This window comes from Nelumbo nucifera, chromosome 1, assembly GCF_055504915.1.
Source record: "Nelumbo nucifera cultivar China Antique chromosome 1, China Antique-T2T, whole genome shotgun sequence".
Classification (NCBI taxonomy): Eukaryota; Viridiplantae; Streptophyta; class Magnoliopsida; order Proteales; family Nelumbonaceae; genus Nelumbo; species Nelumbo nucifera.
In genome coordinates, this window is record NC_142649.1 from 14,961,536 (window position 1) to 15,033,624 (window position 72,089).

The 72,089-nt window shown below is 41.4% G+C and overlaps 2 protein-coding genes and 3 pseudogenes across 5 annotated transcripts in view; 4 read left to right on the forward strand and 1 right to left on the reverse strand.

Moving 5' to 3' along the window:
* LOC104611542 (heavy metal-associated isoprenylated plant protein 2-like) overlaps positions 1-500 on the forward strand; it is an 862-nt gene extending 362 nt beyond the window's left edge. The window contains exon 3 of the mRNA XM_010278636.3: positions 72-500. Coding sequence (XP_010276938.1) covers positions 72-346 — 275 coding nt within the window. The 3' untranslated portion in view covers positions 347-500. The remainder of the gene's footprint in view (positions 1-71) is intronic.
* Positions 501-15,513: 15,013 nt separating this feature from the next.
* On the forward strand, positions 15,514-17,538 carry LOC104611544 (cytochrome P450 89A2 pseudogene; annotated as a pseudogene). The gene has a single exon (XR_016080164.1). The product of XR_016080164.1 is annotated as a cytochrome P450 89A2 pseudogene (transcript).
* A 154-nt stretch (positions 17,539-17,692) lies between these two features.
* Positions 17,693-40,696, forward strand: LOC104611545 (cytochrome P450 89A2 pseudogene; annotated as a pseudogene). Its single transcript, XR_016080165.1, has 2 exons — positions 17,693-18,172; positions 37,756-40,696. The product of XR_016080165.1 is annotated as a cytochrome P450 89A2 pseudogene (transcript).
* A 25,077-nt stretch (positions 40,697-65,773) lies between these two features.
* Positions 65,774-68,430, forward strand: LOC104611546 (cytochrome P450 89A2 pseudogene; annotated as a pseudogene). Its single transcript, XR_016081149.1, has one exon. The product of XR_016081149.1 is annotated as a cytochrome P450 89A2 pseudogene (transcript).
* Positions 68,431-71,074: 2,644 nt separating this feature from the next.
* LOC148802937 (uncharacterized) lies at positions 71,075-71,470 on the reverse strand. Its single transcript, XM_088903065.1, has one exon. The coding sequence runs from the start codon at positions 71,468-71,470 to the stop codon at positions 71,075-71,077; it is 396 nt and encodes a 131-aa protein (XP_088759191.1).
* Positions 71,471-72,089: the final 619 nt, after the last annotated feature.

Genomic DNA, 72,089 nt, shown 5'->3' on the forward strand with positions numbered 1-72,089 from the left:
GTAGTCAATTGTGTTTGATTAGTTAGTCCTTCTTGTAGCTAGATGATTAATTTGATGATTTTGATATACAGGCATAGATAGTATAACTGTGGATATGGAGAAGGGAATTGTATCTGTGATTGGCGATGTTGATCCAATACAGATTGTATGCCGAGTCAGGAAGACTGGGAGGATAGCTGAGTTAACTAATGTTGGACCGCCAAAGAAGCCTGAAGATCCCAAAAAACCAGATGATAAACCAAAACCTAATCCCGACCCCATCCCCCACTGTTGCAAAGATTGTCAACATTCTGGGTTCAGCTTATTAGTAATTGATGACGGTAGACCATCCTGCTCCATCCTCTAGAGATGAAGTTTTATGTCTTTCTTTCTTTCTTTCTGTTGCACCAAGAAAAGATTGCTTCTTCTATTCTCTTCTTTTGTCAATTCCTTTTCATCAAAATAATGAAACTTTGCAAGCTGGTCTTGAAGATTGAACCACATTACTTATTGGTATTTAAGTGAAACGCTGAGATCAAATGGCTTGGATAAACAGTTTCTGAACTTCAACGCCACCTTCACGCTTCGAGGTGTTGATTTGGGGGAATGTTTGGTTTTGGCTATCTGAAAATGTACGAGGAAAAGGACCCAACAGTGATTAATTATTCAGTAGAAACCTCTCCCATATGTGCTATAGCTAGAAGCAAAAAGTAGAAAGTTAGCAACCCTTTAATGTACAACCAAATTACTTTGATAGTGGGATAACAGATCTTATATTGTCAGAGAATTAAATTAAACTTTTGAGAAGGGCCAAACATGTAAAAGCACATGTGGGATGATTATTGTTCACTTAATGTGAGGTGGTGCTCAATGACCTGGTAGGTTACGTTAAGTTATTAAACAGTGCTCGATTAATGACAAGTAGTTAATTAAGTGCAATTCAAGCATACACCATCGGGTGTCAAATATTGGGTAAATAGTAGGGCCCAGAATGAGGAATTTTCAGATTAATTCCTCAACAGTCTACTCTATGTAATATTATAATACACCACGTCAGCTCAATTCCACACGTCCGCAGGATGATGTGGCATGTCATGATTGGCCCCTAGATACATCATCTGGTTATGTGGAGGATTGGGACCCTCAATTGGTGGTGCCCATGTAGAATTTATTAGCCAGATGGAACGGTCTCCTATTGATTGTAGTAGAAGCTTGGATCAAATCCAACTTGCAATATGGTTGAGAGGGTTTATAGGTTTAGGGATGATCTTCCGGTTGTGCAGTCCCATGAAAAAACAAATTTTAAGCCTTTTTTATATTTTAACCTCTGCCAAAAAAGAAAAATCTCTAATATCTTTCAAATTATCAAGTAATAAAATTGATCAACTTTTTTAAATTTTTCGTATATCGCACGGGCCCTATTTAGTAAACCCTAAAAAATGATTGAAGAATTAAATTGAGAACTCTAACAAGGAGAGGCGGTGCCTCAGCCACGTACTTGTGGGGGGTTCGACATTTGTTAGACTACCAAATGGTCTGAATGTGTTCATTTTCTTTTGGGTTAAATACTTAAACTACCCCTTTAGCAAATGGACACATAGAATGCAAAATCTTATATTTTATATTATTTTTTATATATTTTATACATATTTGCATTTGTACTCTTTCTAAACTAATCTTTAAAAAATTACTTAAAGTATTTCGGACATTTATGATAATGGACACAATCACCCCCTTACCGTTAATATTCGCAAGCCGCCACATGACATTTTTATTTTTTCAAAATGCCTAAACAACTCTTTTATGGTCCAAAACACCCTTCGGCCTTTGGTGACCTATTCTTTCGAAAGAGAAAAGAAAGACTTCAACCATCGTCAGAGCCAATTGGGGTTTTCTGGCAAAAAGGGCACGGGAAATGGGTCTAGATGGTGCGAGAAACAATGTCTCAAAGAGATTTTGAAGGAGGTGGAGGAGAAATAGAGAGTTGGTTTAGAGAGGATTCGAGGGTGTTGCTGTGATGGAAGAGGGGGCAATGAAAACAAAACTTACTTGATGGGGGGACTTCAGTTGGCTGCGATCTAAATCTGCTAACTGGGACGGAAATACACTGAGAGAGAAGGGATTAGAGAGACTCATCGCAAGGTTGAAGAGATGAACAGTGATTTTGGGTGAATTAGGTCACCATTGCGGACCTGCAAGGATCCTCCACTCCCGTTTGTGATCTTTCCTCATTGTTCTCAGAATCCCTACCGAATCCTCCGATCTCTTCAACCTCCCTGCGTAGTCCCTTCACAAATTCTCGTCTCTGCAAAGATCACAAATTTCTTTGCTTTAGAAGAACAAAGCCCATGCCATTTTATCAGAATCCCACTATATAATTAGTATTTCTGGGTTTCTTTTCATCGTCACCGTAATTGAGATTGAGATTTCTGGATTCCAAGTGTTTTATAATTTTTATCTCTTTACTTAATGGAAGGACAATATGATCATTTTATCTTTTCAACTAAAACTAGAATTCTCTCATCCACCTAGAATCAAACATTTTTCCGGCAATTGGCAAAAGAAAACCACCCCCGGCAGTTAAACTACAGTGCTTTATAGATTAGACAAGATCAGCTGTGGGGCGCCCACAGAACCTCCAACCCGTGTATTGCGAAAATCTTCCCATGATAAATATAAGAGATGTTCTCAATTCAGAGATGTGTACCTGCCGATGTGATCTCAGATTAGACCATTTCTTTCAACTTTCTTGCTTTTTCTAAAATTACTGGATTATTAAAGTGTGTTAGAGAATAAAAACTTATTCAAAAACCTCATCCAACAGCTTAAACTTTTAAGGTTTAACACTTCCTTGAGACTCAATTTTTATGTATTAGAACATCCAATCGATCAGGGACAACCTCTCTCGAACCACTCTAACTCGGTTTTGGTGTTCTTAGATGAATTTGGCCAGCTGCAACACAGTGACAGTCGTGACATGCTGATCTAGGATGTGGCAGACTCAGTTATGGAAACTAACTGATCAATTCCTATAATCACGGCTAGCCTTTTGAAAATTTTGAATAAAGTAAATGATTTCAACAATTTTATCGTTCCATCAATTGGAATCTCCATCTCCCTGATCACAATTGTGAAAAGCAAGGAACTATTTCTGTCAACAGGAGATCGGCGATCATTTTCAGACATATGTGATGACTGTCAGGGGACTTCTTGATCTGGGTTTTGACCAATAAGAGGGGTTTCAATGATTTAGTGAGAGAAGACTTAGAGCTATCAGCTATGGTTACGGCTGATGCAACAGGAGAGATAATGCATCTGCTGGAAAAGATTTTAATTAAGAAATTGAAGACCCCATGCCAATTCATTATCATAACTTAATCAATGTTGTAAGAGATTTTAATTAAAACATTATTCTACCAAAACAATAAATACAAAAGGAAAATATGTTACACAAGTTTAAATTTTAATTAAATTAAAATTAAATAATATTAATTGAGGGGATTCTTTATTAATTAACATTACCAGCGGATCGACTTAATAAGTTTTTGTTCACCAATCCAGAAATAAAATCTGTAATAATAAAAGAGAAATCTTAAACAGAAAAAAGAAAATAAAATTTACAAACAAGCTACAAAATAGAATTGTCACTCTCCATCACACATGCTCCTAATTCTTTCTTTGAGATCATGAAACCCTTGGATAGGTTTGGTTTCGTTCCAATCTAATCTAACATACCCAACTCTATATAAAAGGGAACAAATATTACATTCCCAACTGGGCCTCAACACACTTTCCCAATTTTTAGAAGCTTAGAGCTATGGCTGGCCTCTATGGGAAGAAAGAATTAATGGATCTGTCATTTCAGCTTTTCACGTACTAAACAAAAATACAGACTATTGGAGAAGGCTTAAAATCCCACAACACCACCCCTCCCAAATATCATTGCTATAAATTGTTCAATACAAATTTTTTATAAATTTATCTTTTCAGTTGCTATAGATTGTTATTGATCTTTGCCATTTATAGATAAAAGTGTCAAATTTGACACCGCACGCAGAAATGGAAATTTGTAGTGATCAACTCAAAAAGTTTCTGATAATATATATCTCAAAAAAATGCATGTGGAATTGACTATTCATGTTTATAGTTGAAAGGTAGAAACAACAATATGCGTTGATCAATTCAAAAAGTTTCTCATGTGGCTAGGGCAGTCTTGAGATTAGATTCAATAACCCTCACATGAAAACACATTTTTCTCATGTCAGTGTGGAACCTACCTCGCATTGCCATCAAGGGTGCAATTTTTGCGGATTAGAATTAGAATTTTTTCAAAATTTCAATGGGCCTAACCCAAAACAATGTAAACTGTTAGCTTGGACCAACCCGACTTGAACCCTTAATTGGCATCGAATCTTATTTGAAACCAGACCATGGATTTACTCATCTACCCACCACATCGCCCCTTTTATGTGGTTGTTGGAGTCTGCCCAACTGCTAGGGGTGTTAATTGGACTGGATTTGGTCCAATGTGAGTCCATTATAAATGGATTAGGTCCAATCCAATCCAATGAATGCTTTGGACCAATTTGGACCAGTCCAATTCAATGTCTGAATCATCCAATCTGTTCAAATTCACCTTAATTTACATTGGTTTCAACCCAAACTCGGTCCATTGACACATATATTCTTATCTTATATCAATGGACCAAATATTTGCTTAATACAATCCAATCCAATATAAATTTGTTATCAACTGATCAGGTCCAGTCCAATCTAATAAATATTTTGGACCGGATTGGTCCAATCCAATATGTCTTACTGGTCCGTCCAATCCATCCAAATTAATTTTGGACCGGACGGGGTCCAATCCAAAACCGGTCCATTAACACCCTTACCAACTGCCATCAAAAGAAAGAAGACTCATAAGTTGTGTAGTGATTAGGATTCTCAGGCCCATGTGCTTTCAAAATTGTCAACCATTTGATTGGAATGTTAGGTTTCCTGTGAATCTATGTGTACTATGTGCGTTAATTGAACCTAGTCAGTTGATGGCTGGATAATAGAATGCCTAACTGGGTTTCCTAGAAGGTCTAACTGAAATTAGCTAGGCCCAGGCCCTGACTAGATGACTTGGCGAATCCCACGATTAAGATGAATCTTGTACCAGATTGGCGCATTCATAAATATACGAGTCAAGGAACTTAGGAAGGAAGCCCAAAACAAACTCTCATATCAGGTGTCAACTTTGCCAGGCCAACTCAAGTCTGGACCGTTCCAGCATCCAATTTTACACGGGTTGTTGGATTTCAGTTTTCCGATTGGGCCTGGGCCCAAAAGTCTGGCCTAACCTACGGGCAACATGAGGCTGAACCAATTATATACGTAGTGTATAGACACATTTTTTACGTGCATATGTTAGATTTTAGTGAACAAACGGACTAATCCAAGCCCAACCTAATCCTGAGCTAACGTGAGGTCGGCTCGGGCTTTAAGCCCAATTGTTAGAATTGGGCTTAGGTTGAATTTAAACCCGGGCTAACCCACCCGACTGCACCCCTATTTTATACCGTAAGAATGTCCACAAGCTAAAAATGATAAATCATTTGTATGCATTTTATATCTAGAAACGAGCTACAATACCTGCCCCGACTAGGGTACATCGGGCTCCAACAAGGGCGGGTTAGATTGCCATCCTACAAAATATAGTTGACTTAATCAATCACCCAGTGACCCAACAAATTGAACCATTAAACCATTTAACCCGATTTGACTCAAATGATTGAAACTCTAACTTGCTTCCCAAATAAATAATAGTTCTAAAAACATTGCTTCATACCTTCAAAATTTGTGGTGTAGAATTAATAAAATTTAATGGTGAGAAAAAATGTCTTAAATATAGAAGTTAACAAGAGATGATACTACGAACTAAAAAGTAATTGTTCAAATGCATTTTTTACCCTCACAATGGAGAAGGGCCAAATATTCAAAATAGGAGTATTTCGATCAATAAAAGATTCCAAAAATGGTCAAAATCTATTGCCACATTTTATAGATATACGTAGATCAATTGGAATCTTTTCCCATTTTTTCCCCTTACGATGGAGAGGGGCCAAAGTCAAAAGTAGGGGTGTATTTCAATCAATAAAAGAGTCTAGATGGCAATGGATAGATGGAAATGTTTAAAATCCATTGCCACATTTTATAGATACTAGCAAGCGCGTGCATGCTTTGCACATTTAAATTCTAGATGATGATGATGATGATGATGATGATGATAAAATAATAATAATGTATCCAAAGTTTTCTATAAATATATTTTTTATTTTTATATTTTTAGTTTTTTATTATTAAATGGATGCTGATTGCAAAATCTAAATCTGATTAAATAAAATACCTCATCCAAATATGTGATAATCAGATCAAGTTGTGAAGTTTCAAGTATCATTTATAGGCCTACCTACTTGATAAAATTCTTTTTTTTTTGTAATATTTTATCTTTTTGGTGTATCTTTTTTTTTTTTGTTCATTTATCAAAGAAATATAAGGTTCAAATTAAAAGAATTGAATGAGGTGAAAAATAGTAGTTTAATTTTCAGCTTAAACCTCACAATTAAATAATGACTAAATTCAAAACAAAGTATTTTAGTCAAAAGAAAATTCCATAATCTTATTTATATTTTTAATAGTAGTATAAATATAGAATTATATATGTGTTCATTTTTGTACTTTTATATAATTTAATTTTTACTATTTATTTATTTATTCATTTATGGCATTAAATGTTAACACATTTGACCCAAAAGTTGAAAAATTGATATTTTCCAAACAGTAAACTAATTTCATTTTTAGTTAGTTTTAAATTATGTATTTAATTTTCATATCAATAAAAACAATTCTTGCTTATTGCACTTAGTTTTTTTTAATTCGATTAATCAAAATATCATAAATGTGTCTAATTTTCTACTTTTTTTGTAATTTTCTATATTCATTTATATTTTAAAATTTTTATTACTCAATTATGACTTCATAAGTTAATCAATTTGATTTGGATGGTTGAATTGCTTAGCCACCACTTTGATATATAAAAATGGTTTTGTTTTTGAATCAGTTTTAAAATATACGAGTTTATATTGTTAAGAATATTGACATAGATCTAATTAGTAGCATTTATTAGTAAAAATAACTTAAAAATATGATATAATGAGAGAAAATGAGAATTAATACCTTAAGTTATAAGACTTAATGAAAGGGGATTAAATGAGGTAGAAAGTAATAATTGAAGTTACATTATCAACTTTTGCAATTAGAGATGGACTAAATAGACAAATATGAGTATTTTAGTAGCCATTAAAGCGACAATAAAATAACTTTTATACCCTTTCTCAAACAATAAAATAGAGTTAATTTTAGTCCAAAGAAACTTCCACTATATATCCACACTTTTATTTATAGTATAGTATAGATTGATATTTCTATCAAGTTTTAATACACTTTTTTTCAATGAAAACTTTAGATATTGGGAAGTAGCTTCATAATTCAAACTGTGTTGTTTTAGGCATGCTTTCAATCCTAAGGCTTTGTTTAGAAAGAGTACAAGTACAAATATATACAATGCAAATACATATAAAATAATACAAAATACAAGGTTTTTCTCTCTACATATTTGTATTTAAATTCTTTCCAAAGTAAGCCTAAAGATTTTTTTTTCTAACTGTTACTAGGAAATTTCAATCACATAAACAAGGATAGTTACAAAATAGATGCCTCCTCCACCAACAAATGATGAATACAAGGAGGATTTGCAAACCAAAGAATAGGAATAGATAGTAAAACTCTTTAAAACATTGAAGGAGATCTCTACAATTGGCAAAAATTGATGAGATTTGCCAAAGAGGTTGTGAAGCAATCTTCAACTGGGCCTACACTACTAGCAAAGAGCCTCCTTTAAAAATGAACTTGTGGTGTAGTATCAAAGCTAATTGAATACCAATTGAATCACGAATGACAATTTTGAATCTTGACTTTTCTTTTTATAAGACCAGAAGGGGCTACAAAAGACGGGGGGGGGGGGGGGGGGGGGGGGGGGGGTAGCACTAGGGGTGAGCAAAAAAACTGAAAAACTGAACCAACCAAAACTGAACAAAAAAAATTGGTTTAAAACACCGAAGGTACCAATTTGGTTTTGGTTAACCAATATAAAAAACCAGCAGTTAACAGAACTGACTGGCATACATATATTTCTATATATTTTATATATATACATATATATATATGTATATTATATATATTTTATATATTATAAATTAATAAATATGCATTATATATAAATATATATTTATAATATATTATTTATTATATAAAATATAATATTTTATATATATTTATAATTTTTTATTATATATTTATATATATTTTTATAATATATATTGTAGAAACTAGAAAACCAAAAAACTGACAAACCAAACCAGTAAACCGGTTAACTGACTGGTTTTGGTTCGGTTCTGGTTACCAGTTTTCAAAAACTGGTACTACCGGTTCGATTCAAAAAATGCCCCACAGTTTGGTTAACCAAACCGTGAGCACCCCTAGGTAGAACAACCCCACAAATCACTAAAACAAATAAGAGCAAAAGACCAAGGAAGCTTACAAAGGTTTAAAGAAACACAACCATAACACTACTATTGGACTTGATGCGCATGGTGGGCTAGCCAATTTGTAGTTTGATTAGCCTCACAAAAGACATTTAGATTCTTCCCTTCTCGCACCTTTCTTGTAGCTCCTAACAGTCATGGATGACATTTTGCAAGTTCCACGAGCAAGGCATTACCTTATTAAGGCAAGAGATCACGATCTTGGAATCTCCCTCTATACTGAGAGGATAATTATTGAAATTCATGGCCAAGTTATGGGCTTCCAAAGCAGCCCATGCTTCAGCTTCGTTAATAGAAGCAAGGCCCAATTTATAGGCTTTAAAATCCAGCACTTCACCAAGGTGATTCCAAGCTAGTGTAGAAATGGTGCACAAACCACCTTCCAACCATAAAGCATCAAAATTTATTTTAATCACACCCATCTTAGGGGGTCCACCTTATAAGCTACAGTTCTTGATACTATTCTTCCCCTTTGTTGAGAAAAAGCCTGCTATCTCACAATAGCCAAATAACAAAATATATATTTGAATGAAACAAAATAATTTTGTTTTCCTCTTTGTGCAATTAAATGGGCATGCAAGTCAAACAATATCAACCAAGTAGAAAAATTATATGCAATAATAAGAACACAATCCACAAATAGAAGACACAAGATTTTAATGTGGAAAACCCTCCAAAACAAAGGGAAAAACCATGGGCAACTAGCCACTTAAAAGCTTCCACTAATAAATCAATGGGATACAACAAAGTTCTTTTCTAGCAGTAAATCTAGAGGCTATCAGCATCAACTACTCACCCAAAGGTGGATTTCATCACATATCACCAAATAACTCAGAGACAAAAATAAATTTCTCCAAAATGATAATAGAGAAGAGGAATAGCAAATCAAACCAGTAGATATGCAACTTGAGGCGCCATCGACTGCATACTAAAATCCCAAGATGATCGGAGAAAGGATCACCACGCAATTTTGTGTTCTTCACCCATGAAAAACCCAAAAAACCTTTCTTCTCCTTTCCCCTCTCACTCTCTTTTTTCTCTCTTTCTCTCTCTCTTCTGTTTTCAGTGGAAAGCTTCACCGAACTGTTCAAATTCACCCCACTTATCGAGCAAGTTTTATTTGCTCATAACTGTCTTTGCATTAGCAAAGACACGTGAGCTTGCTTTTTATGAGCCTCTTCGATTTCTACCCCCTTTTTTTATTTTAGTGGGCCCTCCACGTGGGAAGGGAGCCCAACCAACAATCTCCCCCTCACTTCTCATGTGGAGGGTGGCAGCCCCATGCCAGCGGCCTTCCTGCAAACAACAAGCTTTTCCTTTGACAAAGTCTTGGTCATCATATCTGAGCCATTATCATCAATATGAACTTTCTCAAGTTGTAGCAACTTCATCTCCAACACATCTCGAATCCAATGATACCTCACATCTATATGCTTAGAACTGGTTGATTGCACTCTGGTTGTCAAAGTATAGAGCAAACTTTTCTTGCTTATGGCCCAACTCTTGCAGAAACTTCTTCATCCACAAAACTTTTTTACAACCCTCAATAATAGCAATATACTCAGCCTTAGTAGTAGACAAAGCAACACACTTTTACAGTTTTGATTGCCACGAAACAGCTCCCCCTGCAAAGGTAATCAAGAACCTTGATGTAGACTTTCTAGAGTCAATGTTACCATCCATGTCTGCATCTGTATAACCAACTGTAACCAAAACCTGCTTCTGATGAGTTTCTTGTTGACTGGATCCCAAAACCTGTACCCAAATTCCTCATGATCATACCCAAGAAAGATATACTGTTTCGTTCTATTGTCAAGTTTGGATATCTCATCTCTAGAAACATGCATAAATGCCCTGCAACCAAAAACTTTCAAATAATCATAAGATGCATCTCTTCCTTTCCAAACCTTCTCAGGAACATCACCATTCAAAGGAACCGAAGGAGAAAGATTTATCAAGTCAACTGTTGTTCTCATTGCCTCCCCACAAAAGGACTTAGGCAACTTTGCATGAGAGAGCATACATCTAATTCTATAATTAATAGTATGGTTCATTCTCTCTACAACACCGTTGTGTTGAGGTGTTTTTGGCACTGTTTTCTCAAACTTGATCCCATGAGTTCTGCAATACTCTGTAAATGGCCCTTTGTATTCACCACCATTATCTGCACGAACACATTTCAACTTCCTTCCAGTTTCCCTCTCAACTACAGCATGAAAATACTTGAAAACATCTAAAGCTTGATATTTAGTTTTCAAACAATAAGCCCAAACTTTTCTAGAATGATCGTCAATAAAGGTAATATAATAGTGAGCACCACCAAGACTCAAAGAATCCATAGAACAAACATTAGTATGGACCAAATCTAGAACACTTGCTCTTCTAGAAGGAGAGAAATTTTTAAATGCAACTCTGTGTTGTTTACCTACCAAGCTGTGAGAGCATGACTTCAAGTCAGAAAAATTCAAACCTGGAACATTATGCTTCTTTGAAAGAATCCGCAAACCATTCTAACTCAAGTAACCCAACCGTGTTTGCCAAAGTTCAATGGAAGAGTCTTCAATTGCATTTACCTCTCCCCCACAAGATTTAGCCTCTGTCACATAGAGAGAACTGCACTTGTTTCCCCGAGCTACCACCAAAGACCCTTTAGTGAGCTTCCATTTTCCTTCACCAAAGTAGTTATGATAGCCGTCATCATCAAGCATCCTAGTGGAAATCAAATTAAGGCGAATCTCAGGAACATGCCTCACATTCTTCAAGAGCAATTTGCATGCAGTATTTGTGTTCAGGCATACATCTCCTATACCGACAATTTTGCACTCTTCATCATTCCCCCATCTTCACATGACCAAACTGACCACTAGAATATGAAGAGAAAAACATCACGACGAGAAGTGACATGATACGAAGCACTGGAGTCTACAACCCATTGTGAATCCTGACATGTGAGATTGACACTGCCACCATTGCATATAATACAAACATCATCACTAACTGCAACTGCTACAGTGTTGGCTTCTTCTTTCTTTTCTTCGCCCTTTTCTTTGCTTTGCTCCCTCTTAAGTACTCTGCATTGGAACTTCTTGTGTTCTGGCCTGCTACAGTGATAACACTTAATCTCTTTCCTTGACTTGGATCTTCCTCGAAACCTGTCATTGCTATCACGATTCTTTGGAGTTCTACTTTTGCTTCTCCCTTGCCTTTCAGTAACCAGAACTTGACTTTGCGTTATTAACCCTTGATCTTTTCTTCTATTCTCCTCATTCAACATGCTCTCCTTCACCATTTTCAAAGTGGGTACACCATTTGGAGAAGAGCTTACAAGAGAAACCACAAGAGTATCCCAACTGTCAGGCAAAGAGCTAATCAAACACATAGCATGAATCTCTTCATCTAACTTTATCTCCATAGCAGCCAACTGGTTCAATATCCCTTGAAAAACATTCAAGTGCTCAAAAACAGAAGTTCCATCCTGATATTTCAAACATATAAGCTTTTTGAAAAGAAAAACTTTATTCTGATAATTTCTTTTCTTATATAACTCCTGCAGAATAGTCCACACCATATGGGCATTAGTCTCATTGGCAACATGCTGATACACAGAATTATCCACCCATTACCTGATCTTTCCAACTGCCTTTCTATTTAGTTTTTCCCAGTCTTTACCAGACATACCCTCTGGCTTGCCTTCATCACCTAATATGGTGTCTTCATAGTCATAACAACAGAGCATATCCATCATTCTAGACTTCCATATTGAATAGTTTGACTCAGTGAGTCTAATCATAGTGCCATTGTTGTTACTGGTCGAGTCCTCAATTTAATTATCTGAACGAAACAAAATAATTTTGTTTTCCTCTTTGTGCAATTAAATGGGCATGCAAGTCAAACAATATCAACCAAGTAGAAAAACTATATGCTATAATAAGAACACAATCCACAAATAGAAGACACAAGATTTTAATGTGGAAAACCCTCCAAAACGAAGGGAAAAACCATGGGCAACTAGCCACTTAAAAGCTTCCACTAATAAATCAATGGGATACAACAAAGTTCTTTTCTAGCAGTAAATCTAGAGGCTATCAGTGTCAACTACTCACCCAAAGGTAGATTTCATCACATATCACCAAATAACTCAGAGACAAAAATAAATTTATCCAAAATGATAATAGAGAAGAGGAATAGCAAATCAAACCAGTAGATATGCAACTTGAGGCGCCATCGACTGCATACTAAAATCCCAAGATGATCGGAGAAAGGATCACCACACAGTTTTGTGTTTTTCACCCATGAAAAACCCAAAAAACCTCTTTTCTCCTTTCCCCTCTCATTCTCTTTTTTTTTTCTCTCTCTCTCTCTTCTGTTTTCGGTGGAAAGCTTCACCGAACTGTTCAAATTCACCCCACTTACCGGGCAAGGTTTTATTTGCTCATAGCTGTCTTTGCTACACTTGAGGCTGCTTTTTATGAACCTCTTTGACTTCTACCCCCTTTTTTTTATTATTATTTTAGTGGGCCCTCCACGTGGGAAGGGAGCCCAACCAACACCCTTGATATCAATCATGCTATCCTGAAATTCAGCAAAGGAGACAAAGGCTTTATCAATGACTTTAGTATGGGGTATCGAAATATTTTTTTAAAAACACTCATATTTCTACTTTTCGAGAGTTGCCATAGTAGGAAGAACCTTTCCTCCTCATTTGGTAAGCTCTTAAAAGGGTGCAACCACCAATCTCTAAAGGGCATTTTCTTGCTCGTCCAAACCTTAAATAGTGGGATAAATAATCGACCAATAGCTCTTCGCAAATGAGCAACCTCTGAAAATATGATTCACAACCTTATACAATGAGCTCCATTAACATTAATTTTAAAACTTCCATTCGGTGGTCTGATCCATTTTAGTGGGTTGAAGGATTTCCAACTCCTGTGTCTGAACCAATCAATTGATTATCAGCATTGGATTGATAATCTTCAACCAAAACTGACGATTGAATCCATATTCTTCTTGGGTCAGATTAGTGTTTTCAAAGATTAGGATATAGGTAGGGCCTGTTTGGTGAGTCATTTCAGATGACCTTTTGAGCATTTCAAAGACTATAAGACGAAAAAGTGAAATTTTTTTTTTTCGTTTTGACAACAATAGACAAGAAGACAGAAAAACTTGCATCCCAGAAAGCTCTTAGAAGTCCAAAATGGCCAAAAATTAGGAAGCTTCAAATGAAGCTTTCCGTGTATTTCAGCATCAAAAAATTTTTCTTTTAATAACTCAATAGACTATGATAGATTAGGATACTTACCAAACAGTCTTAATCTTTATAGATGAGACTCCAAAAGGCCAAAAGCTTAATATTCCTAAAAAATTTTCCAAAAAACACCCTAGCCTTCCAAATCAGTCAAAGAATTGTCAAAATTTCTCCAAAGACTGTATCCTTGTGACCATCTATCATCTGGTCAAACCAAGAGCTAAAGCCACTTAATGAAAGAATAGCACATCACACTTACTAAGAAATAGACGTTCTACAGTTTCTACATCCGCTTTACACAGAGAACATTAAGGCTCAATGTTTGGACACGCTGTGATTCTAAAACAGCTCGAGGTAGTAGAACCCCTGACAAATAGCGTCAACCATGCACTATTAGCCTTCTGTAATTTCTATATAAATAGAATGAATTGAAAATTTCCCTGAATTGGTTTTGGTCTACACTATTCTATCTTTATTGTTTAAATGATAGAGGTTCGAGGGTATCCTTTTAATAATTGCTACACAACTACAATTGCATCAGTTTTGGATCAACATTTGAGCAATTGGATCAATCCACTCTAAGAATTTTAAATCATCAAGGCAACTCATACTAGCTAAGTATAGGTGAGAAAGTTGGGAGGGATCCATAGGTCCTTCCAAACATTAATGTCACATCTATTTCTACCAACCCAACATGCTACCGATTGGAGATATTTGGGAACGGTAGTATAAGACAAGCATACTTACAATCCAAGAAGATTAATTTCAAACATACTTTTTCTTCAAAATTTGAGCCCAAAGGTAATAAGCTGCCAAAGCAGAGTTGGAATCTCTTACCAATTTCATCTAACACCACACATCTTACCATGAAACTGGGACTCACTATAAAAGTGAGACCTATCATGAATGAAATGTGTGGTGGTAAATCATGTTGATAGGGTATTGGCACATGTTTTGTTGGTAGGAGATCCGGACTAAGGAAAGCAAATGCCAAACTACTTTAGAAAGTTGTGCCATGTTATTACTCTTGGTGTTCATTATTTAAGACCACCTCTATCCTTTGGCAATGCAAAGCTAGATCACACATGGTTAGAGAGATCGAAACTATGCCCGTATAATAAACTAGGATGACAGATAAAGTAGACTTTATTAAAACTAGGTTACCATTTACCAACCTGAGAAAGAAGGTTTGATTTCCAAATGTTTAGTTTGGATTTCACCTTGTCCACCAGATATTTATGTATCTCCTTACTTCGACTAGCAAAGGGCAGCCCAAATCTAATATCAATGCCATTAAGTGGATAGTGATGAGTAAAGTTTCATAAAAAAATTGGGCAGCCCAAATCTAATATCAATGCCATTAAGTGGATAGTGATGAGTAAAGTTTCATAAAAAAATTGGTATAATACAAAAACTTCCTCTGAAGTTTCTGACAATCATAAAAATCTTCCCTATAGTTTTATTTTATCAAAAACTGTCATTCTATTTTTGAAAAAATTAATAAATACCTCCCTTCCGTCAATGATCAAGATAGAAAATATGTATAATTATATCTTTACCCTTTTATCAATGACACTGTTAAGGCTACCCGTTTAGATCATGCCATATAGGTGAAGTAAAGTTGGGGGTTGAAGTAAACAAATCCCTAGCAAGATTTAATGGTCCAACATTTATAGGATTGAACCGATATTCAGACCATTGATAGAAGATAAGAATACGTGCCAACACCCTTTAACTAGTCCATGGAGGATCTGCACGTCAGTACAACTCTGAAAATTCTCCGGAATCCGACAAGACGTTTAGGCTGTGGTCGGTACAACTCTGCACGTCAGCACATCCCTCATAATTCATAAATAATCGTGTCAATAATCTGCACCATACTTTTTATACCCAGAACAAAGCTAAAACCACCTACTGGCACTGATTGTAAGCGACTCTGATCAGCTCTGCTCTCGGACACAGGCATAGAGCCACCCCACCGTTTCAATGGAAGTCTGGTTCGTCGTTCTCGCTTCTCTCTGCATCTGTGCAGCCCTGAAATTCCTCCTTGAACTCCTCTCACTCAGCTCGAATAAGCCCAGAAAGCTCCCGCCAGGCCCCTTCTCTGTGCCCGTAATAAGCAACTTCTTATGGATTCGGAAACCTTCTTCCGAAATCGAATGTATTCTTCGCCATTTACGCACCAAGTACGGCTCTATCATCAGGCTCAACATCGGCTTTCGCCCAGCCATCTTCATCACCACCCACGAACTTGCCCATAAAGCCCTCATCCAGCACGGCGCCATCTTTGCTGATCGTCCGCCGGCTCTAGGCCCCAACCGTCTCATCAGCAGCAACCAACATAACATCAGCTCCGCTGCATACGGTCCACTCTGGCGTCTCTTCCGCCGGAATCTCACCTCCGAGATCCTCCACCCTTCAAGAATCAAATCTTACAGCCACGCCCGCAAATGGGTCTTGGACATACTGATCAACAGGCTCAGGGAACAGGCCATATCCGGCGAACCAGTTTGTGCGGTAGATCACTTCCAATTCGCAATGTTCTGCTTATTAGTACTTATGTGTTTCGGAGAGAAACTCGATGAAAAGGTTATCAGAGACGTCGAGACTGTTCAGCGGAAGCTCTTGACCAGTTTCAACGGACTTAACATACTTGTTTTTCTGCCCAAATTGGGAAAGATCATATTTCGAAAGAAGTGGAACGAGTTCTATGAGATGCGACGTAGTCAGGAAAGTGTTTTGTTTCCTCTTATACGAGCCCGACGAGAACAAGAGAAGAAGCAAAGCGAGGAAGGGAAGAGTACTGAGATGGTCGTCTGCTACGTCGATACGTTACTCAATCTTCGACTACCTGATGGACGGAAGCTCACGGAGGAGGAGATTATGAGTCTGTGCTCGGAGTTTCTCAACGCAGGCACTGACACAACATTCACCGCGTTACAGTGGATCATGGCGAACTTGGTGAAGCATCCACACATCCAAGAAAAGCTGGTGTCGGAGATTGAAGGGGTGGTGGGGTCCGGAGAAGAAATCAAGGAGGAAGATCTGCAGAAGATGCCATATCTGAAAGCAGTGGTGTTGGAGGGTCTGAGAAGACACCCACCGGGACACTTCGTGCTGCCACACGCAGTAACGGAGGATATCACCCTAGATGGGTATCTTGTGCCAGAGAATGCTACGGTGAATTTCATGGTGGCAGAGATGGGATGGGACCCAAAAGTTTGGGAGGACCCCATGGAGTTCATGCCAGAGAGATTCTTGCCACGTGGCAATGGAGGGGAAGAGTTTGATATAACCGGAACTAGAGAGATTAAGATGATGCCGTTTGGTGCAGGGAGGAGGATATGCCCTGCAGCTGCCATGGCTTTGCTTCACCTGCAGTATTTTGTGGCCAATTTGGTAAGGGAATTTGAATGGACGGTCAGTGATGGAGATGAGGTTGACTTGTCGGAGAAACTAGAGTTCACCATCGTGATGAAGAATCCTCTAAGGGCCCGCATATCACCAAGGAGAGTATAGAGTATATTAATTGTAGTCATATTTGCTATTTTTAGGTATTAATTTTAAGGGAAAGTTTCCGAATGGTACATGTACTTTAGGGATTTAGGCCGACTGCTATCCCAATTTTAAAATGCAACAATTTAGGCCATATTTGATTAGTTACACATAGTCTCATTCTTTTAATTCTTTGAGATTCTGAAAAAAAATGGGCAAGAATGAATGAGATACAGGTGTTTGGATATTCATTTCTTGGGCGGAATGCATTCTTCCCGTAAGAAATTTGGGAATGAACAAGAATGAATGAAATATAGGTGCTTGGATATTCATTTCTTGCTGCAGAATTCATTTTCCAGAATGAAATTTGGGTCTCAGCAAACCCATCCTACTAATTTTTTTTTTTTTAATTCGAACTCGAGTCTTCTCGACTTGAACTCACTGAACCCTCGTCCCTCTCTCTCTCTTCTATACAAGGTAAACCCTCGTCCCTGTCAAGGTAAAACTAATCGACTCTTTCTCTATATGTACAAGGTAACGGTGAGCTCGACCAAGGTAAACTCTCTCTCTCTCTCTCTCTCTCTTTCTCTCTTCGTCTTCTTCTTTTTTCTTTCTCGTCTTCTTCTTCTTCATCTCCTTCTCAAGCTGCGCACGTACAGAAGATGTATATATCCTCCTCCTCCTCCTCCTCCTCCTTCTTCTTCTTCTTCTTCTTCTTCTTCTTCTTACTCTGTTTTTCCCCTTTTAGGTTGACCACCAATATCATCCTTGTTACCATCAAAACGAAGCAACATCGATTAAGGTATTTGAAGTTTTGAACAACTTTATTCTCTTCATTATTTTCCTTATTGGTATTTCTGGTATTTGTGTGTTTGAATTATTATGGAATTTATACATTTTTTAAGTATAAATTGTTGCTGTTCTTTTTCTTATTGCTTTGCTGTTTTCTTTTTTTTTTTTTTTAAGTATAAATTATCGAATTATTTTCCTTATTGCTTTGTTGTTATCGAAGTATAAATCCGACAGTCCGATTGAGGCATTTGATAAAGGCACCCAGATGGTAGGTAGCATTTGAATTGAGGCCTCTGTTAAGCTTCGCCAACTGAAGGGAGAGACCCTACATACTATCCTGCTTGGCTCTGTTTGAGGATTAGAATTTGGGTTTTATCCATGCATCCATGGCTTAGTTAGTATGTAGGGGGCCACCCAATTGATATCTTAGTTGTATGACTGTCAAAATGTAGTTTATTTAATTATAAATACATATTTTGTGGATAATAAAGACAGTGAATGAGAAGCAGTGAGAAGGTTCCAGGTAGTTGTGTTGGTTTTTTCTTGTGTGTAGTGTAGGATGGATATGGAATTTATGGATCATGGATCATGACAATTCCGTGAAGCAGAGGATCACTGAACCAGGGCCGAGCAGTCCCCACTCAAACCCTAAACCTAATACTTTGAACCCTCGTTTGACAAATAACAGAAAGCTAGGCTAACCTTGCTGCACCATTAGCATGGGAACAACAGCCCTAGTCACCAAGGGAAAGAGATAGCCATAAGGAAATAAAGCTAAAAGATTGCTAGTCTGCATCGAAGTTTATATAATAAAATTCTTGTTTGGAAAAAGAGAATGATCTCACCTTAATTAAATCTTATCACTCGTCACTCTAATCAGTATGGAACCAGTATGTTTCTTATGAGCGAAGAATATAATACAAATTAATTGTACATAGGATGACCTTGCATAACCTGATGTAATACAGATTATATTTCTATTTTTTCCAAAAAATCTTCAACCTATAAGATTATTAAGGATTATTAGATATTTATAGGCAAAATTTTAGTATTTGACTCCATCTTCAGCAGTAATACCAAAGACATCCTTCCAGCCCCCAACAGATGCAGAAATTAGTAGGGTGGGACAGGGGCTTAAGTCCTAACCCACCCAGGCTTCTGCCTATGTAATATTTACCATAGGCTTAAACCTGTAAATGTCCAAAGGAAGCCAAGTGACTGCAGAACAGCTCTTTATTGGACCACCTGATTGTGTTAACTATTTTATTTTATTTATTTTTGACTAAAAGATGTCCTTTTTACCTAAATGCCAGACTAACTTGGATTCCTAGTGATCTAAATCACATAGCAGATGGTTTAGCCAAATAGGGTGTATTTCTGGAAGAACTTTATAGTGATAGAATCCCTCCTCTGTAAACTTTGGGGTTCTACCCCTGCCATTCTTGCTTAAATGAAATTTGGGGATACCTGTACTGTTTAATAAGTTTTACACTTTCAATCCTTGCAATGCTGCTGATACCTCCCTTATTGAGTCATGTGCTTGTGGCCAGCTGGTCCTGAAAATAACTACTATGATGCCAAGTGCATCTCTAAACAGTCCACCTATTCCTGCAGGGATTACCAATACAGCGACCATCAAACTTGAGCTTTATAATATGATCCCTACTAGGATTACATTGGACTCAATCCCAGATTTCTTGCTGTTGAGAGGCCAGTCACCTATTACCAAGTATAGTAATATATTTTGGAGTTGCTGTTGCCATTCCCCTTTTGTTGGCTAGTGTGAGAAAACAGGTTTGAGTCTGACAGCGGCCATTTTGTGCAAAAAATGCCCAAGGTTAGGACTGAATCCAGTCTTCCCCTCCCAAGACCCAAGATAGTTGGACCAACACTGGGTAATGGCCTTTTTATTCTAAATATCATACATGTAACCTACAATACAGTAAATTATCTATTGAAACATTAAATTCAAGGTAAATGTATCATAACATAACAGTCTTCCCCAAGAGAGATATTCTCCTTTACATTTCAAAATTAATTGGAACTTAAGAATATATACTGCACCAAGAGAGATATTCTAGTTATAAACGAACTATACAGTTTAACTTTTTGGCCATATTAGTGTCTTACCTCAGACCAGCTACAGAAGTCCAAGCCATTACAGGTTTGTTCCCCTTTAGTTGGATTTGACTATCTGAACTGCAGTAATGAGAAGGCATTAACTTCTGAAAACTTTGAAAACCATGGTTCTATGAAGCATTACAAGTGTTCAGACTTCGTTGATGTTAAGACTGCAAAGGATACGAATTTGAATATGGTGCTTCCAAATGGCTTTAAAGATGCAGTGGTTCCCCAGCGAGAGGAAAACCAACTTGCAATGACATGACCCCCAAAGCAAGGGGAAATTCAGGGAGAATGGAATTGGATTTCTTACAAGTCAATCATCAATACTTATCTGACAAAGTTGAAGCTGGAAATGGTCCCGGTTTGCATTATGTACATGATACCGAGCCTAAGAGTGTTAAGGTGGCTGACAGACTCGGTGATAAAAAGATCCTTGGTGTTCCCATTTTTGAAAAGCCATGTGCTTCCAACAACCATTCTTCTTTTCAGTTGTCCCCTGCCAAGATTAACCATTACCCATCTAATCTGTTCAAATTCATTTTAATTTTGATTGGTTTCAACCCAAACCTTGATCTGTCCAAATTGATTTTGGACTGGACGGGGTCCAATCCAAAACCGGTCTATTGACACCCTTACATATAAGAATACTCTTTCCGGGGACTAACTTCTCTAATACTGACGAATCAGGAACCATGAACTCGAACCAAGCAAACCATTGAATGGATAAATACAGGTACTACTACTAAGTACCCTAGGTTCCCCTGATCTCAAACGAAGCATGGGCCAGGTGTCTCTTTGATAATTCCAAAGGTTGGGGCTAGGCTTACATAGAGTTGGTTGAAGATGGGCCCAAAATGGGAAAGTACTGTCCTATAGCATGCGTTGTCAAAAAAGTTTTGGCCCACAAAATTCTCAGGCTTCTGTCTTGGTTTCTGTTAATAAATTTTCTTTTGGCCCACTAAACTCCAAAGTTTGTCTTCGTATCTCATAATATATTTGTTATCAAAAGCTGTATTGTCTTGATCTAAAATACACGATACCAAACCATGAACATCAAAGGAGAGTTTCTCATGGTGATTGAATCCATATTGTTATCAAAAGCTGTATTTCTGTTAATAAATATTGAATAGACAGGTCTGCTTCGTCTACTGAAATGCTGTGTGATGCAATCCCAAAGGAGAGTTTCTCATGGTGATTGAACCATATTGGTCCATAAAACGTAAGTTTTGCATCTCGAATTAATCAATAACTATAATATGAAATGGCTTTTCCTTTTTTTTTTTAAATTTTGCATACAACTTAAATGGAAAGAAACTTTATTATTCTAGTTTAGCAGAATAAGAACTGTAATGTTATTTAAAATTATCACAGAAATAAATGTTTTTTTGTGTTATTTTCTCAAGTACTTTTCACTTGTATATTTCCAGCTATTTTTGTTTTCTATCTGCTTTTGAAATTTAACATAATCCACCATGGCAGCATGACCGATTTACTAATTTGTTTTCTAAATACAGAAGACTTTAGTTGTTTATAGTGCAATTTAATCTGCACCAATACAAATGCATGAGAGTGCAAATAAGAAAAACACAAATTCTGATCCATTTTTGCCTCAATTTTCACTTTGTTTTTTTTTAGGTTTTATTTTACTTCATTTGTGCTGCAAGTGAACAAGATAAGATGAAAGTTAAAAGAATAATAAATCAAAATTTGCACTCCCTTTCTTTTGCTCTAATGCAAATAAAATTGCACTACTACAGGCAAACTAGACCAAAAGGAAACATTGCTAAAACAAACAAAGAACCTGATAATATGTAACCTCAGTAGAGAACATTTATATTGTTTGTTATTTGTTAGTAGTTATGATGTAAACATCAAGGGTAGATATGTCCTTTCATGTAACTAGCATAACCTATATATATTAACTTAAAGTGGCGGCAACATTTTATTGACATTCTGTTCTTCTCCTAAAAATCTGTGTTCTATTGCTCTTTCACCACTCTTTCTTCTACTTCTTCTTAGGATTTGCTTCTCAATAAGAGGGTAGTACATTTTCCTCTCTCTCTCTCCCTCCCCCCAGGTCCAAATATTGCTTGGTAGGGTGCAAGCCATGTGAGGTTTAGAATTCTATGAATCTATGCTTCTCATTCACTATTTGTGGCTTCTGAATTTTCTAATATCTTAATATCTTACCAAGTTGTATGAATTTCTTGGATCATTCATATAAGAAAATTGAAATGTTAAGTTTCTTTCAATTTTTTTTTTTAAATAAATAGCTTTGGCCCCCAGGTCCAAATAAATAGCTTTCAATTCATATAAGAAAATCTTAATATCTCTGAGCATTGTTTCCTTCTAGTTTGACCAGCCAACAAAGCAGACCGACGTCTGAGCTGCCCTCCAATTAAGAGCATCCAGATCACGTACCATCAAGTAGTTATTGATATTTTCAGTAGTTTTGGTCAATTTATTAATATTTAATGATATTATCAAACACTAAATAAAAAGTTTTAATAATTTTTAGTGGAAAATTAAATTCAATAAATTTAAATGTGTTTTTATATTCTCAATAATGTTGATATTTACTATAATTTTTTGAGCAATAATTAATATTTTTATTAATTTAGTGAAAGTTAAATTATAAAACTTCTAATTTTGCAAATAAATAATTGGAAACTTTTAATAATTTCCATAAGTATTGGATACTACACCTATAATTACCATAATTAATGGAACTATATTTATGGGTTTGGAGGTGTTATGGGTTTAGGGGATTGATGAAGGGGAATTTGGCCCGACCTCACAGTTACCCGACACGTGGCAGAAACAAGCAACTCGGGACAGTAGAGCGCCCGAAGCAAGCACCGAAAGCAAAGTCCAAGCTCGCTACTGAGCCCGAACTCCAGACCGCCCTACTAGGAGCCCGAGCTCCCCACCAAGGGCCCGAGCTCCCCGCCAAGAGCCCGAGCTCCCTACCAAGAGTCCGAGCTCCCTACTGAGAGTCCGAGCTCCCTGTTAAGAGCCCGAGCTCCCTACTGGGAGTCCGAGCTCCCTGTTAAGAGCCCGAGCTCCCCGCCAAGAGCCCGAGCTCCCTACCAAGAGCCCGAGCTCCCTATTAAGAACTCGGAGCTCCCTACTGAGAACCCGAGCTCCCTACAAGGAGCACAAACTATATTGGGCCCCAAGCCTCGAAAAGCTGTGACCCGAGCTGCCAAGAGCTGGCCCTTGGCAGCTTGGAACACCCCCCAAACCGAACTCAAGACATCTCGCTCACTCCAACACTTCGCCTCCGAAACACCAGGCTGATCAAATGTACCTGACGCCAGGGACGTTCGTATCCTTGGGCGACGCACCTGACTGATTTGGGATCCGACGCCTGACAGCCGCACTTCAAACGGCCTCCTGCTATCGCCACCTGCCACCGTCGTTACTAACCGCAGAGACGGCTCTGACAAAGGAACAGTGGCGGTTCTGACCGGCCAGAGGAAATGACATCCGAACTGGCAGGAGTTCAGAAGTAATCATGCCCGATCTGACAGAAGCCTGGGAGTGAGTGCGCGAGGTGGTTATAAAAGGCTCCTACCCCCCAGAAACGAGGTATGCTAACTTTTGTGCTATCTGGTCTATCCTGCCTTTGAGAAACTCTAACTTGAGCTTCGGAGCCCTTACGCCGGGTTCTCCCCGGAGCTTCTCTTCTCCCTCCGTTTCAGGTCCCTGACCACCCGATTCAGAGGCAAGATCGTTGACAGCGAAGATCGGCCGGATCGTGCACCATCAATTGGCGCTGTCTGTGAGAACGCTTCAAAAGGCCTCCCTCCAAAACTTTCATACCCTTTTCTTCTTCTTTGAAAAACTCAATACTCATGGCCTCATTCAGCAACGCCGGACGCGGCACAGAGACAAACACCACCGGGGAACAGCCCCAAGTTCCCGTGGTGTGTGTTGGGCAGTTCACCATCCCCCTCTCGGTGGATGGAATCCCCAATCTGACTACGCCACAAGCAGTGGCGCCTGTAAGCCTACCTGCCACAAACATCCCCTTCCCTCTTCCCATCGAGACTACCTTCACTGAACCAACCGCCGTCCCCCTGGCAGCTAGCCAAAATCGGTTGGACGACCTATTGCAGTGCATGCGGGCAATGCAAGCCCAGATGCAACAGTTCCAATAACACCAGCTTCACCAGCACTAAGTGTTGCACAACCTCTCCCAGTACCACTATCAACAGTAGTTCCCCCAACTGACACCGAACCAACCACTACCACCTCGCCACCCTGCTCCGAAGCCGGTCAAGGCCTCTCCGCAGGATGGGCGCCTCCAAGGAAAGGCCTCTAGGCCCCAGAATCCCCCAAACAGCCAGGCCTCGTCCCCAGGCCGGAGAGGAAGAAAAGTCACCCCCGCCTCGCGGCTCGCAGGCGGATCGGGAACCTCGCCCGCGAGATCGGCACCTCGGGGCTCCAAACCGGAGTCCCCACTGGTGGAAAACCGATTCGGCGCACTGGCAGCAGCGGACTATCAGCACTCCGGGTCCATCGAGCTCGACAACACGGAGGCCAGCAGCGCCAGTACAAAGCCCACTCAACAGCGAAGGCGCCGTCGAGGTCGACGAACCGCCACCCGCGTCTTGTCAGAGCTCAGAGGCAAAGGCGAGACGAGCTCGGACGAGGGAGTTGCCCCGATTCTCTCAGTTCCTTCCCCCCTCGCATCAGAACTCCTGGCAGTCCCCTTGCCTAGAGATTTCAAGCTCCCGCCCCTAGACAAGTATGACGGGTCCTTCGACCCCAACGACCACGTGGACGCTTTCCAGTCCCAAATGCACCTCGCCAGAGCTAGCGAATCATGCATGTGCGTGGCTTTCACCACCACCCTCAAGGGGGTAGCCCGCACTTGGTACAGGAACCTGGCCCCCGGATCAATAAAGTGTTGGGCTCAGTTCGTGCAGGTCTTCACTGCACACTTTGTCACCAGCAAACGGTGCCCCAGAGTAGAGGAAAGCATCTTCGGGGTAGTCCAAAGGGAAGGAGAACCCATACGGGGCTACATCAAATGATTCAACGAAGCATGCTTACAGATACCGGGGTTAGACCCCGCGGTGCAGCTCGCCGCAGCAAAAAGAGGGGTGACACACAAGGAGTTCAAATGGCACATGGTAGCCAACCAGCCCGCGACCGTGGCCGAATTCCTCAAGCTCGCGGATAAGTTCATGAGGACCGAGGAAGAAATCAACCAAAGAACCGAGGGCGGAAACGAGAAAAGAAAGAGGGATGGCGAACCCTCTAACTCAACCGACCGAAAAAACCCGGCCCGGGACCCAAAACCGAACCAGTCGTTCCGAGCTCCCCTGCCAGTTCGGACGGATTACACGCCACTGAACACGAGGCGGACCGAGATCCTAATGACGATTAAGGATGCCCCATACGTGAAATGGCCACCTCGCCTAAAGGGAAATCCGAACGAAAGAAACAAGAATTTGTATTGTAGCTTCCATAGGGACCATGGTCACAGTACCGAGCAGTGCAATAATCTCCGAGACGAGATAGAGGGGCTCATCCGTCGCGGATAGTTAAGAAACTTTGTACAGCACAACAATAATAGCAATAAAGCAGATCAGCCAGGCGAGCACTTAAAGGACGCCCCCGAAACTAGCAGCAGGCCTGCCGAACCGATGCGGCGACAGCCTCCGGCAGAAAGGCCAGTTCGGGGGAACCATCCATGTAATTGTGGGAGGTTCGGTGGTAGCGGGGTGTACATCGGCGGCAGCCCGGACTTCAGTTCGCGAAGCAGTCATCGAGGAGCGGAACCCTCCGAAAAGGCCAAAGACCGAGGAGCCAATCCTCTTCACAGAAGACGACGCACGAGGAGTTCGCTACCCTCACGATGACGCGCTTGTCATTAAACTAAGGATCAACGACTTCGAGGTTAGGCGTGTACTTGTAGATTCAGGCAGCTCGGCGGACATCCTCTTCAAATCGGCGTTTGATCGGCTACAGTTGCCGAGGAGCGAACTAAGGCCCGCAAGCACTCCCCTGGTGGTCTTCAACGGAGAGGAAGTTAGGCCCCTTGGAAAAATAACGGTGCCTGTGGAAGTCGGCACGTGGCCTTGTGCGGTCAGACTCAACCACGACTTCCTGGTGGTCGCGACCCCCTCCCCATACAATGCCATAATAGGGCGGCCAATCACGCATGTTCTGCGGGCGGTGGTCTCCACCTACCATTTGGCCATGAAGTTCCCTACGGACTTCGGTGTGGGGGTAGCGCGGGGCGACCAGCTCGAGTCCCGCAAGTGCTACGTTGCCGCCCTAAAGGGAAAGACCAAGGCGGCCGGCGACCTCGATCTGGAGCGGCCCGCAGAACAAGGCGAGGAACGAGCCTCGCCCACAGAAGAAACAGTTGTGATCCCGACCTCGCCTATGGACCCAGCTCGCGCACTCCAGATTGGTGCTTCCGTCAAAGAACCTCTACGGACCGAACTGGTAAGTTTTTTACTCCAAAATTTAGATATTTTTGCATGGTCTGCGGCCGATATGCCCGGTATTGACCCTAGTCTAATAACTCACAAACTCAACACTGATCCTTTAGTCAGACCCGTTAGACAGAAGAAACGGAACTTAGCCCCAGAGCGCTGGAAGGCGGTTGACGAGGAAGTCGAGAAGCTCCTCGCGGCAGACTTCATAAGGGAAGTCCATTACCCGAGCTGGGTGGCCAACCCTGTGCTGGTGAAAAAGGCGAACGACAAGTGGTGCATGTGCGTCGACTACACCGACCTGAACCGAGCTTGCCCGAAAGACTGCTTCCCCCTCCCTAGGATCGACCGCCTAGTGGACGCGACCTCGGGACATGAATTGCTAAGCTTCCTGGATGCCTACTCAGGCTACAACCAAATCTGGATGGACCAATCCGACGAGGAAAAAACCAGCTTCATAACCGAGTTCGGTCTATACTATTACAAGGTCATGCCCTTCGGATTAAAAAATGCCGGGGCGACCTTCCAAAGACTTGTAAATAGGCTGTTTCGGCCCCTGATCGGCACAAAGATAGAGTGCTATGTAGACGACATGGTCGTCAAAACACAGTTTTCGCGATAAATAATAAAAGACTTGGACTCTGTCTTCCAAATCCTGCGTCAGTTTAACATGAAGTTAAACCCCAACAAATGTGTCTTTGGCGTCACCTCGGGCAAATTCCTAGGCTACGTTGTCAATCGGCGCGGCATCGAGGCCAACCCGGACAAGATAAAAGCCATCCTTGATATGAGACCGCCTCGGAAAGTAAAAGAAGTTCAAAGGCTAAACGACCGCATAGCCGCTCTAAGCCGCTTCATGTCCAAGTCGGCAGATCGCTGCCTACCCTTCTTCAAAGCAATCATAGGCAAAGGGTTCGAATGGACCCAAGACTGCCAGCTCGCGTTTGACGAGCTGAAAGGTTACCTCGCCAGTGTGCCAACCTTAGCTCGGCCCGAGGAAGGCGAAATCTTAGAACTGTACCTCTCGGCTAACGACGAGGTGGTCAGTTCGGTACTAGTAAAGGAGACAGACTGGGTCCAGCGACCCATATACTATGTTAGTAAAATCTTGCAGGGAGCAGAGACAAGGTACCCGCAGATAGAAAAGCTAGCGTACGCACTGGTGATAGCAGCACGAAAACTCCGCCCGTACTTCCAGGCTCACACCGTCATCGTCCTGACCGACAAACCTCTGAGACAAGTACTACTCAAACTCGAGGTTTCCGGCCGACTGACGAAGTGGGCCATCGAACTCAGCGAGTACGATCTCCAGTACAAGCCAAGAACTGCCATTAAGGCCCAAGCCTTGGCAGATTTCATCGCCGAGTGCACGTTTAGCCCCGAAGCCCGTGAACCGGTCGAGCCCGAGATCCCCAGCTCGGGCGAACTCGGAGCTCCCAAACCAAACGAGTCCGAACCCCGTGAAGTAGCAGCCAGTGTGGCATCCCTCCTGGTTAGACCAAGCACGAACTGGGAGGAGGAGCCCTGGATCCTTCACGTAGATGGCTCCTCGAACCAACAAGGTAGCGGGGCTGGAATAGTGCTACGTGGCCCGAGCGGGACAAAACTGGAATACGCACTACGCTTTGAGTTCGCGGCATCTAACAACGAGGCGGAGTACGAGGCACTGATAGCCGGGCTAAACCTGGCGCACAAGGTTGGAACAAAACACATGGTTATTTGCAGTGATTCCTAGCTCGTAGTCAACCAAGTTACAGGCGAATACGAAGCGCGCGAACTCACAATGATTGCATATTTGGCAAAAGTAAAGGAAGCTCTGCTCAACTTCCAGTCACACTTCATCAAGCAAATCCCGAGGTCAGAGAACGCCGAGGCCAACGCCCTGTCCCGACTAGCAAGCACGAGCCACAACGTAGGAGAACCGTGTACGTAGAGGACTTACCTCGACCCAGCATTCTCGATGGGGCAGAAGAGGTCGCTTTCGTCACTGAAGCAGAGCCAAGCTGGATTGACCCACTCGCGAGCTTCCTGCTAGACGGAACCCTCCCCACGGACCGCAACGCAGCCAAGAGGGTGCAGCGCCAGGCAGCCAAATACGTCATGATAGACGAACGGTTGTACCGACGATCCTACACGCTCCCCTACCTACGATGCTTACGCCCGGCCGAAGCCGAGTTAGTACTCCGCGACACCCATGAAGGTTTGTGCGGCGGACACCTGGGGGGCAGAGCCCTCGCCCAAAAAGCACTTCGACAAGGATACTACTGGCCAACGATGAAGACAGAGGCAATCGAGCTCGTCAAAAACTGCGACAAGTGTCAGAAGCATGCCAGTATCCACCATCAGCCCGCTGCCGACCTCAAATACCTCACCAGCCCATGGCCCTTTGCCCAATGGGGGATCGACCTACTGGGGCCATTCCCACCAGCGACAGGCGGGAGAAAATTCCTAGTGGTGGCAGTAGATTATTTCACAAAGTGGATAGAAGCTGAACCCCTGGCAATAGTTACAGCCCGAAACATACAAAGCTTCTTTTGGAAGAACATTGTATGTCGCTTCGGGCTACCTCGGGTACTGATCTCCGACAACGGCAAACAATTCGAAGATATGAAGTTCCAAGAATGGTGCCGAAGTATGGGAATTAGTCAGAACTTCACATCGGTCGCACACCCACAGGCAAATGGCCAAACAGAAATAATGAACAGAGCCATCCTCCGCGGACTGAAAGCGCGATTGGACCGAGCCAAAGGTTTGTGGGCAGACGAACTACCAAGTGTTCTATGGGCACACCGAACCACGGAAAAAACCGCCACAGGTGAGACCCCCTTTAACCTCACCTACGGCACCGAAGCAGTGATCCCGGCGGAAATCGAAGTGCCTACATTGCAACAAGAAGCGTACAAGGAACAAACAAACGAGGGCGAGTTACGCACCAACCTCGACCTACTGGACGAAGTGAGAGACCTCGCGCACATCCGAACTGTGGCCTACCAACAAAAGGTAGCTCGGTATTATAACGCGCGAGTAAAAAAGAGGATCTTCCGCGTCGGCGATCTGGTTCTCCGTAAGGTCATGATGCCTGAACCGGGCGTAGGGAAACTTGGACCAAACTGGTAAGGACCCTACAGAGTAAAGAAAGCACTCGGTGGGGGAGCATACGAGCTTGGAACCCTAGAAGGAAAACAAGTACCCCGAGCATGGAACGTTGTCAACTTAAGAAGGTACTACCTATAGACCACCAAGGCAAATACCCCGAAGCCATTTCATGTCAGAAAACGAACTAAAGGACCGAAATGGTCAGTTCGGCAAAAAACATAGCTCGAAGATAGGACAACCAGTACATGAATAAAAAGCCATTTCATTTCAGAATAGATGTGTACATTCGAAAAAAAAATGTACATTTTATTTCACAAGCCAGGGGCTACTTCATCGTTATCAGAAGCCACCTCCACAACACCCGAAGGACCTGCCTCCCCCTCGGAGTCCGGTTCGGCATCCGCAGCATTAGCCATTTCTTGAGTAATGCGCGAAGTGGACATGGTGCTAGTGTCGAGCTCGGGGTACGTATTCCGGATCATCCACCGACTTAGCTTGAAACCCCTCCTGTAGGAGTCTACCATCAGATCATCGAAATCCGGCGAAGCAATGTAATCGCTGACAGCTTTCTTCTTCGCGTCTTCGATGCCTTTAGAGAAGATCTGAGTCCTCTCCCTGATATCCTCCTGAAGATACTCGACCTGGTGCTGCAGGTCCAGCTTCAACTCTGCCATATTCTTCACCACCACTTCCATGGCCTCAGCATCTCTCTGAGACCTCGCCTGCCTAGACCGTGCGAGGCGAGCAGCAGCCTCGGCAGCACAAGCAGCCTCCTCGGCAGCTCGCGCCTGCCTCGAGTATCTCTCCACTTGGTTCGCTAAGGCGTGAATAGAAGAGTTCACCTATCAAAGGAAAAACGGGATCAAAGGAACGAATAGAAGAATAAAGGCCGAAGAACTCTAAAGAAGGGAGCACTTACCACCATAGCGTGAGTAACGGCACGGTAGGCCACTTGGTGCAGAGGGAGCTCGGTCCACGCCGCAACTTCCTCGGGAAACATCGCCTCCTTACTCCGTTGAAGAGCATGAACAGGCGACAGCATGCTCTTGAAACCCCGGGGGCCTCCGAGCCCGACTGCCCAGCTCACGTATGTGCAGACTCGGAGTAAGCAGGAGCCCCAGTGTGCGTGGTTTCGGCATAAGGAGCCCTCGCCGGCTCCTGTGTAGGCGGAACCATCTCGGGCTCCTCCGCCGGATAGTTCGGCACCTCGGGCTCCACACCCTGGGACGGTTCGACGCGAGCTCGCTTAGCCACCCGTTTTCTCCTCTTCATGCCTTGGAACAAGTGCCCACCTCGGGTCCCTCGAGAGTCCATCGTACCTGCGAAAAGGAGTTCGGCATCAGTAAGACACGTAAAAGAAGAGCAAGACAGGATCGCTAGGGAAATAACCTACCCGAACTCAGGCCCGCAGCAATAAGCTTGGCCTCCGTCAGATACCGTTGACACTCTAGCCCGAGCCACGCCCATTGCCGGAGGCCCTTCGCCGTCTCCTTATCAAGTGTGACGCCGGAGTCGAGAGCGGCCATCCCCCAGCTGGTCTGTAACGGCCACCCCAGCGCACTTCGCACCCCGAAATAGTCCCGCTTCCACGCCGGGACCTTATTAGGGAGTCCGTTTAAGAGCTTGAAGCCCGGGCGAGGGGACAGGTAGTATGCCCGCCTACGCCCAGGAAGGGGACCCGCTTGTTTTTTCAGCATTAAAATGGAGGAGAAAATCTCCAGGTCCAAAGTGAAGTTCGGGTGAAGCTGGCTGACCGTCACACTGAAGTGGTTTAGAACCTCGACGAGAAGAGGGTGAAAGGGCAGCCGCAGCCCCGCGGCGAGCTATTCCCGGAAAATCACGATCTCATCAGGACCGTGTTCCCAAGGGAAGCTACCCGTAGGGATGAAGTAAGCGTGCTCCCCGGGCAAGTCGTAGTAGTCTATGAGGGATTGAAGTCCCTCAGGCGTCATAGTCGAAGGACCGAACTGATCTATAACCCGGCCACGACGGGAGGTGGACGCCGACCTACCCGAAGCACCTCGGCCCGTAGGTTCAACCCATTCCTCAGGACCTACATTGGGCTCACTTGAACTACCAGGGGACGCAAACCGATTGGTAGAACCTACATCAGACCCGCTTGAACAGCCCGAACCCTCCGAACTAGACATCAGAGAATAAAGCGGGATTCCGAAAGCACTCACTCGGGAAGAAGACTGAAGGAAGGCCGCGAAAGCTCGAACAAGCAAGGAACCTGGGACGCGAGCTGAAGAGCCTGAACGCGAACTGGAACTTAGGCGCGAGCTCAAGAGATACAACAGTAGCACGGACGGGGTCCCCCCCCCCCCCCGCGCGTTATTTATATCCACTACGGCCGGAAAGCGACGGCCTAGATCGAAGCCAATCCAAAGGCCCACAGTCGCGCTAAACCGCACGTCTTCCAAAACCAATCAGCGCACGTCTCTCCGAAACCGACGAGGCATCGCGCACGTCTTGTCAGAGGACAGGTGACAGCACGCGTCTTCCCAAAACTGACGGGGTGTCGGCGCACGTCTCCTCGCAATAAAAGCGTCTGCAGCGCAACTCTCGAACAACTGTCGTCACGACTCCCAAACGCGCGCCCTTTTTTGAAAATCAAATTAGAGCAAGCGCGCTCAGCACGGACCAAAACCCTCCTGCTACCTTGCAAAACTCCCCGCGCCAAGACGGGACCCTTGTCGCAGGGAGTGGGGGGCAATTGATGAAGGGTAATTTGGCCCGACCTCGCAATTACCCGACACGTGGCAGAAATAAGCAACTCGGGACAGTAGAGCGCCCGAAGCAAGCACCGAAAGCAAAGTCCAAGCTCGCTACTGAGCCCGAACTCCAGACCGCCCTACTAGGAGCCCGAGCTCCCCACCAAGGGCCCGAGCTCCCCGCCAAGAGCCCGAGCTCCCTACTGGGAGTCCGAGCTCCCTGTTAAGAGCCCGAGCAAGGAGCACAAACTGTTAAACAGTTTTGTATGCCCTTAGCTTCAATCAGAATGATGTACTTTATGAGTTTATTGTAAATGAATAAAGATACATATTTGATTCATGTTCCCTTGGTATGTTTCTGTGTAATACCCTTAAACTGGACACTTAATGAGACTCGTGTTAGTTTAGAATGTTCATAGCCAGTGGGTCGGTCTGGGGAGACCTATCCTGACAAGGCTGACACTGTAGTGCCACCAAGTCGGTTGGGGTGCCTTGTCTCAGCTGCCAGGGTGAGACCCTAGGCACATATAGTGTAGGATTAATTGAATCTTTGAACTGGACCAGATTTCCAGTATTGCCCTGGACCTTGGAGATTGATGGGCAAAACTGGAAAGTTACACCCGACCCCTAGACTCGATTATGATACTACACTAGGTGTCGGATTGGGCTGTCTTTGATGTACCAATCAGTGAGATCCTTAGCGGGGGTCAAAACCTGGGTATGTTGGGATAGTCCGAGAATTCATCTGAGTGGGTGATCATAGTGACAGGATCAGCCCCTTTGTCGGACAAAGGTAATGATCGGGGATGCACTCTCACTGATGGAAACCAAGACTGCCGACAACCGATTTCAACCGTTGAGATTTGTTTTGCAAAATATATTTTATATAAGATATAAAAGTATATATGTATGGTTTCTAAATTGTTTGCAAGAAGGTTTTAATTCCCGGGATCCATATAAGTGGAGAGTGCAACACTGTTCCTTGCAGCCGGGGGAGAGGTCCTCTCTTGTCGGGCAGTGTATGATCATTATGGGCTAAGAGGTTAAGTGTAAGACCATTGAGGATAATACCTGATGGGCTAATCTTGCATCTGCCCACAGTCCCTGGGTGTTACAAGGTGGCTTGGCCCAGGGACCACTTAGTGTAAGTGTTGGGCCCATAGAGCTCATTTGATGGGTTTCAGGGGGTACACTGTCTTCAGCCGTGCATTCGGCCAAGCCTTGTAACAAAGGCTGGGCTGAACCCATGTGGCTGATGTGTAGATCAATGCTTGGGTCCCACGCCATACAAGGAAGCCCAACTGGGCAGCAATTTGGAAGGTTTTTTGAGTACATAACCTTAATGGGCCTTAAGCCCTTTTCGAACTGGGCTGATTTGATCAGTCATTTAAAGGGGGCGAATTCTGAAGTGGGTCAGCTAAAAGGATTGGGCTTAGACCCTATCCACTCAGAGAGTCCAAGATCTAAATAAGATTTAGATCTGGAAACCTCCTAATTAGATTAGGAGACAACTGATCTGATTTGCAGATAAGATAAGGATTATCCCTTATCACTAAGGGACTTCTAACCCAAATATGATTTGGATTAGCAACTCCTAATCTGATTAGGAGCTGATCCCTTTGAGATTATAAAAGGGGAAGGGGGCGGCAGCCTTGAAGTACACAAGATCATCAACAGCATTCTTCTCTTAAAGAAAGAGAGATTGAGAGATTTCCTGCATACTGCGAATTCTCTCCTGCCGCCACCTTCCTGCCATTGCCATTCCTTTAGTTCGATCTCCGGTTCTTGGGAGCAATCAAGATTGGATCTTGATTTCAATCTTTTGTGAAAAGATTGGTTGGAGCTGTACTCAAGTCGTCCAGTTGATCCTTACGAAGGATCAAGTTCTTTTGAAGAACGTTGCTGATTCTGCTCCACCCTGCACTGCGCCATCTTCAGTGGGAGCTGATTTTGGATCCTTCCTTGGGCGTGAACACCTCCATTGGGAGATAGTATTTCTCCGTATCAGGTATAATCCTCTCCCACTCCTTTTGGTTCAGATCTGGTTCAGTTTATGGTTCAAGATTGATCCTTGAAAATATGATTTTCTAAATGGGGAATACAATTCCCAGTTGAAGGGAGAGATAAAATTTTTGAAATTCGCCCCTTATTCCGCAATCTTTGGGCGTCCATAGGATGGATCTCTCATCCCTTCAGTGGTATCAGAGCCATGGTTCAAATCTTGAACCAGTTTGTTTCAGATCTGAACCTGCGCAATTGGACAGAAGGTGTTCTACCCAATTTGCGCAGATATGGGTTTTGGGAAATATTGTTCCCAAAATTAATGGGCGAATAATCTGAAATTAATTTTATATAAATCTGATTATTATTTAGAATTGTTCTTTATGATTTTCTTGATTTATGGGTTGTTCGTACAAGAGGAGATCGAAATCTTGGTTTGCGCAGGGAACCTGCAAGATTTGCAGTTTCTTGATTTATTTATTACATTTGGTCTGTAAATAATTTTTTTTATTTTCTAGACTCAATGTATAGGTATTCGATCTGTTGTAATTATTAATAGAAATAGGATTTCTATTTATTTTAATTATGGATCGAAGATGGCGGCGCAAAAAGGGAGATTTCGCAGAGAAGAAGATTTCGCAGATGGGAGAATCGCCATCTGCGATTTGTAGTTTGTGAAACTGCATTCTGTGATCTAACCTCTGTTTTGCAGGATGGATTGTGCGAACAGCCCTGATTTACTGATTGTTGCTTTTCTTTTATCAGTAATTAATTTCAGATTATTTTCTTGAGTTAAAGATTTAATTAAAAATCAAACCCTAGACCCATTTGAACCCGCGGAGAGCCCTAGTGGACTGAGGCTTGGGCCACTCCTGAATGGCCTGAATTTTGGAGTCATCTACCGAGACTCCTTTCCTGTTGATTATATGTCCTAGATAAAGGACCTGTTGCTCTCTGAAGGAACACTTGGTTCGTTTTAGGAAGAGCTTATGTTGGCGAAGCAGCTCCAGAACTGTTCGTAGGTGACGAACGTGCTCCACCCAGGACGCACTGTAAATTAGGATGTCATCAAAAAATACTAGGACGAACCTGCGGAGGTGGGGTCTAAATACCTCGTTCATCAAGGCCTGAAATGTGGATGGAGTGTTTGTGAGACCAAAGGCATGACCAAGAATTCAAAGTGGTCGTGATGCGTTCGGAAGGCTGTTTTCTTCACATCTTCTGGGGCCATTCGAACCTGGAAGTAGCCTGACCTGAGATCCAGCTTAGAGAAATATTGAGACCCGTGGAGCTCATCTAGCAGTTCGTCCACCACAGGGATCGAGAACTTGTCCTTGACGGTCCTGTTGTTGAGATCTCGATAGTCTACACAGAACCTCCAGGTGCTGTCCTGTTTTGGCACCAGCAAGACTGGCGAAGAGAATGGGGAGCGGCTCGGGTGGATAATACCCTGCTTCAGCATTTCTGTACACTGGTTCTCTATCTCATCCTTCTGAAGGTGTGGGTAGCGGTACGACTGAACAACCACGGGTCCAGTCCCTGGCATTAATGGTATCCGATGGTCACACGATCGGACAGGGGGAAGGCCCTTGGGTTTTGAGAACACGTTTGGAAAATCAACGAGAAGTTTCTCCATCTCGGCAGTGTGCAAGGCGTCACCATGGAGAGTATGTACTTGTGGTCTTTTTGCTCTCATCTTGGTCCCTTTCCAGGTGACTTGTTTTCCATGTAGGTTAAACGTCATGGTCAAGGCACTGAAGTCCCATAGGATAGGGCCGAGGGTGATGAGCCACTTGATTCCCAATACTATATCAAACTCGTCTAGGGGCAATACAAACAGATCAACGAGGAATGGTTCAGAATCCACCTGTATTTGGATGTTTCGGCAGATCCCTGGGTTGTGAACTCTCTCCCCATTTGCTACGACTACAGGTAGTTTCAGTTGGAGCGCCGGTAGTTTCAGTTGGAGCGTCGCTTGCTTGCTGATGAAATTATGTGTGCTCTTTGAGTCCACCAGAACCCGTACCTGTTTTCCTACTACTTGGGCCTGCAGCTGCATGGTTTGAGAGTTTTGTATTCCGGTGATGGCGTGAAGGGAGATCTCGGGTTCTAGAGTTGTCTGCTCCTCTTCTTCCTCCTCTAGTTCGTCTACCAGGAGGCAGAACAACCGCTTGCAGCGGTGGCCGGCAGAGTACAATTCATCACAGTTGAAGCATTGGCCTTTGGCTCGGCGTTTTGCCATCTCGGCTTTGGATAGGCGTCTGATGGGAGGTGTCATCGTGCTGCTCCCTATGCTGGTTGCAGATCGGGGAGGGTTACTGGTGAAAGGCCGTGGTTCCCTGTTGGCTGCCAGCGAAGATCCTCCTCCAGCAGGCTTCGGGTTTGTCCAAGTCATTGTTGGGCTTCCCATGCTGGACAACCCTCTGCTAATCTGCAGTTTGCGCTCGAAGGCTCGGGCTAAATTCATTGTTGTGACCAGGTTAGGCAGGCTGTGCATCTCTACGTCAACTCGCAGAGGTTCGGATAGGCCAGCTGTGAACATATCCACCTGCTGGTCTGGGCGTACTGAAGAGGCTCTGGCGAGAAGGGTCTAAAACTGCCGCTGATATTCTGCTACGGTCCCTATCTGCTTGAGGTTAATGAGTTCCCCCAAGGGGTTGCTTGTTAATGGGGGTCCGAATCGAAGGAGGCAGTACGACTTGAATTGCTCTCAACTAAGACCTGGTTCTTCTTGCTCTACTCGGTAGAACCAGAGCTGCGCTTCTTCGGTTAGGTGAAATGCAGACAGACTGACCTTGTCCTTTTCCTCCGTGCGCTGATTACGGAAGAATTGCTCACAACGGTACAGCCATCCCAGTGGGTCACCGCTACCGCTGTAGGAGGGAAACTTCAGACGATTGTATTTGGGTATAACCTCTATATGTTCCATGTATTGGGCCTTTGTTAGAACGATATGGCCGATACGACAGTTGCAAAATTTTGAACCTTGATCACAATTGAGTTGTAGGCTTAAATATGTAGTTATGTACAGTTCAAATACATATTTGGGTATAACCTCTATACATATTTGCATTAGTATTAGTAATCCTTCCAAACTCAATTTGAGAAGAGTATAAATACAAATATATATATATATATATATATATATAGTGGAAATACAAAATTTACAAAATACAAGGTTTTACACTATACTCCAATCTCAGATATGGCGGACGAGGGCCGCCCGGAGAGAGATCTGGGAACAATTGGAGCACTTAGAATCCAAAAGTGAAGTTCAGGCCTATTCAGTAGGGTGGAAAGTGGTGGTGCTTCAACAGATTCTATATATACAACGATGATTGCATCATCTTCTCTCCAAGCAAACACAAAGGATCGCATACTTCTTTACAGGATTATCAACACCAAGGAAAAGTAAAATCAGAACCAAATCCTTTCTTATCATGGTATGATGTTAGAGGACCGAACATCTCAATCGTTCGATTCCTGACTACAATTTGCCGAGCACATTCTGAAATGTCTGAAATTCATGTTTTAAATCTTACAATCCATTTTTTTTTTTTTTTGTATTTTTCTCTTCATTCATATTTCTTATACTGCAAAATGATAGAGAGTTTGGTTAGTAGTGTAAATCAGGCTGTGTTGTTCACGGCCCAGCACGAACTTGAACTCGCCCTGTATGGCCCGTTATGATGATTCGTAAGCCATGCCAGGCCCAATATGACCCATATATATTTTATATATAGTTATATAATATTATATAAATTATAATTATATAATAATATATAGTATATAATATATTAATAAAATAAATATTTTTAATTTTATTATATTAATTAATTAATTTATTATATATAAATAATTTTATACACAAAATTCATATAAAATTAAAATTTTAAGTTTTTTATTAATTATTTTAAATAAATAACTTTGGCCTGATATACGGCCCAACCTGGCCCAAGACTCAGACCATGGGCCAGCCCAACCTGCTGCACAATACAGACCTGGGCCATATGCCAGGCCGAACCGACCCCTAAATTTTTCACTGAGGGCAGCACGGCCGCCCACTTTATACCTCTAAGTTTGGCCATTTGCTTCATCGATTACAGTGAACATTTAAAGAAGATTGAGTCGCCTTTATAAGATTATGCATTGATGATGTTTTTGTTTGTAGTCTCAAGTCATTAATGCACCCGATTCACTTTTTCTACCCGCCGTGAATTGCAATTATACATGTAAAAAAGTGAGACATGTGTATCTACAATGAGACCAAATCAGCCCCACAAGATTTGTCCCTCACAACGTCCTATTGAGAACTTCTCCCGATAATAATATAAAAAATGATGATGTCGTCGTCGAAATGATGATATCCAATATACGGCGAGAATGTGCTGTGGAACGTTGTGGGGGGCAGATTTGAACTCTCGGCCACCAATGTCAGGATATATATAACGACATTGATCCAGCGATAGCTCATCAGAGTCACTCACCTGCCTCCGAAAAAAAATCAGAGCCACTCGCCATTCTTTCACAAGGAGCTAGAGATGTGGCTCCTCCTGTTCGCTTCTTTCTGCATCTGTGCAGCCATGAAACTCCTCCTCGATCTCCCAGCAGTCTTCTTCACTGTGCCTATCGTAGGCGACATGGTATGGTTTCAGAAATCTTATTTGGAAATCGAACACATTCTTCGCGACTTGCGCACCAAGTATGGTTCCATCATCAAGCTCCACATCGGCTTCCGCCCAGCTATCTTCATCACCCCCCACGAACTTGACCATAAAGCACTCATCCAGCACGGCGCCACCTTTTCTGAACGTCCGTCGGGTATAGGCCCCCACCATTTCGTCTCCGGCAACCAAAATGTCATCGGCTCCACCCACAGCCCACTTTGGCGTCTCCTCCGCAAGAATCTCACCTCCGAGATCCTCCACCCTTCACGTTTCAAATCCTACATCCGTTCCCGCAAATGGATCTTGGTGATACTGACCAACAGACTCAAGGAACAAGCCAAATCCGGCGAACCAGTCTGTATGGCAGATCACTTCCAGTATGCAATGTTTTGCATATTAGTACGCATGTGCTTCGGAGAGGAACTCGACGAGAAGATTATCAGAGACGTGCAAACCGTTTAGTTCAAGTACGTGACCGGTTTTGAACGTTTCAACATACTTTCTCTCGTGCCCAGATTGACAAAGATCATATTTCGGAAGCAGTGGAAAGAGTTCTGTGAGGTGCGACGTAATCTAGAAAGTGTTCTGATTCCACTAATACGAGCCCGACAAGAACAAGAGAAGAAGAAGCAAAGCGAAGGAGGAGAGGGCGAGAGGGTCGTCTGCTACGTCGATACTTTGCTCAATCTTCGACTCCCCGATGGAGGACGGAAGCTGAGGGAGGATGAGATTGTGTCTCGGTGCTCGGAGTTTCTTGGTGCAGGCACTGACTCAACGTCCATCACGTTACAGGGGATCATGGCAAACCTGGTGAAGCATCCACACATCCAAGCGAAGTTGTTGTCGGAGATTGAAGGGATGGTGGGGTCTGGAGAAGAAATCAAAGAGGAAGATCTGCAGAAGATGCCATATTTGAAGGCAGTGGTGTTGGAGGTCCTGAGAAGACACCCACCAGCACACATTTCGCTGCCACACAGTCACAGAGGATTTCGCCTTGGATGGGTATCTTATACCAAAGAATGCTAGGGTGAATTTCGCGTTAGCAGAGATGGGGAGGGACCCAAAGGTTTGGGAGGACCCCATGGAGTTCAAGTCGGAGAGATTCTTGACACGTGGCGATGGAATGCCGCAGGCGTTTGATCTAACTGGGAGTAGAGAGATTAAGATGATGCCGTTTGGGGCAGGGAGAAGGATCTGCCCTGGTCTTGCTTTGGCTTTGCTTCAGCTTCAGTACTTTGTGGCCAATTTGATCAGGGAATTTGAGTGGACGGTCAAGGATGGAGAGGAGGTTGACTTGTCCGAAAAACAGTACACTATCCTGATCATGATGAAAAATCGTCTGAGGACCCACATATCGCCAAGGAGAGTATAGATATTTGTTACTTCCTATCACCTATCCTATATATAATAATAAATAATAGGGATAAGTAGACTGCAATCCACTCTTTAAATAAATAATTTTTGAACTTTTGTGGTATGTGAATGCTTTAATATCAAAATTCAGCAACACTTAGTGGAGTGGGTCTTGTCTGGTCTGATGGGCCTTTCGGATTGCCTTTAGATTCTTTCACGAGGTGGGAATAGGTGGGACCGTGGGACTGAATACATGGTAAATAAGGAGGAAAACTTTCGCTTGTGAGGTGTAAAGGAAGAAGCTGTGGCTTTTAAAGCATTATAGGGTGTAAGTCTATGATATGCAAATGCTATGTTTTATTAAAGGAAGAGCTATATATATATAAGCTGATAGACAGTTGGAACACTGGGCTAGTAAGGTTGTTTGGGGAGTTATAAGAGAACAATGTTTAAGAGTGTTTGGGTTGGTTTATATAAGGTGGATACTCCGATGCTTAAATTAGGGAAAAGTTATAAGTATTGGAAAGATTGAGAGCAAGAGAATTATTAGTGTTAAATTGCAAGTACCTTATGTGATCACTGGGATGCTTTTATATAGGCAAAGATCCCATGTACTGCTTCTGAGATCTGTGGGGGGATGCGGCTTACCGGCTCATGATCCTTGGAGGTAGATCTAGCAGATAATGATAAGGCTTCTCCCCTGAAGCGGGCAATATGGAAGTTAGTTTTCTTAAGCAACGTGATCCCAGAGGAATCGGTGAGGGTAAATCACACCCAACGAAGGTAAGTCGCCACATCATGAAAGTCACTACATGAAGCTCAATCAGGTGGTGAGACCTCCGTGGGATCGCCCTTCATGCCAAGATATTATGCAACCGTTCAGAAATGACATGTATGGAGATGTCACTCAAGGGCCAAATCACCTCTCATCACTAATTATATGCATTAGAAAGCATTTGATAATTATGAAGGATACTATTATATTTTTGTGAGGGGGGAGGAAGTTAGTTTATTTTACAGATTTTATAAGTGCAATTGTGAAAATAGAGTAAATTGGTTTACTTCTAAACATCTGAAAATAATTTCAGTTAGAGTCCTTTTAACATGGATGCTTGGTTGAACTGCTTTTTCCGATAAATAACTACCTATGAACATGCCTGTTACCAAGATTGATTTCTATAACAATTTGTGTAGTACAATAAGTTTAAAATAAATAGAAAATTTTCAATAAAATGTATTAATAAGAGAAAGAAAGAAGTTATTCCATATGTCAAATCCAAACTAACTAATGATTTATAATTTATTAATGGATTGGGAAGAGAAACCTAACTAATCATTTATAATACTTAGTTTAGATAAAATTGAATAATAAAAAAGGGTAAGTCTCTTAAATTATTCCTATTGTTTGTGAAATTGACTAACTGTGTCCTTAGTGTTTGACTATTGTTACCCTTATTGTTTTTGACAATTGATTAGTTCTATCCCTACCGTTAGCATTCATTAAGTCACAATTTGTGTATATGTGACCCCATATAACTTATAAATTTACTCAAAACCCAATATTACCCTCGTCCCCTTCATCCTCTCTCCCCCTTCTTTTTCATGTTGGGTTCAGGCACAATGATAGGACATGAGAATCAACTCATGCTGAAAGGAGGAGAGGTTTCATCAAAGGAGGGGTTTGACTGTGCTCTTCATCTTGCTGAAGAGAATCAACAAGAAGTGATTTTTTACGAAAATCAAGAAAATAGACGGAGAAGAGAAAGATATAGGTGTTGCCAATTTGGGTCTGACCTACAAATGCATGCCGTCGTTTCTTGGCAAAAAGTCCTCCAAACTCGTCGGACTTCTTGGGTCGAACTACGACAGATCCCCTCCATTGCGAGCTTGTGGTGCTGCTGTTCTTTTCCTCCCCCTCCATCGGGTAAAGGCTCCAAGAGAACATGGGTTTACGTGGTTGTTGGAGTTGCGGCCAGTTTATTTGTGCTTATTGTTGTCTTGGCTGTTGTTTATTATTTTGTCTTACGAAGAAGAAGACGGAGGCGCCCAATTGATTTTGTTACTGTCATCAATTCATTCGAGAAACCCCTCAAAAGTATGTCGGAGGAAGAATCCGAGGAGTTTCTTAAGAGTATATCTGAGATTGTTCAGTTCCTTAAAGTTTATAAAAATTGGAGAACTACGATCTGCAACGGAGAACCCGACTGAAAATGGATTGACTTCAGTGAAATTGATGTAGACACCGGCAATACCCTTGCAGTTAATGAAATTGATGAACTGGGTTGCTGTATATAACTTACCCGAAAAGGAATGCTGAAAATGGATGGACTCCAATGAGATAGATGATGATGGCTCACGTTCCATACTTCCATATGATGTAGTCCATTCACAAGGTACCCTCAAATTAGTGTTGCATTATATTATATGCATTAAAAAGATGGGAATAAAAGGAACAAGAGAGCTCTCCATGTTGGTCACTTGCAATGAGGCAAGGAGCCTGGAGGGAATACAAAACATAAAATGTGGTTATAAGTTAACTCTGAAATAGAGCATAAATATTTGAAGATCAATGAAATTGACAAGAGCTAATCCAGGAAATTAAAGCTAAGACCCCATTTCCTACAGAAACTAGTTAATCTAACATTTATGTATGGTTCTTGCTGAAATTCTACTCATATAGGGTGTTTCTTAGTTCCCTATTCGGTGAGGTAGCTAAGATTTTTGATAGGGACTGCTCAATCTCATCCATCCCAGGCCGACTAGCTGGATTCTTCCTTGTGCAGTTCTGAGTCAATCTGGCAATGAGCAGAGCAAGATCAAATGGATAGTTGGTTTGCAGAGATGGATCTATGAACCCTTTTAATTTTTCCTCTGCGTTTTCCTCATCGAGCATGGCTAGTAAAGCATCTAATTTGGCTTTTTAGATTATCCATCTGGTTCTAAAACCTGTCGATAAGGACATAGAACGGTAGAGTTTTTAGTTTTTGGGTTTTCATTTCAGCCGGAGACCAATTCGATCCATCTCCGAAACATCATTTCATTTCTTTCGGTTGGGTTTTATTTTAAAATTGGAGAAATATTGGAGGGAAAATTTGACATTTCGTTTCTTTCTGTTAGCACTTAACGGCGATGTCAATTTTTAAAAACAATAAGGGTAGTTTAAGACAATATATAAATAATAAAAGTACAGTTAGTCAATTTCACAAACAATAAGAATAGTTTAAGAGATTTACCCTAAATTAAATCATTAAGGAATTAATTAAAATCACAATTAATTAGTTAACCAATACCATGAAACAAAGACTTATCCCAACTATGTGAGAAGTGAACATGTTATGAGTAGCAAGTTAGAAGATCAAATTACAATAAACAATTTCATTATTCTTCCCTTCAGTGAGGAATCAAGTTTATTACATAAAACAAATTACAAAAAGCAAAACAGAATAATCATAGCAATCAAATTACAGAAATATCTGCAAATAGCCATCAATTTTTTTTACATTAAATAATTGTTAAATAAGAGAATAAAAAATAAAAAAGGAAATCAATACAATAGGGTATATTAATTGTGAAGAACCCAATTGGATACCACTATACAAAGCCCATAAGAGACCACCATGACGCCCATACACACGTGAAGCCCATTGCCACTCCAATGCAACCCAACCCTATGCCACCAGCCTTTTGGATTTGAGTTATCAATGAACCAGGCCAGTCCAATAAACAACAAACCAACCCTTGTTCCGGTCCCACCACCCTTTGGATAGTCATCCATGAATAACCCAACTGAGCCCAATACATTCAACCAGCAGACTCAGCCCAACCAATACAACGCAACTCAATCCCCCTCCAATCCAATCCTCGTTCCACCATGTATACATAACATGTAAAAAGACAAAAAAAGAAAAAAAAAAATTAACGTTATGTTTGATTTGAAGGAAAAGGTAGGAAAAGGAAGAAAAACATAGGGAAATCTCAAGGTTTGTAAGGGTTTTCCTACATTTTTTATGGAGGCCCATCACAAGGCCCATCTCACTTCTAGGGGCGGCAACTCCTAGGATAAGGATAAGTCTAACCAAGAATCCAAGATTAGCAAGATCCAAGAATTCAAGATAAGCAAGGGATCCAAGAATCCAAGATTAGTCAGACTCTTCCAAGATTAGCAAGATAAAGCAAGATTCTTCCAAGATTATCAAGATAAAGCAAGACTCTTCTAAGACTCTTCCAAGATTATCAAGAAAGACTCCAAAAAGCATCAAGATTAGCAAGATAATCCAAGATCCATTAATATAGGAAGATCGGACGGTAGAGATCAAACCAAGAAGAGTTCGATCCTATCAGATTAGATATTTAGATCTATCCTAGTTGTTATTTCCTAGTTCTTTTACAATTTCCAAATGTATTATAAATACTGCTATTTTCCCGAAATTAATCATCAATTCATACTTCATATTTCAGAATTTTCTTCAAGATTTCTTCTTTGAACTTTCGCCACCTTTTCTCTCTCCTAGAGAATTTGGTGTTCTTCGCTAGGAGCTAGCGATCGCCCGGTGCTTGCATAGCTAGCCCGGTTTCTCATTGCTTCCATGCTGCATCAAGTGGTATCAGAGCAGGGAATTCACCCAGTCATGTCCAACCCAGATGGTAGCAGTCGCAACCCACCCCGTGACACAGATAAGGGGTTTCCAACTGTTTGGAGAGCAATCGAAGAACAGCGTACAGCCACACGTAACATCGAGCAGCAGTTGGCAGAGATGGCTGAACAACTACAAACCTTGTTACGGGAGGTTGCTCCATGGAACCGGGAACATCCACAGCAAATCGAGGGAGACGACCATGACAGACCACCCGTCCATACTACACTACGACAACCAGTCCTGGACGACGACAGTGATGATGATCTGGAATTTGGTGGTGCTCCAGTTCTTCCCGGCAACGACAAAAACGGTAGAAATTGGCACAATCAAGGTAATTTCAATCCCCGTAGGAATAATGATGAATTTAAACTCAAGGTAGATATTCCTACTTTTAGTAGAGATCTTGGCATAGAGGGACTTCTGGATTGGATCACAGAAGTCGATAGGTTCTTTGATTACATGGAGATACCAGAGGAACGAAGGGTAAAATTGGTAGCTTTCCGATTAAAGGGAGGCACATCTGTTTGGTGGGAACAGATGAGAGAGACCCGGATGAAAGAAGGAATGGGTCCTGTTCGAACCTGGAGGTGCATGAAACAACTTATAAGAGGTAGATTTTTACCTCCTGATTATGAACAATATATGTTTGAATCTTACCAGAGGTGAGACCGTCCATCAGGGACAAAATTGGTGTACAGATGGTTCTCAGTGTGCAGGAAGCAAGGAACCTAGCCTTGAAAGCAGAATTAATGTTCCAAGACAAGGCACACAGTGATAATTACCGCCGGTACAGCGGGAGCGACAACAGACCGACAACTGTCGACAGGAACAAATCAGTCCCGGTAGTACAACCTTCTCACCCGACAAGAACAAGTAACGCCGGTAAAGGAACTACAGGAGGACATACTCGAGGTAATCCTTCCAACCCTCCTAAACCCAGTAACCCTTATGCAATGCCTGCTCCTATTAAATGTTTTAAATGTAATGAGGTGGGACATAGATCCAGTGACTGTTCAAGGAGGAAGGCAGTTAATATGGTAGAAAGGGAGGAGGAAGAAGATATTGATGAGTAACTATATTGTGGACCTGATGGGGAGGATGAAGAGGGTCCATATGAACATGAGGAGTATACTTGTGTGGTAAGAAAATTAATGTTGTCCCAGAAAAATAAGGATACTTCTCAAAGGCATAGATTATTTCGTACCAGATGTACTGTCAAGGGAAAATTATTTAATTTAATTATTGATAGTGGCAGTCAAGAAAATATTATTTGTAGGGATGTCATCAACAATTACAATCGATTCCTGAAAAACATCCCAACCCATACACAATTGGGTGGATCAAGGAAGGAGGTGGCGTACAAGTGGAAGAACGCTACAAGGTACCTTTTTCAATTGGTAAATACCATGATTAAGTATATTGTGATAGTGTAGATATGGATGCTTGCCATATTTTGTTAGGGAGGCCTTGGCAGTTTGATACAGATGCAAGGCACATGGGTAGGAAGAATACCTACCAACTTGAAAAAGATGGTACACGTTATACTTTGTTACCCATAGCAGAAAAAAATATTACAAATACTCCAAAGGCACATGAGAAGAATTTCCTTACCATCACCCATCATCATGCTGAATTTGTTAAAGAATGTAAGGATACTCATGAAATACATTTGTTAGTAGTAAAAGGAGAAGATGTTAATGATGAAAATAAAATTCCAGCAGAAATACAGGGACTACTGGATGAATTTAATGATGTAGTTTCAGAGTTACCAAATGAACTCCCTCACATGAGAGATATACAGCACCATATTGATTTTATCTCAGGTGCTAGTCTACATAACCTCCCACATTACAGGATGAGTCCTAAGGATATTGAAATCTTACGGAAAAGGTAGAAGAATTATTGAAAAATGGACACATTCAAATCAGCATGAGTCCTTGTGCAGTACATGCCTTACTTACACCTAAGAAAGATGGCAGTTGGAGGATGTGTGTCGACAGCAGGGCCATTAACAAGATTACTATTGGGTACAAGTTTCCCATTCCTAGGCTGGACGACATGCTGGACCAACTGAGCGGAGCTGTAGTTTTTTCAAAAATAGATCTTAGGAGTGGATATCATCAAATCAGGATCCGTCCCGGAGATGAATGGAAAACAACCTTCAAGACTAGAGATGGCTTGTTCGAGTGGTTAGTCATGCCCTTTGGACTAACCAACGCACCCAGCACATTCATGAGGCTGATGAACCAGGTATTGTGCCCCTTCATTGGTAAATTTGTGGTAGTCTATTTTGATGATATTTTGATATACAACAAATCTATCACTGAGCATGTGGGACATATTAAGGAGGTCCTGAAAACATTGAGGGAAAATAAATTATATACTAATTTGAATAAGTGCATTTTTATGAATGATAATTTATTATTCCTGGGATTTATTATAAGCAAGGATGGTGTGAAAGTAGATGAGGAAAAAGTGAAAGCCATTAGGGAGTGGCCGAACCCATCCACTGTCACAGATGTCAGGCGATTTCATGGGTTGGCAACCTTCTATAGGCGCTTTATTAAGAATTTTAGTAGTATCATGGTTCCCATTACCGAATGCTTGAAAAAAGATAAATTTCAATGGGGAGAAGAACAAGAGCAAAGTTTTTCTCTCATAAAAGAAAAATTATGTACTGCTCCTGTTCTTGCCTTGCCAGACTTTAATAAATTATTTGAAGTTGAATGTGATGTCAGTGGAGTTGGCATAGGGGCTGTATTGTCCCAAGAGAAAAGACCCATTGCTTTCTTCAGTGAAAAATTATGTGAAGCCAGGAAAAAGTGGTTTGCTTATGATAAGGAGTTCTATGTTGTGGTTAGAGCCTTGAAGACAAGGGAACACTATTTAATTGCAAAAGATTTGTTCTCTATACTGACCACCAGGCCCTAAAATACCTTAGTGGGCAAAAGCAATTAAGAAGTGATTTACATGCCAGATGGTCTGCTTTCCTAGACAAGTTCCCATATAAAATTGTGTATAAGACAGGACAGCAAAATAAAGTGGCTGATGCACTTAGCAGGCGAGTAGCTCTCATCAAGACCCTCAGTGTTGAGATTGTGGGTTTTGAGTGCCTAAAAGACTTATATGCCCAGGATGAAGACTTCCAACAGGTATGGGAGAAATGTGTGAACAAGCAGTCAGTAGAGGACTTCTTTATTTATGATGGGTTCCTTATGAAAGGGGAACAACTGTGTATCCCTTGCACCTCCCTCCGTGAAAAGATCATCAAGGATTTGCATGGGGGTGGATTAGCAGGACACTTGGGAAGGGACAAAACAGTAGAAGCAGTTAAGGGGCGATATTACTAACCGAAATTAAGAAGGGACGTGTCTACCATTGTAAGCAGGTGCTATGTTTGTCAGACATCTAAGGGACAAACCCAGAACACAGGTCTCTACATACCCCTACCCGTTCCTACTGCTATATGGGAAGACTTGTCCATGGATTTTGTGCTAGGCTTGCCAAGGACCCAGAGAAACATGGACTCTGTCTTCGTGGTGGTTGACAGATTTTCAAAAATGGCTCACTTCATCCCATGCAAGGAAACAACAGATGCATCCGCAACAACCAAATTGTTTTTCAGGGAGATTGTCCGTTTGCATGGGGTACCCAAGACCATCACTTCAGATCGTGACACACGATTCCTCAGTCACTTTTGGATGACCCTGTGAAGGTTATTTGATTCATCACTTAATTTTAGCAGTACAGCCCATCCGCAGACAGATGGACAGATAGAAGTGGTAAACCGGACCTTAGGGATCTTAATTCGCAGCATATGTCGGGAGAGGCCAAAACAGTGGGACTTCGCCATAGCTCAGGCTGAGTTCGCCTATAACAATGCAGTGCATAGTTCTACAGGCAGGTCCCCATTATCCATCATATACATGAGGGTCCCTAACCATGCACTGGATTTAGTGAAGCTACCCAAAGTACCCAGCGCCAGTATCTCAGCAGAACAGATGGCAGAACAAATCCAGTCCGTCCAAGAGGCCGTGAAGCAAAAGCTAGAATAATCCAACGCCAAGTACAAGATGGTTGCAGACAAGCACCGTCGACCGCAAGTGTTTGATGTAGGTGATGAGATTATGGTCTTCTTAAGGAAGGAAAGGATTCCCGTAGGTACTTACAACAAGTTGAAGCCTCGGAAGTATGGTCCATATAAGATCGTGAAGAAGATTAATGACAATGCCTATGTAGTGGATTTACTAGATCATATGAGTATATCCAAGACCTTCAACGTTGCCGACCTTCATCGGTACTTGCCGGAAATAACACTTGCCTATCCTAGTCACAACTCGGGGTCGAGTTCTCTCCAAGTGGGTGAGAATGATGGAGGCCCATCACAAGGCCCATCTCACCCCTAGGGGCGGCGGCTCCTAGGATAAGGATAAGTCTAACCAAGAATCCAAGATTAGCAAGATCCAAGAATTCAAGATAAGCAAGGGATCCAAGAATCCAAGATTAGCCAGACTCTTCCAAGATTAGCAAGATAAAGCAAAATTCTTCCAAGATTATCAAGATAAAGCAAGACTCTTCCAAGACTCTTCCAAGATAAAACAAGACTCTTCCAAGATTATCAAGAAAGACTCCAAGAAGCATCAAGATTAGCAAGATAATCCAAGATTCATGCATTTAGGGAGATCAGACGGTGGAGATCAAACCAAGGAGAGTTCGATCCTATCATATTAGATATTTAGATCTATCCTAGCTGTTATTTCCTAGTTCTTTTACAATTTCCAAATGTATTATAAATACTGCTATTTTCCCAAAATTATTCATCAATTCATACTTCATATTTCAGAATTTTCTTCAAGATTTCTCCTTTGAACTTTCGCCACCTTTTCTCTCTCCTAGAGAATTCGGTGTTCTTCGCTAGGAGCTAGCGATTGCCCGGTGCTTGCATAGCCAGCCCGGTTTCTCATTACTTCCACGTTGCGTCAGGTTATCAAGAAAGACTCCAAGAAGCATCAAGATTAGCAAGATAATCCAAGATCCATGCATCTAGGGAGATCGGACGGTGGAGATCAAACCAAGAAGAGTTCGATCCTATCAAATTACATATTTAGATCTATCCTAGTTGTTATTTCCTAGTTCTTTTACAATTTCCAAATGTATTATAAATACTGCTATTTTCCCAAAATTAATCATCAATTCATACTTCATATTTTAGAATTTTCTTCAAGATTTCTTCTTTGAACTTTCGCCACCTTTTCTCTCTCCTAGAGAATTCGGTGTTCTTTGCTAGGAGCTAGCGATCGCCCGGTGCTTGCATAGCTAGCCCGGTTTCGCATTGCTTCCACGCTACATCAAATTTCCTTCCTTTCCCTACTTTTTCCTTCAAACTAAACACAGTCAAAAGGAAGGAAAAGGGAAAAAGCGAAAATTAATGAAAAATAATAAGAAAATGCAAACCTATTCAAAAATAGAAAATCATCAATAGAACCAAACCCAGCCCAAACCAATACAACCAACCCAATCCCCCCTCCAATCCAACTCTCGTCCCGCCATGTATGAATAACATGTAGCACATGTAAAAATATAAAAAAGAATAAAAAAACTTAATAAGAGAGAAAAACCGAGAAAGAATTACCAGTTGCAGAACAACTCATTGACCCCAGTGATTATTGAACATGCCGGTGTATGGTGAAAAAGATAAAATATTACATCAAACCGATACCTGATTAATGGGAAAATCTATGATAAGGAAAAAGATATGATATGAAAAGAGTTTTGACCAATCAAAACTCACCCATGAATTTTGATAAATAACACCTGATTTGCTATCATGTTTATGATTCCAGTTTATTGGTCAGTTGTTTTTTCGGATATCATGACTTCTCCATATCATAGTCAAACCCCTGATTAATACACTGGCGTGTTCAAAGATCAGGTAATATTTTCGCAAAATAATAATAATAATAATAATAATAATAACTGGTTCATTGACACCCTTAATTATGCTTCTTTTGGATAATTTTAACTAGATCATTGAGATATATAACACCCAGTTGAATTGCAAAACTGCCACCCAGCCTATTTTTTGGATTGACAAATTGTTTGCTATATAGAATTAGAGGTGAGTCATGGATATGGGTACATTGGTGCTAAAGTGAAACGTTAAATCAGCATTCATGTAGACTTTTTGATAGAACTTTGAGAAGAGAAAAATGAGTTCATTCTCATAATTTAAGATCCTTTAAACATCGTTATCAGCAGATTAAGTACAAATTGACGTGATTGTAAGCGGTCGAGAGAGTAATATGGACATGGTTTTCCAAAACTACAGGGACTCGTGGGCCTTATGTTACTGAAGGAAATAAATTCAAAAGTAAAATTTTTAAAGTTCACCAACGTTTTAGGCTATTTGTCTATAGTAAGTTTTTTGACAATTGACTAAATCTTTCTTATCCTTAGTATCTGTTAATGAAAGGATTAAAAAGATTATTTTATCCATCATTCTTCTTTAAATTTTTAAAATGAAACTTACACAATCTCAATTGTAAGACCATCCTTGCAAAGGGTGTAAATGGATCGAACTTGAATTGAATCAAGCAATATCTAAATTCAAATCTGATAAGAAAATCCGTTATTCGAATTCGATTTGATATCTGACGGATATTAAAAATTAATATTTCAAATTCGAATATTCAATTCGATTCGATTCGAATTTGACCAAATAATTATTTAGGTAATTAATAAATATTTTATTTATATAAAGTATATAAATATATAAATTATTTATATAATGCAATTATTTTATATATAAATTAATATAAAACATTTATATATTTTATATATTATATATAATAATTAAATAATCAATCGAATTCGGATATTTATCAAATCCAATCATGTCATATCCGAATTTGAAAGGGAGGAATTGAAGAGGTTTTTGAAAACTTGAGATGTAACAAGGTTGGTCTCAAAAATGAGGCTATGCAGGGAGATTGGCTATTATATATTGAACACATTAAGCTTGAAGAGAAAAAGGTTCTCTACTACCTCTGTTCTCCCCTTCTCTTCTTACTCAAAGTTCTGCTTGATTTTCATCTTAATCCAAGATGTTATCGGTTTCATCTTCTTCCTTTTTCTGTTGTTCTACTTCAGGAATGTAAGATCTTGAAGTTCTTAGGGTTTATGGCTATTGGACTTGCCAATGGAGGAGTGAGCATTGATTTTCTTGCTTTTCTTTTCATGGATTTTAGTTCTTATTATTGAGGATTCGTTCATTATTCTATATCGTCCCCTATCTTTTTCCAGCGAAAGCCTCCTGATTGGTAGGATTTTGTGGGTATCATTACTCTACTTCTTATTAACTCCACCATTAGTTTCACTGAAGAAAACAACGCAGGTAATGCCGTTGCTACTCTCATGGCTCGTCTTGCCCCAAAAGCCAAGGTTGTACTAGTGGCCGGAAAAAGAAATCTTCAACTCTCGTCCCATAGCATACTTTTGCATCCAACTGCTGCGAGAAGTAGGCTCGTACTTGTTTCGATCAGATTTGTACATGCGAGCAACCTCTGGCACTGATCGGAGTTTGGGCCCGTCAGCAAGGTTCATCAGCAAAGAGCAGATGGAAAGAGCAGGGCTCCACTACTCTTTAAATATACGTTTTGACGCCACGAGTTCCTTCAATATACTTGGAAGGATCCTTTTGCGAATCCTTGAGTTACTTCAATATAAACTGATAGAAGAGGAAGAATGAATTGTCGTATTTCTCTATTGCTTTTTGAGGTACATATATATACAAGACTGATTGTGTATGATGAGGACTACAAGAGATAATGAATATACAAAGATAAATACAAATAAAGAAGGATAAATACACCAGAAGATACACAAGAAGATAAGGTACAAATTAAAGGGAGTTGAGATAACCCCGAACTTCTAGTGGCGTGAGGTGATCTACTGATCTCTATACTCTAACACCCCCCTACAAGATGAAGGTGGGTGGCCCACGTTCAGCTTGGATCTAAGAAGATCAAATTGCGGTCCAGGTAAAGGTTTAGTGAAGACGTCAGCTGGCTTATCAACCAAGCGAATGAATTGAACCTAAAGTTGCTTGTGATGTACCTGTTTCCTCACAAAGTAAAAGTCGATTTCAATATGTTTAGTACGTGCTAGATTGACAGTAAGGTACATGACACCAATGTTGTCACACCATAAAACAAGGGGAGAAGGTATAGTGATCCACAACTAAGTAAGGAATGTAGCAATAGAAGTTCTGATGTGGCAAGAGCAATTCCCCGATATTTGGACTCGGTGCTGGACCGGGAAATTATGGACTGCTTTCTAGATGCCCAAGAGATCAGGTTTAGGCCTAAGAAGATATAAAATCCATTGTGAGACTGTCGATCATCTAGGCGACTTGCCCAATCTGCATCAGAGAAAGCAACCAGCTGAGAAGATTGTTGGAATGTGAAACCAAGGTCTATAGTAAGGTATTGCAAGGCACCAACTAGTTGACAGCAAACGAGATCTCAGGACGTGATATTGTAAGGTATTGCAAGGAACCAACTAGTTGACGATACTCACTAGGATCAGCAGGAGGTTTCACTGTTCTTAGAGAGAGAAATAGTTGTAGCCATGGGTGTAGCAGCTGGCTTAGCTCCTTTCATATTAAAGCGATGAAGGAGATCAGTTATGTACCGCCACTGAGACAAGTGAATTGAAGATCCAAAATGGAGAACCTTAAGTCCAAGAAAATAATGTAGGGAATCGAGATCCTTCATGGAAAAAGCATAGCCAAGTGTAGAAACAAGAGTAATGATAGCATCAGAATTGGAGCCAGCGATAATAATATCATTAACATACACAAGAATCAAAGTGGTTTCAGTGGTGGTGTGGCGAGTGAAGAGAGATCAATCAGCCATTAAAGGAAGAAAATCAGCCTGTTGAATGAAGCCATTGAAATTTTGATACCAGGCTCATGGGGCCTATTTAAGATCATAAAGAGCTTTGTGAAGTTGATAAACATGAGACGGATGTTGGGTATCAACAAAGCCGAGGGCCATCCCTTAGAGAGGCCATGCAGAAATGCAGTGTTTACGTCAAGTTGGCGCAGGGCCATCCCTTAGAGAGGGTAAATGAAGAACAACCCATATTACAAGTTTGACTACAGTGCTGAAGGTATCAGCATAATCAATGCCTTCTGGTTGCATGAAGCCCTTTGCCACGAGACGGGCCTTAAAGTGGTCCACACTACCATCGGGGTTACGTTTAATATGGAATACCCACTTACAATTCACTATGGTTGCATCGCTTGCAGCTCCTCGGTCATGGCAGCATATCACCATGGTTTTTAAAATCGAACCGGTCAGGGGTCCGTTTATCAGTTCGAATGGTCCAACTGTTGGACCCGTACCAGTCAGCCCATTCTGACAAAAAATTTAAACAAAATTAAGAAAAACTAAAAAATTAGAAAAGGGTCAAAACCGTTCAAATGATTAACCGGCCAGTTCATCGGTTTGCTGACCAAAATCAACGATTTTGAGAAAAAAAGCGGTTTTAAAGAAAATAGAACTAGTTAGATGACCGATTCCCGGTTTTTTCGGTTCGGTCCGGTTTTGAAAACAATGCATATCACTGAGGGTGAGAAATGGCTTGGCGAACTGTTTTGGGTTTGCTGTAGTCAAGAGAGAGAGGGTACTTGGTGGAGAGAGAGTTTAGTTTTTCTGGTGCTGGTAAGGGAGCGGGTGAGAATTGGATGTGTGCATTGAAGAGCAATCGGGGGGACGTGTGTGGTTCAATAGATTGAGATGGAAAGGGTTTAGGAGGAGGCTGAGAGGGTGGTAAGATGTGAGAAGCAACACCGCTGGGTGGAGAGGGAGCAGGTGGAGGTGGTGGTGTGGGGTCTGAACGGAGAAGGGTGGCTAGGTGATGCGAGTGGTGCGGGTGGTTCTGCTGGTGGAATCAAGTCATGTGAGGTGGGGGAAGTGAAGGGAACAACAGGAGAGCTGCTGTTGGGAGGCGATTAATATGAAAAACTGCAGTATGGAAAGCATCAAACCAATAAGTCTTAGGAACAGAGGCAATTTCCAATAAAGAGAGGCCAAACTCAACAACGTGTCATGCTTTCTAGACCTGTTCATGGGCCGGGTGGCCCGGCTCGGCCTCCGGATGGGCTTGAACATGTTTATAGGCCCGTGGGCTTAAACTCGGCCCAAAAAGCCCGGATTGCAATAAATTCGAGTTGGGCTCGGGTTTTGTCAAAATAGCCCGGCCCGACCTAAATTTAGACTTAAAATGGGTTATGTGATTATGTCCATTTGAATAAGTTTTTTTATTTAAGAATGTAAAATTGTGTTTTAAAACGTAAAAGAAAGGGAAAAAAAACCATCTTGTAGGCCCATTGTTTATTTAAATAGGAAAAAAAACATCTGAATTTTTAATTCTAATTTGAATAGGGAAAATTGTAATTTTTTTATTAGGTCGGGCTTCAGGCTTTTTATCAAGGCCGGGCTCGGGCCCAAGTTATAGGCCCGTTGGTCGGGCTGGGCTCGGGCTCGGGCCTAGCATATTTTCATTAATGATGAGTAAAAGCCCAGCCCGAGCCCGGCCCGACCCATGAACAGGTCTAATGCTTTCTCTCGGTTGTACCATTCTATTGTGGCGTGTGGGGGCATATGTAGGAAAATGGGGTCCCTATAACTTTGGAAGAGAAGCTCTGAGGTGCATCTGAAGACATTGTCTTTAGAACGTTATTTGCTCCCACTCAGTTTCATTGAGTTTGCTATTGGGTTACAGGAAAATCCGTTCCCAGGATACAACAGAGCCTTGGGCGAGAATCTGCAACCAGTAAAGTTGATGAATCTCCGAAGAAACCTTCTATGAGACTGTAGCAGACCAGACTGAGAGAGAGAAAAGTGGATTTCGAAAAAATGTGTTTTGAAGTCTGATTCATGCTCCTCAAATAGTTTATGAAGAGGTATGAAGAAAAGGTAGGTGCTGGTTCAGAGAATGCACATTGAATAGTCACAATGTTTGAAATTGTGATTGTTTAAAAAGTATTAACTTTGAATTGTACCTCTTGATCACACCCGATCGAATCGTGACCGTTGATCTCATCAACGGTGATCAACGGTTAGAATCGCACCAAAACCAAAGCCGCCCTTCGCGAGCCATGCGGGTGTAAGCAAAGTGCGCCTCTAAAGCACCTCATTGCGTCGCACACACGCGTGCACGCACGTGCAAGCACCTCATTGCGCCGCACACACGCGTGCACACGCGTGCACGCACGTTGCACAGTATCAAACCCCCATACTCTCCTCTACTATTTTATAGAGTGTAAATCAGATCCTATTAAAATACTGAAAACAAAGCTTTTAATTTTCCAATGTGGGATAAGTTCAAAACTGTGTTTTATAAGAGAAAAGCTAATTTTTCAATCAAATGTACAGATGCAATTTCTCATATAATTGACCAATCAAACCCATTGGATTTAATCTCTTATGAGATTAAAATCCAACATCATATAATTCTGTGGATAATACCATGTACTGAGAAAAAAAAATCTGACGGGTTTATTGTATTCAGAACCCCCCTCCCCCATCAGTTTGGAGCATTTTGATCTTGTAATTAAATAAGTTTTCCACTTGACTTTTGAAATGAATAAAGATAGGCACCACATCATTTTTGTGCACCAAATACCAATGGAAAAATCCAAATATATTTACTAAATGCATCAACAAAACTAATATAGTAATTATAACCAACATGAGAGCCAATGGGTGAGGGTCCCCACGAATCAGAATAAATAAGTTCGAGTGGTGAAACGGCTTGAAAGGAACTATGTAAAAATGGCTATCTGTGTGCTTTGCCAAATTGCTGGCAAGCAGAACAGAAAAACATAGCTTTATGAGAAGAAATTAGGGGCTCTGTCACGAAATCAATGACCACCCTTGACCCCTGAAATGAATATCTTTGGCGCTCTCTCTCTGTTGGGATTTTTCTTGAGTTTTGCAAGAGCTTTAATGGCATATTCAGAGGTCCATCTCTTAGCCGGTGGTTGAGGTCCGACTAGGTTTTGCTAGTACGATTAGTGGTGGGGCAATTAATTTTTTTCTCGTCGTCCTTTTTATTGCTAAGATGCAATAAAAAAGGTTATTGGTATGTAACTACCTTTTTATTGATAGGAGTTGTTGCATCCGCGAAGAAGAATCCTATTTAAAAATGGGGGGAGTTGGAACAACTAGATATGAACAGAGATGGAGACGAAGGCTTAGATGGCGTCGACAAGGTGTTTGATGGAAGTCCTCATTCCTTTCGAGTCGGTGGCCCTCTCACCGGCAGCAACTACAGAGGACAGAAACACCAGCATCCTCTCCCACAGAGATGAAGAACCACCTTGGTGGAGAAGTAGGGGAAGCAATGGAGTGGATTTAGACAATTTGTCAAAGTATTTTTGGAACTTTTAGAAAATATATCAATCATGTGACGTCACATGTGATAATAGAGGTTTTAGGCAATTGTCAAAAAACTTAAAGGGTGATTAATTTTAAGACAATATGTAAACAATAAGGGTAGAGTTACTCGATTTCCTAAACTATAGGGGTACTTTAAAAAATTTGCCCTAAATTCAAAACAGCAGATGAATCACCTTTTCTATGTCAATATCTATTTGGTTGTGTAGTTGCAATGGAATGTTGCAACAAATGTGCTCTTGCAATGAAGGTATGCCCACACATTGTTGAATCCATTTCACATAGGCATAATTATGAGTTTGTGACCATTGTCGCAACAATTCAAATTAGACCTCTCCATGCTTCGGCCTTTGGGCTAAGCCCGTAAATGATATCCAAGAATCCCAGCCTAATCCAACATTCGATTCGATTATTTCATATTCGGATAATGTTTTTTATGTAATTGGATTGGATTTAAATTTTGCGATCTGCATCCAATTAAATAATTGGATAGGATTTGGACTTGATTTCATCTGGTTCAATTAAAATTCAGATTCAATTATAATATTTATTGATTTTAATATATAAATTTTATATAAATTATAGAAAAATATATTTTTATATATTATTATATATAAATTTAGTATTTATATTTACATTAATTTGTTATGTATAAAAGTTTAAAAGTAATTAACATTTTTTGTATTTAAAAAAAAAAGTAGAATCAGATTAAATCAGAATCTGATTCAAGGCCATTAGGATTCAAATTCGAATCTGAGGTCTTCAAATCCAATCAAGTTTTAAATCGGATTTGGATGCAAGTTTTCAATAATCAAAACGTAATCAAATTTTGTTCAATCCAATCCGGATCAGATCCAATTACAACCCTACTTGGGGTTAGCTCATGAATATTTTATACTGCTTCAAGCTAATGCTTTGGGTTGAATCCATTCAATTTTTTTCAAAAACTCAACCCCAACCTATGAACAGGTATATAATGAATAGTGTACTCCCAATGAAATATGGCCACACAAGCAACGATTGAAATAAAATATTAGCTCCTAACACTATCCCAATAGGCCACTTCACCAGTACATAGGGAGCATCTAAAAATGAAATGCGTGAATGTATTCTGTTTTTCATGATTTTGTAGTGGGATCCCAAATTGTTGTCTTTGGGTAGCTTTGCTAACAGTTTGGGACCAGTGGTATTTTCATCATTTTATAAGTTAAATTTTTGGTTAGGGGCAGTTGGGTGCATTTCTGTTGGGTTTTGGTCTCTTGGGTCTTTTTGTAACAAAAGTTATCTTTTAGGTGTTCATTTGAAGTTAGTTTTGTTCCTAAGGAGTTGTTGGTGAGAGGGAAACATTCTAGGGGCTTATGTCTAAATATTTTAACTAGCTTGTCCAGCAAGCCAGTGAGTCTTATAAAAGAGAAGGGGGTTGTTTCTGTAGGGGTTTTTTGTTTCTTTCTCTCTTGTTTGAGCTGTACCTCAGCCCTAGCTAGGGTTTTCAGGCATTGGGTGTTTGGGTTTTGAGGAGTTGACCCATTTTGGCACCTTCCAATCCCTCCATCGCTGCGTATGCACATGGGAGGCCAACTTGCTGCCATTGTTACTATTGTGGAACTGTTCCAAAAAGAGTTTTACCTCAGTTTCATGTCTAAAATCCTTAAAAATCTAACTTATTTTGTTGTTTTCAGCTTGATATTTCTTATGCTTATTGTTGTATACTTGAGGTACTGCATGTAACTTGTCCTTCTGTCCACATCAAGTGGAATCAAAGCAAGTTCTTTCCTTGGGTTTGCTTCAAAGTTCATTCCTCCTTGTGTTTTCTATATTATCATGGCTGCAAGGGGTGGACGTGGTAGGGGTGGTAGAAGACCACATGTCACTGTAGAGGTTTTCCAAAAGGCTATAAAAGGACTGCAAGAACAGATTGAACATCTTGCTCAACTTGTAGCTCAAAATGCTGCTAGGGATGGTGACATAGCAAATGGTTTGGGGCTAGGAAGAAGAAGACAAGCTCCTAGAGTTGATGAACAACTCACTGACACTATTAGTGAAGAATCAAGTGAAGACATTGAGCAACCTGATGGTGATCAACATGGAAGGAATAACAACCAGCAGTGGGAAGACCAAATAGTGCAAGCTTTACAATCTAATCAAGGTCATGGTGTCCAACTTCATATTTCTGAGTTTGATGGTGAGTTGGAACCTAAAGAGTTTCTAGACTGGTTGGACAACATTGAAAATTATTTTGATTGGAAAGAAATGAATGAAGAAAATAAAAGTGAAGCTTGTAACAACAAAGATGTGTGGGACAACCTTAGATTGGTGGAAAAATTACCAAAGGGATAGAGAAAGAAGGGTTAGTTCTTGGGGAAGAATGAAAGAGAAGCTGAAATCCCAATTTTTACCACCAAACTATGAGCAAACTCTTTACCAAATGGTGCAGAATTTAAGGCAATGGGAAAAGAGTGTGAAGGAGTACACAAAAGAGTTTAATAACTGTTCGGAGTAATATGTCAGAAACTGAACAACAAAAAGTTAGTAGATATATCAATGGTTTGAGGTTGCCAATACATGATCATGTCAGCCTACATTACCCGTATAAGATAAAGGATGCATATCAGCTAGCTCTAAAGGTTGAAGCTCAATTGAGTCAGAGCTTAGGGTGGAGGCTGAGTGCTGTCCAAGGTACATCTTCGTCAGTAGGTTGAAGTGTTGAGGCTGATAGGGGTCGTGTGATCAACCAAACAGACCTACAGTCCAAGGGACTTCAAATGCAACAAAAAACAAGCAAGGGTAGCCTACTATTAGATGTTTCAGGTGTATGGAGTTGGGACATCATTTAAATGAATGTCCTAAGAGAAGGATTGAAGGGCAAACACATTTGGTTCATGAAGTCACTGATGAACAACAAGGTGATATAGGCCATGTTGAGGATGAGCAAGTGGCTGAAACTACTGATGCTAATGCTTTAGAGGAAGAAAACTTGGATGGGAATATTGAGGGTGAAGCTCTAGTGATACAGCACTCTATGATTGCACCTCAAGAACCACTACTAGGGGACTGGTTAAGAAAAAATATCTTTAGAATACATTATACAGCTGGTAGGAAGTTGTGTAACCTGATTTTTGATAGTGGGAGCAGTGAGAATCTTGTTTCTCAAGAGATGGTAGATAAATTACAACTCAAGATTGTTCAACACCCCCGACCATATCATATTTTGTGGTTCAACAAAGGAAATGAGGGAAGAGTTTCTTCTAAATGCCTAGTTAATTTTTCTATTAGTAATACATTTGAAGAATCGGTATGGTGTGATGTTGTCTCAATGGATGCATGCCATTTTCTCTTGGGTCGCTCATGGCAATATGACCGTAAGACCATTCATTATGGGGACAAAAACACATACAGTTTTGTGAAAGACAACAAGAAGATAACTCTTAAACCAATGCAACCTGATTCATTTCCAAAGAAGGAAACAAAGCCAACCACTACTCTCTTCACCTCAAATAAATTGGCTCAAGAAGATGGGAATTTGGATATTGTTTACGTGCTGGTTACAAAAGAAGTTAGCAAAGAAACACCTATTCCAGAGTTGGTGAAGAAGCTACTTCATGAGTATGTTGATGTGATGCCTGAAGAACTACCCGATGGCCTTCCTCCCCTAAGAGATGTATAACATCATATAGATTTAATGTCGGGAGCAGAATTGCCTAACCTACCCCACTATAGAATGAGCCCTAAGGAGCATGAGGAGCTCCAAAGACAAGTAACGGAGTTGTTGAAGAAGGGGCAGATCCATGAGAGCATAAGCCCATGTGTTGTACTAGCTTTGCTCACACCAAAGAAAGATGGTAGTTGGCATATGTGTGTTGACAGTCGTGCCACTAACAAGATTACAGTTAAATGCAGGTTTCCCATACCCTGCCTTGATGACATATTAGACATATTTGCTAGTTCATAAGTCTTTTCAAAGATAGACCTGAAGAATAGATACCATCAAATTCGTATCTAGGATGGGGATGAGTAGAAGACTGCATTCAAGACTAAGGTCTTTATGAATGGTTGGTTATGCCATTTGGGTTGTCTAATGCTCCTAGCACCTTTATGAGGTTCATGAGTCAAGTTTTAAGGCCGTTCATGGGGAAGTTTGTGGTAGTTTATTTTGATCACATACTCATCTACAGCAAAGATCATGATAACCACTTAGGACACTTGAGAGGAATCCTATAAGTCTTGAGATAAAATCAGCTATATGTAAATTTGAAGAAGTGTAATTTTATGACAAATCGGTTGGTGTATTTGGGGTATGTTGTTTCAGCCAAGGGGATTGAGGTGGATCAAGAAAAAGTTTAAGCTATTCAAGAGTGGCCAACACTAAAGACCTTGATTGAAATTCGTAGTTTTCATGGGCTAGCAACTTTTTATCATTGGTTTATAAAGAATTTCAGCACTATCGTGGCACCCATTACTGAATGCTTGAAAGGAGGTGAGTTTACTTGGACTCTCGCAGCTGTGAAAAGCTTCCAAGAGCTAAAGATGAGGATGACAAAAGCTCTGGTACTAGCTTTACCTGATTTTAACAAGCTCTTTGAATTTGAATGTGATGCATTATATGTTGGGATTGGATCTGTCCTTGGCCAAGAAGGTCGTCCTCTTGCTTACTTTAGTGAGAAACTCAATGATGCTAGAAGGTATTCCACTTATGATGTTGAGTTTTATGCCATTGTGCAAGTGTTGAAGTTTTTGAGGCATTATCTTATCAAATGGGAGTTTGTGTTGTATTCAAACCATGATGCATTGAAACACCTTAACTCCCAATAGAAGATAAGGGGAAGACATGATAAATGGGTTGACTTTCTACAAGAATATAATTTTGTTTTGAAGCATAAGGCTGGACAGCAAAACCGGGTAGTTGAAGCTCTTAGTAGGAGAGTTCACTTGGTGTCAACAATGTCTACAAATATTGTGGGATTCAGCTCCATCAAAGACCAATACCAAGATGACCCTTATTTTGGCCCTATTTGTATAAGCTACACAACAGGTGACAAGGATATTCGTGCCAAGTTTGTGTGGAATGATGGTTACCTATTCTTGGGCAATAGGTTATGTATTCCATTAGGATCCTTGATGGCATTACTCATTGTTGATTTGCATTGCAAGGGACATTTGGTCACAAGAAGACACTTGGCATGGTCTCCAAAAGGTACTTTTGGCCAAGGATACAAAGGGATGTGTTCTATTATGTTGATAGATGTCACAAGTGCCAAACATCTAAAAGGCAACATCAAAATACAAGTTTGTATCTTCTCTTACCCATACCAAAAGCACCATGGACTGATATTACTATGGATTTTGTGTTGGGGCTTCCAAGAACAGATAGGGGTATTGACTCTATTTTTGTTGTGGTTGAAAGTTTCTCTAAAATGACCCACTTTATTGGTTGCCAAAAGACTTCTGATGCTTCTCATGTAGCTAACTTGTTTTTTAAAGAGGTTGTTCGGTTGCATGGATTGCCAAGATCTATCACATCAGATCGTGACACAAGATTCCTTAGCCACTTCTAGCGAACTTTATGGAAGCGTATGAGTACTACCCTACAATATAGCAGTACATTTCACCCACAAACCGATGGACAAACTAAAGTGGTTAACCGAAGCTTAGGCAACTTGTTGAGGAGCCTAGTCAAAGACTACTTAAAGCAATGGGATCTTATCCTACCACGAGCTGAATTTGCCTTCAATGACTCAATTAATAGATCTACATGGAAGACTCCTTTTGAGGTTGTGTACGGTCGGTCACCTAAAAGTGTTGTTAATCTAGCTCCTATAACAAGGTTGCGGTGAGTGAGTGATGATGCCGAAACTTTAGTTGAATCCATTCGAGAAATTCAAGAGAATGTACGATAGAAGCTGAAAGAAAGCAACCAAAGGTATAAAGAAGCTAAGGATAAGCATCGCTGGATGAAAGAGTTTCATGAGGGCGACCTAGTCATGGTTTATTTGCGGCCTGAGAGGTTTCCTGTTGGGACCTACCATAAGTTGAAGCAGAAAAAGATTGGTCCATGTCAAGTGCTGAGATGGTTTGGTGACAATGCATATAAAATTGAGCTACCAACTAATTTATGCATTTCACCCGTTTTTAATGTAGCAGACCTCTTTGATTACCATGGAGAGCTAGAACCAGCAACAAAGGATGGGCGAGGAGTAGCACAAAGAACCAGTAATTCTAATGAGTTTGAACAAGTAGAGGGTGTAGAAGATGTTCGAGTTACCAACACTCGAAACGGAGCCTATTTCAGGTTCTTGGTCAAGTGGAAAGGGAAACCATCAATTGAGAACTCTTGGATTAGTGAAGAGGGGTTTATGAAACTAGATGGAAACATGTGCAAGGCTCCTAAAATTGTTGGTTGCACAGGGTTTAGCTCCTTTTAACCCAACGGGAGTTATGAGGCAAAAAAAAAGAAGAAAAAAAAAAGAAATGTGTGAATGTATTCTGTTTTTCATGTTTTTGTAGTGGGATCCCAAATTGTTGTCTTTGGGTAGCTTTGTTGATAGTTTGGGATCATGGGTATTTTCATCATTTTATAAGTTAGGTTTTTGGTCAGGGGCAGTTTGGTGCATTTCTGTTGGGTTTTGGTCTCTTGGGTCTTTTTGTAACAAAAGTTATCATTTAGGTGTTCATTTGAAGTTAGTTTTGTTCCTAAGGAGTTGTTAGTTAAATGGAAACATTCTAGGGGCTTATGTCTAAATATTTTAACTAGCTTGTCCAGCAAGCCAATGAGTCTTATAAAAGAGAAGGGGGTTGTTTCTGTAGGGGACTTTTGTTTCTTTCTTTCTTGTTTGAGCTGTAGCTCAGCTCCAACTAGGGCTTTCAAGCATTGGGAGCTTGGGTTTTGAGGAGTCGACCCATTTTGGCGCCTTCCAATCCCTCCATCGCTGCATGTCCGCGTGGGAGGCCAGCTTGCTGCCATTATTATTGTAGTGGAACTGTTCCATGAGGAGTTTTACCTCAAGTTCCGGTCTGAAATCCCTAAAAATCCAACTTATTTTGTTGTTTTCAGCTTGGTATTTCTTATGCTTATTGTTGTATACTTGAGGTACTACATGTAACTTGTCCTTCTGTCAACATCAATCTCCCTTGCCATTCATGCGGAGATGCTTCCAATGTATGGATAGGATGGATTGCTGGGACATTGTTGGTACTGTGTGTTGGTAGCTAATATGAACTCCTCACCCATTGTATTGAGTTTATTTCAAAGGCTAGCATATTTGCACGGTGGTAAATGATATCTTTCTAAAATTGTCTATTTAATTTCTTTCTATATTTCAATCTTTTTTTTTGTTTCATATTATTAATATAAGATATTAGAGATGTGCCCAAATGTCTTCTATAAATTATTTTGTATTTTTATACTTTTGTGTGTTTTATTTTTTTTATTTTTATTATTACTTGATTATGACATCAAGGATTTACACATTTTGAGGTTGAATTGTTGACTTAATGCCACCAGAAAACAACTCCATTTTTAGTTGATTTTAAATTTGTATTTTATTTCTATCATCAATAAAAACAATCATTCTTTGTCATGCTTATATTTTTAATATGATCAATTAATATAAGATTCAATAAAAATGAGCCTAAATATAAGACTTAATGAGAAGAAATTGAATGAGGAGAAATATAATCAAAATTATATAATTTGTACCCTCACAATTAAAGAGAGACCAAATTCAAAAATAAGGGTATTTTAATCAAAAATAGAATTTAATATTTGTTAATGTGAGTTAATAAATTAAATATATAAAACTTAATGGGACGAATTTGAATGAAGAAAAAAATGATTATTCAAATTATGTTTCTGTACTCATTACAATGGAGATGACTAACCAAATTCAAAATTTGCGATATTTTAGTCAAACAAAAAATTTCACTCTCATTCACACTTTTGCAGTATAAACTAATAAGAAAAACAGCAACCCTGGATAATATCTGATTTTGTACAAGATGGTTCCCTTTAACAAATTCTATTCCAATCTGATCCTGGTCACACAATCGATTGTTAATAACCAATCTAATGAAAATAGAAATTGGGCCAATAATATCTGAATGGACCATGTTGATCTGTTACCATAATTTCTTGTCTACAAAGTGTCACAACAAAACAAAATCTGAATAGCATCTCCCTCATAAGCCTAGCTAGATAACCATGGACTATGATCACCAATAAAAATTCCTTTTATTTCTTTTTATATAGAAGCCCGTAGGTAACTTCATTCAAGTGGCTCAACAGAGGTGTCCCGCGTACTGGATCGGAAAATTGGGAAACACAGATAAGTCTTAGTTCTAGACATTCAATGCATGTTTTGTCGGCCAGACTGGAAAAATTTTGCAAGATGGGATAAGCTCGTAAGAGATTCCTGCAATCGACAATAGTTGTTAAATGCCGCCATGGTGGGCTTGAATTTTCACTAACAATAGATCAGATCTCAACAGTGAGCTGCATCACCTTCAATGATAACAGAACAGAGTGGAACTAGAGCTGATTAGCAAAGACTAATCCTTCAAAGATGATCTCGAGCTACTAATCCAATCCCAAAGGAATGAAGATGAACCAACAGCTGCGTCTACATTAGCCTTCACGCAGAAATAAAGATCAAACATACTTAGATCAACAATTTTGACTTTCCTCTCTGATTCTTGTTCTCGTGGCTTGACTTCACTCTCTAATGGAGGTTTGAATCATCTTCAAACATACATAAATCGACAATCTTGACTTTCTCTCTCTAATTCTCCCGACATTTAATTTACAGATATAAAAGAGCAGTGCTTTGCTTTGCTTTTGGCATCGCAGCTTGACACACTTCTCTCTAATAATGGAGGTCTGGTTCATCTTCCTCGTCTCTCTCTGCGTCGGTGCAGTCGTTAAACTGCTGCTGAGTCTCTTCTCACACGACACAGTCACAGACTGCCCTAAAATCCTCCCACCAGGTCCCCCTAGCGTCCCCATAATTAGCAGCTTCTATTGGCTCTGCAAATCCTTGTTAGATTTGGAGCCCATCCTCCGAGACCTACGCACCAAATACGGCCCCATTGTCAAGCTTCCAACAGGCTCCACTCCTACAATCTTCATCACCAACCATGAACTCGCCCACAAAGCTATCGTCCAGCATGGCGCCACATTCGCTGATCGCCCACCAGCTCTGCCGCATGCGAGCATCTTTTCTAGCAACCAACACAACATCGGCTCTGCCAAATACGGCCCTCTCTGGCGTCTCCTCCGTCGTAACATCATCACTGAGATCCTCCACCCTTCACGGGTCAAGTCTTACGGCAGTGGCCGCAAGTGGGTCTTGGATACATTAATCAACAAGCTCAAACAACAAGCTGAATCCGGTGAACCAGTCAGGCCGCGGGATCACTTCAGGTACTCGATGTTCGGCTTATTAGCTTTCATGTGCTTCGGGGAGAAACTCGATGAGAAAGTCATCAGAGACATTGAAGAGGTTGAGCAGAAGATCCTAATAAACTTCAACAACAATAACATACTAGCTTTCATGCCTAGACTGGGAAAGTTTTTGTTTCGAAAGCGGTGGAACGAGGTCTATGAACTGCAGCGAAGTCGCGAAAGTGTTCTTCTTCCTCTCGTTAGAGCAAGACAAGAAAAGCAAATGAGAAGGGACAATGAAGAGAAGGACAAGATGATCGTCAGCTATGTCGACACGTTACTCGATCTCCGACATCCAGACGGAGGAAGGAGGCTCACAGAGGTGGAGATGGTGAACATGTGCGGGGAGTTTCTGGGCGGAGGCAGTGACACGACGTCCACCACATTGCAGTGGATCATGGCGAACCTGGTGAAGCACCCAGAGATCCAATCAAAGCTTTGCTCGGAGATCGAAGGGGTGGTGGGTTCCGGCGAAGAGATCAAAGAGGAAGATCTGCAGAAGATGCCATACTTGAAGGCTGTGGTGTTGGAGGGTCTGAGGAGACACCCACCTGCACATTTTCTGCTGCCACATGCTGTGACGGAGGAGATTAAGATAGATGGATATGTTGTACCGAAGAACTCTATAATATATTTCATGGTAGCAGAGATGGGGTGGGATCCAAAGGTTTGGGAGGATCCAATGGAGTTTAAACCAGAGAGATTCTTGGGTGGTGGTGATGATGGAGGGGAGCAGGTATTTGATATAACGGGATCCAGGGAGATTAAGATGATGCCGTTTGGTGCAGGGAGAAGGATTTGCGCTGGGTTTGGTTTAGCGTTACTTCATTTAGAGTGCTTTGTGGCCAATTTAGTTAGAGAATTTGAATGGACGGCTGTGGATGGTGAAGAGGTTGACCTATCTGAGAAATTGGAATTCACGGTTGTGATGAAGAATCCATTGAGGGCCCACATCTCGCCGAGAATGCGATAAAAGATATATACTACGCTAGCACTACTTAATTAAGCCCATATAATAAGCAGAACTTGAATGCTCTGCCATAAATATCATGAGATCATCATCTCAAGGTACCTTATTTTATTTTTTTGTTTCCTAATATGATATGATGATCTCATTAGATCGAGATCATCTTCTCATTCTCTAGCGATAGGGATTCATGGTTTTGATTTGTCAGGCTGTTGGGGTTCTAGTCCCCATTTTGGTTGATGAATTCTTTATTGACTAATGTTGAAATTCATTTGAGTTCTAGTATCACTTGTGTAGTTCGTTCCTTGTGTATTGCTGTTTTACAGTTTCTCTAATGAAACAAAAATGTTCTAACAATCTACGATTGTAACTTGAGCTTGCCCCAGTTAACATTTTACATTGCTTCAGGCATGAGTCCTTTATCCAAATTTTGACAAAAAGTTCAACACGAATCCCACTTAGACCTGTTTAGGGGCCGGGCTTCAGGTTTGACTTATAGTACTGTATTGGATATAGGTTTTGGGTCGGGTTCCATTTAAAATTTGGCAAAAATCAAACCCGAGCCTAATTCATGAACAGATCTAATCCCACTTGAGTTGCACCTCTATCCAATACATTCCAAGTTTTCAACATGATATATCCAAATATATCGTAAATGGTGGATTGCAGTCTTACGATGAGATGTATACACATAAATCATGCTGAAATCGTGTTGGGAGGAGATCTCACTCCAGGGGTTTAATGGCTCTGCACCTAATATGGATGCATTACTATATATGAGATGTACATTGGAAGGAAGGGTGTTGGAACATATTTTATTGGCAGGAGATCTTAACTTTTTTTTGCTACATGTTTGAACAAATGGACTGTATTAGGATCTATTAGCTATTTTTAATCATGTTAATAACTTAGTGGTGTATTTGTTAGAATCAGTCTTGTTAGTGGTTTCATTTTGTTAAAGCAAATTGGGGTATAGTGGATTTTATGGGCCCACGTTAATGGAGGGAAGAGGCTATATATTGAAATAGTCATTAATGAATATGGGTGGATCTTTAAATAAATGGGTCTTTTGTTAAGGTAGAATAGAGCCTTAAAACAAGCAGAAAATCTCTATGGTAGTTAATATTTTAATTTGGAAGGTTTTGTTCATGGGAAAAATTTTGGCTATTTGTATAAAACACCCTGCACTAGTGTCTGGGAGTTTATTACCAAATTACCCGTTACCATGGGTGCTGGGTAAAATGGTAATTGCACATAATATTCTTTAAACGAAAAGAACAAACAAGGGGCTGCATGGGATAACGTGTGACCGACCTGGAAGAAGCTCCCAAACAGCCAAACTGTTCTCTTTGGTTCATGTATTTAGAGTTTGTTGACGCTCGGATTTGGCATAGTGTCACAGGGCTAATCGACGGGGCCCCGTGCGGCGCTTGATTGGGGTCGAGAAAGCCTACAAATGCAAATCACAACACACAAAAGGAAATAAGAGTGCACACAAATTAGACAAAAGGCAACTTGTATTGCATTAATCAGTGGTAAGCACAAGCACACGGTACAGTGTCGAGGGGATCTCATGCTTAACCTTTACACGCTTATGAGCTCACTCGACTACCTACCTCCCCTCAAAGAGTACGTTAAGCTTTTGGGGGAGTGACAAAAGGATACATCAAAATACTGTACATGCATACTACTATTTACATAATTGCCATTGGCAATACCCCCCTTACAAAAAGAGTACAAGGACCCAACCCAAGACACTTAGATGGCGTGCTGATGGCGCTGATGCTGGCTGAACCGTCACAGTCTCCCCCACTCAATTCAATCTTCGTCCTCGAAGATTCTTCCTCAGGTACTCGTCCAGCTTCATTGCGAACGGAAGGAGGTCTTCTGCAAGCTCCTAGGTGTCTTCTTCTACAGGTCCCTTCCACTTCACCAGGTACTCCCATTCTGATGTTTGGGAGGATTGGGACAACCTATGGTTGAGGATGGAGTCAAGGGATCGGTTCTTGGGTGGTTGGTAGGATGGGTGTGGGCATTGACTTTGGTTTCGGGAGGTGTCTTGGTTGTCAGCATGGTAGGGTTTAAGTTGGCTTACATGAAAGACAGAGTGTACTTTTAGCCATGGAGGTAGTTTGAGTCTGTAGGCTAAAGCTCCTACTTTGGCTAGGATTTCACAGGGTCCCTCATATTTTCTCACAAGCCCGGGGTGAACTCTTCGAAAGAACCTAAGGCAATGGGTATGGAGTTTTACTAAGGCCAGGTCACCTACTTGGAAGTTCTCGGGTCGTCTACCCAAATCGGCCCATTTCTTCATTCTTCTAGAGGCTTTCTCTAGGGAGGCTCAAGTGATGTCAAGGCATTCTTTCCATTCCCTGGTGAAAGTGAAGGCTCGAGGGCTTCTTCCTTGATGGTCGTTGACGATGCTGTGCGGACATCTTGGTAGTTGGCCGGTGATGACTTCAATAGGACTTTGATTGGTGGAGGAGCTCTTCTGTGTGTTGATGGAGAACTGTGCAATGTCCAGCAATCGAACCCAATTCTTCTGTGTAGCTGATACAAAATGGCAGAGGTACTCTTCAAGGAGGTAGTTCATTCTCTCTGTCTGCCCATCTGACTCTGGATGGCTGCTGTTGGAGAAGTTCAAGTTCGAGCCAAGAAGCTTGAATAGCTCTGTCCAGAAAGTACTAGTGAATCGGGGATCCCGATCACTAACAATGTTCTGTGGGACTCCCCAATATTTCATCACGTGCTTGAAGAAAAGGTATGTCGTGTCTTCAGCTGAAAGGTGCTTTGGTGCTGGGGTGAAAGTGGCATACATGGAAAATCTGTCAACAACAACAATGATGGAGGTATAGTCTCCCGCTTTAGGAAGACCGCTGATGAAGTCCATGGAAACACTCTCCCAAGGTTGTGAGGGAGTTGGAAGAGATTGTAGGAGTCCAAGAGGCTTGGCACGCTCGGGCTTGACTTGTTGGCAAATCAGGCATGTCCTTGTGTATTCTCAAACATCTTGTTCCATATGAGGCCAATAGTAGGCATGTTGTAGAAGTGCCAAGGTACGCTGCCACCCAGGATGTCCTGCCCATAAGCTGTCATGACATTCACGTAGGAGAGTCTTCCTCAAGTCTTCAACTCTCGGTACAAATACCCGCCTTCCCTTTGTCAAAAGAAGGCCTTCTTCAACCCAAAACCGCCTAGTCTTCCCTTCACGAGCCACTGTCAATAGGCTCTGAGCAATGGGGTCCTTCTGGAGTCCTTCCTTGATGAGCTTAATGAGGTCCAGTCTGATCTGGCTTTGAGAGGGACCTTCACCTGTGGATAGTGCTGCAAGCTCGGCCTTCCTACTAAGTGCATCAGCAACCCTGTTCATCGGCCCTGGCTTGTACTCTAGAGTCATGTCAAACTCCGCTAAGAAATCTTGCCATCGAGCTTGCTTAGGGCTCAGCTTCTTCTGAGACTAAAAGTAACTAGTAGCTATGTTGTCAGTTTTGACCACGAACTTGGAGCCAAGTAGGTAGTGTCGCCATGTGCGGAGGCAGTGGACGATGGCTGTCATCTCCTTCTCTTGCACAGTGTACCTCCTCTTTGTATCATTCAATTTGCGGCTTTCAAAGGTGATGGGATGTCCTTCTTGCATCAAGACCCCGCCAATAGCAAAATTAGAAGCATCTGTGTGTAGCTCATACGGCTTGCTTGGATCGGGCAAGTCGAGGACAGGTTCTGCTAAGACAGCTCTCTTCAAATCATCAAAAGCTGTTTGGCAACATTCACTCCAGGTCCACATACTAGTCTTCTTCAGTAAGTTGGTGAGGGCAGTGGCTCGTGCTAAGAATCCAGAGATGAATCTTCGGTAGTAGTTCACGAGGCCAAGGAAGGAGTGAAATTCGGTGACCCTGGTGGGCGGTGCCCAATCTTGAATGGCCTTGACTTTAGCTGGATCCATACTGATTGTGCCTGCTCGGATTATATGTCCAAGGAAGGCCACCTCTTCTGTGGCGAAAGAACATTTCTCCTTC

Coding starts and splice junctions, on each gene's coding strand:
- LOC148802937 (XM_088903065.1), bottom strand. CDS start 71,470: ATGACTCTAGAGTACAAGCCAGGGCCGATGAACAGGGTTGCTGATGCA.